Source organism: Lactuca saligna, chromosome 7, assembly GCF_052625555.1.
Source record: "Lactuca saligna cultivar CGN05327 chromosome 7, ASM5262555v1, whole genome shotgun sequence".
Classification (NCBI taxonomy): Eukaryota; Viridiplantae; Streptophyta; class Magnoliopsida; order Asterales; family Asteraceae; genus Lactuca; species Lactuca saligna.
This window is the reverse complement of record NC_136423.1, coordinates 66204358-66276446: the sequence shown is the minus strand read 5'-3', so window position 1 is coordinate 66276446 and position 72089 is coordinate 66204358. Positions and strand designations below refer to the sequence as shown.

The 72089-nt window shown below is 39.6% G+C and overlaps 1 protein-coding gene across 2 annotated transcripts; it reads left to right on the top strand.

Annotated features, from left to right (window-relative positions):
* The first annotated feature begins 38231 nt into the window (after positions 1-38231).
* LOC145004767 (uncharacterized) lies at positions 38232-53635 on the top strand. Of its 2 annotated transcripts, none has more exons than XM_078963754.1 (14): positions 38232-38733; positions 39634-39880; positions 40532-40683; positions 41417-41611; positions 42023-42341; positions 43005-43336; positions 43458-43596; positions 46529-46971; positions 47160-47406; positions 49072-49223; positions 50601-51324; positions 52029-52363; positions 52463-52640; positions 53092-53635. In XM_078963754.1, exons 1-14 carry the CDS (start codon positions 38401-38403, stop codon positions 53484-53486), a joined length of 4191 nt encoding a protein of 1396 aa, XP_078819880.1. In that variant the 5' UTR covers positions 38232-38400; the 3' UTR covers positions 53487-53635. The 2 variants fall into 2 exon arrangements, with proteins under 2 accessions (XP_078819880.1, XP_078819881.1); XM_078963755.1 differs by lacking the exon at positions 38232-38733 and adding an exon at positions 38976-39124.
* The last annotated feature ends 18454 nt before the right edge of the window (positions 53636-72089 follow it).

Below are 72089 nucleotides of genomic sequence, written 5' to 3'. Positions count from 1 at the left end.
TTGTATGAGCACATAGGATTGTTCTTATGCCTAAAACCCATTAGTGGTATCAGAGCCTTGGTTGGTTTCAGTTGTATGTGATGCTTAACTGTTTTGTTTGCTAAAAATCGAGTTTTTGGCCTCTGCCCGACTCAACTCGGCGAGTCAGTATCTGGACTCGGCGAGTTGGCCCCTACTCGGCGAGTTCGAGCGTCAGACAGAGGGTATTTCGGGATTTAATTGCTGTTTTGACTTGGATTTAATGCCTAATTCGTTTTTTGAAGTAAAATTCGATTTTTATCTTAAATTAATGATTATCCTTGCCAAAACAATAGATAATTTCAAATCTTTTGAATATTGGTTGTTTATATGATAAATATGGATTATTTTAAATTATTTGGTAATTATCTAGTGACTAAAATAAGATTAGGTCAAATATAGATAATGACTAAATTAATTATTATTTGTTATTTGATCCTTTGTGATGTGAAAAAGTTTCAATTGCACCCTTTAGATTTTATAGTTTAAATTTGAACTTAAAAGTTTTGTTTATGAAATTTAAATAATTTAAACCCTAATGTTTTGAAATGTTTCAAAAACTTGCCCTCAAGTTTTGGAATTTAAAAGTTGATTAAAAGTTTAATTTTGAAATGTTAAATTCTAAAACCCTAGTAATTTGAAAAAGTTCAAATCTCACCCTTATGGTTTTATTAATTAATTAAAGTGTATAATTAAAAGTGAATTGATAAACCCATAAAGTTTTGGTTTACATTTAATTAAATTAAAGGTATAATTGACTATGTTAAACCAACTAGTATTTTAAAAGTGTAAAATACACGCTATACTATATATAACATTAAAAGTCTAATATTATATATGTATGAGTAAACAGTCAGTCTTACCGTTAGTAGGCCTCATTCACGAAGCTGGTCTATAAGGGGTGTTTAAGGGAATTGCCTATAAAATGGCGATTAAATGGGTATCCACTCTTACCCACCGCACTCTTGACTAGTGGAGGGTCATTAGCCGAACAGGTAGGATAGGACAGAAACCTTCCATTATAGGTATAATGAAGTACAAAGTAACTAAATGCTTATACAAATTCCCAAATCATAGTTACTTTAGGCAAAATGTGAAATTGTATGCTAACCCATGGAATTACACTTCGTACCCTTTTCAAACGTTAGTGGAGCGTGTGTGGTTAACCGGCACACTAATTTGGGGATGACATTGGTGGCGAAGGGTGGCTCGATGCTTATCATAGATCAATGGAGCGTGTGTGGCTAACCGACACATTGATTAGGTGATAGTAGCATTGAGTGCACCACGTGATTCGTATGGTTATTCACACCTTGTTTCTGATCCTCGGCATCCCAGTCACAAATAGTAGGGCATAATCGAGATTAAACATGACATTGAAAAGTTCAATGAATCTCAAAAGATTAGGAGTTTCAATTCATTTAAAACTTAAACTTCCCTTTCGTTTTTCATGGTAGAAATTGGTAAATCGTCATTTACCTACCTTCAAATATTCTGCAACTAGATTACGGCATCCCTCTTCTAGGTTGTAGAGTATTGTGTTGGATCCTAGCTTGATGTTTCATTTGGGTGCTACATCAAGAATTCTAAATCAACATAACTTGAATTTTCTCCCGTTTTGTAGATTTCTGAATCTTACAATGGTCTTCCCAAATCCAATGGAACAAGCTTTCCAAATGAAGATGACGTTCCGAGATACGATCAAGGAAATGAGAGTTGTGCTTCACTTCCTCCACCTCCTCCAATTGTTCTCCCTGACCCACAAGCTCAAAGGCTTGAAAAGTTCAAGCTCACTCAAGCCCTTTTGGCAAGTAAACACGAAGATGGGAAACCTGTGTGTGCATACATCTTAGAGATGAAGTCACACATTGATAGGTTAAGCATGTTGGGTGTCGAGATTTCAAGTGAGTTGGCTACTGACTGGGTTCTTTAGTCACTTCCTGAATCATATAGTGAGTTCGTTAGAGAGTACTATATGATGGATCATGACGTGACCCTCATTAATCTCACCTATTTGCTTATAGCTGCTGAATCAGCAATGATTTGGCGTGCTGGTCAAGCAAATTTGTCTGGTGAATCAAACTCCCAAACTTCAATGGACATTGGCAACATTGGAAGTCCAGAAAGAACTAAGTCTGTGATTGTACGATGTGTTGTGCCAAAGGAGTCCATTTGCTTTTATTGCCAAAAGAATGGGCATTGGAGACGAAGCTGCCCTAACTACCTGAGAGATCTAAGAGATGGGAGAGTCAATACGTATGGCTCTACTTCAGGTAAAATCCATTATCTAACTCTTTTGAGTTCCTATTCTAGATTCTTAATACATGATGTGATAAGATTACATTTTGATGTTTTGTAGGATCGAAGAAAAGAGAGGAAGCTTGAGGGAAGAAGTGAGCTGAATCTAATCATGAAGAAATGGATTTCGATCGCATTACTTGAAGAATGGATTCTTGAGCAACTACTTGGAGTTAGAATAGATTGTTAAGAAATATGTAATAACATAGTTTTTCAATTGAATTGCATTGTAAGGACAAATTTTTTTCCACAATAAAATGAATTTTGGTTTTATCTTATTTGTTTATCCTTACAATAGCATATATGAAAAATTGATGTTTGTGTACTTCTATTAGCAAATAGATTTGATTCTTAATTACGTTATTTGTGGCAATGTCAGAAGTTTACCAAATAGGGAGAGTTTCTCATCGCCAAAAGTTTCAATTGGACAGGAACTTGGAATCATGCAATGTGTATTGTGTGATGAATGAAAAACTTTCACATTTGGGAAACTTAGACTAATTCTTTGACAATGTGTACACTATGGTGTGCGTTGATCAAGTCCACCACAAGAGTGACAAAGATATTCGTCATGATTTACTAAAGTTTAGTAAATATGATTATGCTTATAAGATTGAGTGTAATTCTGAGTTGATTGAAAGAGTTTCAATGAATAGTAGAACGAATAAAGAAGAATCAAGTAGGCAGAAAGATAAAAGGTTTCTCTATTCTAAGAAGAAGGGAGAGTACCTTTTATTGTGTTTTATGATAAGTCTTAATGATTAATAACCATGTCTCAATTGATCCTCTAAGTGAGTCTTAGTGCAATTGCATGTCTAAGAAGAGGAATCGAGAATTGTAGAAGTGGGTAAATCAAGAAGTCAATCATACTTCGTTCCAATATCAAGTCTTAAGTAGGTTTATAACACTCATAAAATGAGGAATTTGGAAAAAATTTCTTATTCTTGCACATTTCAAATTGGTAAGTTGTGCTGTCTTGGATAAGACAAAGACCAACTGGGACCAATTATGTGAAGTGTTTTGTCTTGATAAGAACTACACTAACTCTTGAATATTTGCTTTGTCAAGAAGTGTTTCTTGACAAGAGAATCTTATATATCAAGGAGTCAGTGGGAGTCTTAATGGTCTTGAAATGTTTCAAAAACAAATCAAGAATAAACCTTATAGATCATCACTAGCACACGACTTGAGGTTTACAACCTATTGTGCTGACATTATTTTGTTTCTGTGCCATTCCAATTGAGTTAATTGTGTATGTGAGTTCTATGAGTTCTTATTTGAATGCATACTAGAGCCTTAGTCGATGGAAAGTACATTGATATGTAAGGACAAGTTACTAAACTACTTGGAAGACATGGTGGGCACTCGTGTTACCATAAGGCAAGAAATCAAGATTAAGAAAGTTCAGTCCATATGAGTTTGGATTTGTCGCAAACTTTGGTTTTGGCAAATTCACATGGATAGGAACTCATACACCATAAAATCTAAGTGTCATAAGATTCCCTCCTTCATGAAAATGATGTGAGGAAATGCTTTCACTAAGAGAGATCTTAAGAAGATAGCAATTGTGAAAATTGTATTCTCAAATTCGATTATGGTTACGGCATCCCTTTCCATAGTTCGAATTGTGAGATTTGGCAATTAGTTTGAACATTTGGAACTTAGTAACATATGTTCTAAATTGTTTAAGCACACATATGAGCTATCTAAGGTAAAGGTGTATAAGTTTAAGAAGCTTAGATAAAGGCTTATCGAAGCATTTGGTATTAAAAATATGAATTTCAGAAATTCAATAGGCATTGTTTTTCTAGAAGTTCATTTGTTTTCTGAATACATGTCAAAGCTAGTGGGAGCATAAGTGTTATGCTTATATGATAATAATCATCATGATAGTGGGAGCATAAGTGTTATTATTGTATGATTATTATGGCGAGTATTGCAAGTTAGCAAAATTAATTATAGAAAAAAAAAGATTCAATTTGCAAAGTTGCATGGGTTGAAAAGTTGTTCTGATATAATTAAGGGAGAGAATATTATACTTCGTTTAAAAAATCTAAAGCTTAGATTGAGAAATTTTAATATCTTCAGTCAAAGGATACACTGTGTGTTCTCACGTTTTGATTATGATTACGACATCTCTCTTCATAGTTCGAATTATGTGAACATGACACATAAAATATTATGGCAAAAGATTGGTAAAGTATCATATCTTTATGTAAGACATTATGCATCGTGTCCCATACGCTTTGGGTATAGGATCGATTGCAAATGCTATAATATTTTACCATTCTAATATTTTCCAAATGTATAGCACATTAAGAGGGAAAAAGGACTAGAATTGGTTTTGACTAAACTAATTAAACAACTATCAAAGGACGATCCAAAGTTTCCTGAGAATTAGTCGCTTGTGAGTAGATGGAATTATGGTATTGGATGGACCATATCGACATTATTATGAATAGATAAGATTCTATTAAGAATGAGTTTTCATATGGTAAATGTGGAAATGTTTCCATATTGGGAGTTGGATATTGAGAGTCTATTCCTAGATTATAACTTTTATGCAGGAAGGATGTTCAAATGAATGTACTTTGAATGTGAGACTTCACGTCTATGGAATTGTCTTGTAACAATTTCCGATAGAGTACTTCATAATTTCATTAGCTAAGTCTTGGTGACTTTTGTGCTATGACTTTACGAAAGGATCGTTGCATAAGATGTTAGAATCTAGCATATTCTAATAGTAGCAAAGAACCTTGCGTTCTTACACGAATGATAAGGATTAAGGAATTGTGAAATGAGATTCGTTGGAAAAGTTTTCAATTGATCTATTTCACAAAGCATGGACCATAGGAAACAAAGTGTGCATGCTTAGAGCATGGGACAATTGTTGTTGTAATTCAAGTAATGAGTTGATTATCCGAAACATTAAATGATAAATAATGAGTAATCAATATGGTGGATAAATAGAAGTGTTTTATTTACTCTCACAAGTTTGGGGCCACATAGGATTAAGTATTATTGTTATGTTTCAGTTTGCATATTTTGACTTCCTGAATAACTAGTTTATTCAAACATCCACAGTCGGTCATATGCTAGAAGTAAGTATGAAGAAATACTGTCATGAATCTGTCTGTAGATTGTCTGAAGTGTTTAGACATGGCACAAGTTTGCTGCAGAGTTCATGAGTGCTTTGATAAGATTAGAGTATTGGATTAAAACCCATGCTCACTTGGATCACTCCATGGATTTATCACGAGTGATTAGTGAGACGATAATATTGTATATTCTTGAAACCGAGACATGTGAGTTGTTATTTGTTGGCCGGTTACACATTGATAATAAGTAAACGCACCAGTAACTTGGTGTTATAAAACTCATTGTTGTGTGTGATTCAATCAGTAAATGCAAGCGAGCATTTGAGTCGAAGTTTATCCATTCCTTTTATCCAAAGTGGGATAAAAGCGATATATGTGGGCCTCTCGATGATTTGGTGATGATACCTAAGCGCTTGGCCAAGCCGGGACTAAGTTGATGTGTTCAATTGTAGTCTGTTATCAGTCGTCATAAATCGGAAGTCGGGAAACATTATAGAGAGAATGATTGAAATTCATGTTTTTTTGTCTATACGATACCTTGAGAATGGAGGAATATATAATCCCTTATCTAGAGGACATGCTATCTGATAAGATCAGAGTTGATAATGGCTTTTGAAAGCTACGATTGCTGATCAGGTTCTGAACTCATACTGAAAATAGTTATTAGACTTATCCAAGTGGGAGACTGTTGGATTAGTGTCTAAGTCCATAACTGTTTTGGTATGTACTTGACCCGATTATGAGCATGGTCCTTTTGAGTTGCCTTCACCATAGCAATATGTAGGATGAATTAAGGAGAGAGAGATTTAAATATGATTTATTAATATATTATGAGAATAATATATTAAAAGAGAAATCATATTGTTTAATTAATATTAGTTAAGAATTAATTAAGACTTAATTTTATGGCTAAAAGAGATTAATTAAATATAGGGGACTGGACTGCAATTATTGGATAATTGATTTTTTGGGCCAAGGAATGCTAAAGGAATAAGGGGTGAACGAAATTGTGATGGGAGCCCATCATATTTTTGTACATAGCCTTATCCAGAAGGTTCCATGGGCTGCTTAGAGTTTAAGCTGTCCATTAGGGTTTTGACTGAAACCCTAACAACCCACACAAGTATATAAAGGACCCCTTAGGCCCCAAAAACGTGGACAACTGATTCTCTAGGGTTTCTAGTTGTTTTTGGGCAGCCTCCTTTCTTCTCCTCTTCATCCAAGTTGCATAAGGTGTTTGTGACTCCATTAGAGGTGCAACACTTGAGGCACTAAGCTTTTGAAGCCAATCCAAGCAAGGAATTGATTGTTATTGCTATATAACAATCAAAGGTAATTCTCTAAACCCTAATTCAGTTCATAATATGATAGATCTAAGTTTATTAGTCTTGGATTCAAAGCATGTTCAATAGAGAAACCTAGATCCAAGCATTAGGGTTTGTATGAGCACATAGGATTGTTCTTATGCCTAAAACCCATCACTAAGAACACCTCAAAAATCATCATTTTGGACACAAATTAGGAGTGTACGGTCGCACACTCCTGTGTACGGCCGTACACCCCCACTGTACGGCCGCACACTCAAGTGTGCAACCGCACACACACATTTGTTGTGCGTATTGACCATACACTCCCTTGTGTGGTCTTATACCACTCATATACAACCTTATATGATAGTAACACTTCATAATAAGTGTTTTTCTAGTCCCTAAAGAGGTACCAATACAATGAATAATTATTTCAAACACTAATTATACACACATATATATATTGTTATATGGTCAATAGGATCTGTTGGTGCTCAAGTCCGCAATTAACACCCAACCTCCTAAACTGATCCTACCATTGCATCACTCGCTACAGGTGAGTTCATACGCCTTAATTAACCTTTCAAATGTTTTTAAATGCTTTTAGGGGGGGGGGGATACAGGTTGAATCCAACAATTCATAGTATCAATCACATGTGATTTGCAGCTTATAATCATATGTATACTTTTAACCGTTTTGCCATTAAAACTGATTTCAATGTTTTCAAACTCATTTTCATGATAATTTGTTATAAAAGCTATTTTCAAACTCTTTTAAAACTTCTTATGTTTCTAAAATATATCCACACCAATATATTTATATAAGTAAGACTTGAAGGACTTAGGACTGATAGCTCGCCTTATTTCCTATTCTTGTTTGATTGGAGTCTTAGGGTATATTGTTATCTGTCCGACTGTCGTTGAATTCTTAGTTATATATTATATGTATTTGTGTTGGATATGAATGTCTTCACTCAGTTCAATACTTTTGAGTATCCAAGAATAACTGCAACATGCTAGTTAACTATAATAGGTATAGTTAAGGTTTACCGCTCCTCACTACCATTACTATGATACTTACCACAGTTAGTACTATTATGTGTCTCTACATGTTAAGTACTACACAAGAAGAATACTATATACTATACAAAAGAACACTAAATACATTATACCAAGATGTAACACCCGAAATCAGAATGGTCAAGAAAGGAAAGGAAAAACCCTAAGTGATAGAGGGTTGACTCGTCGAGTCCAGGGAGGAACTTGGCGAGTTGGAGCGGGATCCGGGTGTAAGGCAAGTAACTGACTCGGCGAGTCGGCAAGTGGACTCGGCGAGTCAGGTCTGGGTTGGGAAACCCTAATTTCGGGACTTGGTACCCTATTTAAGCGTCCTAATCTCTTTCCTAAGGGTCATTGGCGGCCCTATAGTCCAGAACCAGAAACCCTTAACCTCCATTGTTACTCAACCAAGTTTTCTTGCCAATTTTGGGTGATTTGAAGGAAGAAGGAAGAAGGTACTCATTGGGAATTCAAGATTTGGTAGTAAATCCAGAGTTTGTGGGGTCTTCCAGAGCATTTGAGGTAATGAATCGTTACCTTCCCTCTTTTGTTTAATAGATCAACCTTGGCTATGTGATTTGGGGATTTTTATGCCATGCTTAAGAACTATTTCGAGTTAGAAGCCTAGATCTGAAGTTGCTACTTCAGATCTGAGTGTATCTTGGCCTAGAAAGTCATAAAGCATCTGTTCTTGGGTTGATAGTGAAGCCTCTTTGTCTTAAACCCTAGCTTGGATTGTTTTAAGCCTAGATCTCTTGATCTACACGTAAAGTTGGCCACTTTACGTGGGGGATAGGCCTTAGAAGTATGGATCTATGAGTCGGAAGCCCTGTTTGGCTCGAAAAGCCACTGCATGGATTAAGGACTGAATAGACTCGACGAGTCCTTTGAGTGGAATCGGCGAGTAGTATGAAGACGGAGACGAACTCGACGAGTTGGATGAACAACTCGGCGAGTCTGTTGAAGATTGCCTTGGACTTGACGAGTCTGTTCATGGACTCGGCGAGTCAGGTCGCATGGTCACAAACCCTTCGAGTTAAGACTCGAATCAGTGAGTCGGGTGGGGACTCAGTGGGTTGGAAAGGTCAGGACTCGGGAATAGTTGACTCGGCGAGTCGAGTCGCGAATAGAAAGACCCTGAGCATATGAACTCGGCGAGTCATTAGGTGGACTCGGCGAGAAGGGTTGACTTGGAAGGTTGACTTTGACCAGAGTTGACTTAGTTGACCTTTGGAGATCAGTTGGACTAAGTGTCATACTGATATTGGTAGCTCGGGGAGCTGAAGGAGCAACGGCTCGGGGGATTGGTGATCAGCAGCCAGAGGACTATTAGCAGCAGCAGTTCAGCAGTATCAGGTGAGTTTCCTTCCAGTAGGAACGGGTCTAAGGCCACAATGCCGGCCCGCTCAGTTAGCCGTAGTTTCTGGACTTCGGTCCAATGCAGTAGTTAGTATGTTTGACGCCTCCGTGGCTCAGACAGGATTTATGTGTTTATGCTAATTGATATGTTATGCTATGTTGTGTTAAGTCAGTCAGCTTCAGACTTTGGTCCGATAGAGGGGACAAGGTCCCAGTTAGTCAGCTTCAGACTTTGGTCCAATGGAGGGGACAAGGTCCTAGTTAGTCAGCTTCGGACTTCGGTCCGATGGAGGGGACAAGGTCCCAGTTAGTCAGCTTCGGACTTTGGTTCGATGGAGGGGAAAAGGTCCCAGTTAGTTAGCTTCGGACTTCGGTCTGATGGAGGGGACAAGGTCCCAGCTAGTCAGCTTCGGACTTCGGTCCGATTGAGGGGACAAGGTCCCAGTCAGTCAGCTTTGGACTTCGGTCCGATGGAGGGGGGCAAGGCCCCAGTTAGCCCAGACCTCGGTCCGATGCAGTGGGCAAGGCCCAGTATGTGCTTTATATGTTATTGCATGGTATGTGTTAGATTGGGGGAGCTCACTAAGCTTCGTGCTTACGGTTTTTAGTTTTGGTTTCAGGTACTCAGTTTTCAAAAGAGGATCTCGGGAAGATTGCAGTGCACACACCATAGTCAGATAGCCTGGGAATGTTTGACTCTGATAATGATATCATGTTTTAATACTCGAGAATTTATGTTATGACTTATGATACAGTTTTTATAAATATGATTTTAGTAACGTTTTTAAAGAAATTTTTAGTCATGATTTTTGGGACGTTACAAGTTGGTATCAGAGCCTTGGTTTGAGGGATTTGGGCGTACTTCTGAGTGTGTCTGAACTCAAACTAAGGAAGTGATATAAAGTTTTCAAGAGAAAAACCATGGTTACAAAATAATTTTGAGAAAAGAAAACAATTTTAGAAAAAGTATAAAGAAAGGAGTCTTAGAAAAAGTAAAAATATTTTGAACAGAGAAAAGGGTGTGGTGCATGCAATCTGCCGAGATCAAGTTAGTACTCCCAATTTACCCATACAAGTTATGTTATGAATATCAGTATCAGTTTCAGTTTCAGTTTCAGTCTCAGCTTCAGTAGAACAACATGCTAGAATAGGACTAAGGATCTAGGATGATGCCTTATGTGCCTGTTTTATGTGTTTCAGCTTGATAAGAATTTCATGCTAGTATTGAGTAGATAGTAGTAGGATAGCCTGTGTAGGTTATGCCTGATAGTGTGAGCTTAGCATTGTATGCTAGTGCAGTTTTTCGTTATGAGAATAGATTTGCTTGAGTATGTTTACTTTATCCGAATGTTGCTTTCTTTGTGCTTTGTGGGACTCTAAGTGATGGGAGTTAGCCATTTGGTGAATACGTCACATCACATGTGATCAGGGTTGAATAATCTCAGAGTGTTGGATTTGGCCCTATTGCGCAGCTCTCGTTCGAGTCCAACCGTTATAGGGACGAGACTTTTACTCGAAGGATTATCCGAGCCTCATTGCATGTGATGGTATTCAGGTGGTGGCTAATTGGCATTACAAGGAGGCTTTCAGCAGCTGAGGACTGTTTGGGTAGAATCAGAGGTTTCCTAGGGCAAGCCTAGGATGAGAGTAGTAGAGATCAGTAAAAGAGTAAAGGGGACTTGGTAGAGTTGAGGTAACTCTTGAGGAAAGTACGGATAGATGTGGAAGGTAGTATGGGCCCGTACTACTGAAAGCAGAGGATCCGTACTCGATTCAAGAGGGGCCAAGGCAAAAACTAGGGAACTAGTAGAGTGTGTGAGAGATCCCTCAGCAGTAGTGTGTAAATTGATCAAGAATTGTTATATTTTCAGTATGGTGTCATTGCGCAAGTTACCAGTTAGCAGTTCAGGCGTCGAGGAGGGATCTGGCTCGGGCTTTGGAGCCGGGCCGCTTGATGATCATATGAGGGATTTCATTTCTACAGAGATTGTGCGCAACATCATTGATCAGACTCCTGTGATTTTCGGTTCGGTTAGAGAGGCCATTGTGGAGCTCATGGACAGTCACCTTGAGGCCTTTAAGGTCGAGATAGTTGCAGGACAGTTTGGGGCTCGTCTAGATTCTGATTCTTATGGAGTTCGGGGATCCATCAGGGAGGGGGATCCCATTTCTAGTTTTTGCTATCGGGGGACAGGAGTGAATGGGACATCCTGTCTCCAAGAGAGACCTCTGTATGATTGGATAGTTGAGGAAGTTTCGCGAGCCAATCGCGAGGATCTGCCCGACATGGTCGTGAGGATCACTGACAGATTGATAGCGAGGCTCCAGGTTCAGACAGCTGTTGTTTAGTCGGCGGGCGTTGCCGTTGGGGTAACACAGGAGCGAGAGTTGGGCAGGGAGTCGGAAAGGAAGAGGAAAATGGATGAGACTCAGGTAGCCACAGGTTCGGGTAAGAGGTCCAAGGGTCCGGATTTGAGGACGAGGAACTATCAGAGCCGCAGTCGATGCGGGAAGTGCGGAAGGACACACATGGGTGTGTGTAGGCGTAGAAGTGGTGGCGATGTTGGGTGTTTCAAGTGCAGCCAGATTGGTCATTTTAGCAGAGACTGTGTTATTACCATCGCCCAGGGACTTGATCCGTTATGTTTCCATTGCAACCAGAGGGGCCACAAGAAGGCCCACTGTCCGAATTTGTATTCAGCAGGGCAGGTGCCAGCTCCTGCCCTTGGGACTTCAAGTACCGCCAGCGGTTGTCGAGGCCAGGCAAGGGTGCCTACGGCTCGAAGCCGAGTTTCCAGTAGATTTCAGCAGGGATTCGAGCAACATTGAGTAATGGAGGTATGTAACCTTTGTTTTTCTGTCAGCTTATGTTATGATTATATTGTTATGGTTCTGCATCAATTGTGGTATAAGTGTTGTGTTATGGAGTGGCTTGCTTGTGATTATGTTATATGCCATTTGCATACCTCGGGTAATTGGTTGGTAGTTAGGGGATGTGCTCTTATGGAGAAGGTTTCGGAGGATGCAGTAACTGTAGCATGGTTTGGGAGAGATTTGGTACGTTTCGCTAGTTCGGAGTGGTTAGTGATTGGGATTGATTGGTTAAATTCCTACCGGGCGGGCTTGGGTTCCCCAGTAGATGTTTTGGAATGGTAGTAAGATCGGGATCTCTTTTGAGTGTGAAGCAACAAGGGGTAAGCAGGATCGGAGTGGGGGAGAACCCTCCGGGTATACATGGATAAGAGTCACGTACACCCAGAATGAGTGCGCGGCCTCTGAGAAGAAATGGTAGTGGCTCAGTGATGGGTAGATTGAGAAGTTCAGAATTGGGGAGTTCGAGAACTTTTCCCAGCAGTTAGTTCATGTAATCGAGATGGTTAGAAGCTGGTTGGGAATCCAGGATTGGAGGACCACCTGTCGGACTCAAGTGAGTCGGAATGAGGATCCTAAGATCGGTTAACAAGAGATGTTTTCGTATTAGTAGCCAGTGTCTGAGGCAGCATGCAGGTTGCGTAGATTCAGGAGTTGGGAGGTTGGAAACTTCCCAACAATAGCTTCTTGTATCTGGATTAGTAGACAGTTGGTTTGGGAACCAAGCCGAAGAATTCCTCGACAAAGCGCTAAGAATATCAAGGATATAAGATGTTGAGGTTGATGCGGTATTCGAAGATTGAGGGCAGGTTTTGAGTAATCAGGATGAGGAATCTCTAGTAGGTCTAGGGATAGTCAGGATGTCCTCGGGATAGTAGTAGAGTGTTGTAAGTCTGCGGGGGTAGCCGTAGCATTCACTAGCAGTCAGATAGTAGTAGAGTGTTGTAAGTCTGCGGGGGTAGCCGTAGCATTCACTAGCAGTCGGATAGTAGTAGAGTGTTGTAAGTCTGCGGGGGTAGCTGTAGCATTCACTAGCAGTCAGATAGTAGTAGAGTGTTGTAAGTCTGCGGGGGTAGCCGTAGCATTCACTAGTAGTCAGATAGTAGTAGAGTGTTGTAAGTCTGCGGGGGTAGCCGTAGCATTCTTTAGTAGCCAGATAGTATTGGAGAGTTGTGAGCCAGCGGGTGTAGCCGTGGCTTTTATCATATTGGTAGGCAGCATGAGCGCGTGGTTGGACGCGGGAAAGCAGTAATTCCCACCCGTTCGGGTGCAGCAGTGAGGTTATGGGAATCCACGGGTTAGAATTCGGATTCCCCAAATGGTTCAGTTATGGCTAAGTCAACAATTTGGCTATAAGATCATCACATCAGTCATGAGATCAGAGTAGCAGTAGACCGATGGGGTTCGGGTATGTTAAGGGCTACCGTCAGTCTAGGATCCATCATGTTATTAGTCGCGGAATTGATAATGTCAGGATGTGACGTATGGGTCCGATCGATTGGATCGGAAGGTTGTTAGAGCATCAGTGTCATGATAACTAGTGGAAACTAGCTCCAGAGAAAGATTTCGTTCAGTAGTCGTGGGAGTGATTAAGTAAGGAGTCCTTTGACTCCACAGTTGGGTTGGTACTCAGTGTTTCAGTCAGTTCAGTGTTTCAGGCATGTTCAGTATTGCAGGCAGTTCTTTGTTTGGAAAATAGCAGAGTTTTGGACAGTATTGGTATTGTGTTGGAATGCAAGTGTTGGCGGTATAGTTGGTTGATTTGAATATGGCGAGTCCTCTCAGTAGGATCAGTTTAGCCCTCCTGCCAAGTATAAGTGATCTGTAAGGATAGCTAGGCAGGTAGCTTTTCTTTCAGGATGGAAGGCTCGAGTTAGTAGTCATATGAGAGATAAGTAGGCTGGTTCCAGTAGCATCGATTCTGTATGGATGGCAGAATGGATAGAACAGTTATAGATAGTCACTGTATCTTCCAGAGTCGCTGGGAGCGACTAGGAGATTGCGATGGAGTGTAGTGATCGGTGGGAGTCCGGTAACTCGGATATCGGGAGATTGGTTAGACCAGGGTAGTCTCAGTGCATCCGGTAGGTGGATGAGGGGCAATAGAATTTTCAGTCGGAGGAAGTATCGATGAGGAAATTATGGAAAAGAGAAGGATTCAGTATGTACCAGCAGTAGTGTCCAGCATTGTGAGTGGCTAGAGTGATGGGCAAAAGGATGTTAGTTTTCCCAGACAGAGAGCTAGAGGCAGTTCGCAGGGCAGTTGGCCATAGCAAACTTTGAGGACGAAGTTTAGTTTAAGTTGGGGAGAGTTGTAACACCCGAAATCAGAAAGGTCAATAAAGGAAAGGAAAAACCCTAAGTGATAGAGGGTTGACTCGTCGAGTCTAGGGAGGAACTCGGCGAGTCGGAGCGGGATCCGGGTGTAAGGTAAGTAACTGACTCGGCGAGTCGGCAAGTGGACTCGGCGAGTTAGGTCTGGGTTGGGAAACCCTAATTTTGGGACTTGGTACCCTATTTAAGCGTCTTAATCTCTTTCATAGGGGTCATTGGAGGCCCTATAGTCCAGAACCAGAAACCCTTAACCTCCATTGTTACTCAACCAAGTTTTCTTGCTAATTTTGGGTGATTTGAAAGAAGAAGGAAGAAGGTACTCATTGGGGATTCAAGATTTGGCAGTAGATCCAGAGTTTGTGGGGTCTTCCAGAGCATTTGAGGTAATGAATCGTTACCTTCCCTCTTTTGTTTAATAGATCAACCTTGGCTATGTGATTTGGGGATTTTTATGCCATGCTTAAGAACTATTTCGAGTTAGAAGCCTAGATCTGAAGTTGCTACTTCAGATCTGAGTGTATCTTGGCCTAGAAAGTCATAAAGCATCTGTTCTTGGGTTGATAGTGAAGCCTCTTTGTCTTAAACCCTAGCTTGGATTGTTTTAAGCCTAGATCTCTTGATCTACACGTAAAGTTGGCCACTTTACGTGGGGGATAGGCCTTAGAAGTATGGATCTATGAGTCGGAAGCCCTGTTTGGCTCGAAACGCCATTGCATGGATTAAGGACTGAATAGACTCGGCGAGTCCTTTGAGTGGAATCGGCGAGTAGTATGAAGACGGAGACGAACTCGACGAGTTGGATGAACAACTCGGCGAGTCTGTTGAAGATTGCCTTGGACTCGACGAGTCTGTTCATGGACTCGGCGAGTCAGGTCGCATGGTCACAAACCCTTCGAGTTAAGACTCGAATCAGTGAGTCGGGTGGGGACTCAGTGGGTTGGAAAGGTCAGGACTCGGGAATAGTTGACTCGGCGAGTCGAGTCGCGAATAGAAAGACCCTGAGCATATGAACTCGGCGAGTCATTAGGTGGACTCAGCGAGAAGGGTTGACTTGGAAGGTTGACTTTGACCAGAGTTGACTTAGTTGACCTTTGGAGATCAGTTGGACTAAGTGTCATACTGATATTGATAGCTCGGGGAGCTGAAGGAGCAACGGCTCGGGGGATTGGCGATCAGCAGCCAGAGGACTATTAGCAGCAGCAGTTCAGCAGTATCAGGTGAGTTTCCTTCCAGTAGGAACGGGTCTAAGGCCACAATGCCATCCCGCTCAGTTAGCCGTAGTTTCTGGACTTCGATCCAATGCAGTAGTTAGTATGTTTGACGCCTCCGTGGCTCAGACAGGATTTATGTGTTTATGCTAATTGATATGTTATGCTATGCTGTGTTAAGTCAGTCAGCTTCGGACTTTGGTCCGATGGAGGGGACAAGGTCCCAGTTAGTCAGCTTCAGACTTTGGTCCAATGGAGGGGACAAGGTCCTAGTTAGTCAGCTTCGGACTTCGGTCCGATGGAGGGGACAAGGTCCCAGTTAATCAGCTTCGGACTTTGGTTCGATGGAGGGGAAAAGGTCCCAGTTAGTTAGCTTCGGACTTCGGTCCGATGGAGGGGACAAGGTCCCAGCTAGTCAGCTTCGGACTTCGGTCCGATTGAGGGGACAAGGTCCCAGTCAGTCAGCTTCGGACTTCGGTCCGATGGAGGGGGGCAAGGCCCCAGTTAGCCCGGACCTCGGTCTGATGCAGTGGGCAAGGCCCAGTATGTGCTTTATGTGTTATTGCATGGTATGTGTTAGATTGGGGGAGCTCACTAAGCTTCGTGCTTACGGTTTTTAGTTTTGGTTTCAGGTACTTAGTTTTCAAAAGAGGAGCTCGGGAAGATTGCAGTGCACACACCATAGTCAGATAGACTGGGAATGTTTGACTCTGATAATGATATCATGTTTTAATACTCGAGAATTTATGTTATGACTTATGATACAGTTTTTATAAATATGATTTTAATAACGTTTTTAAAGAAATTTTTAGTCATGATTTTTGGGACGTTACACAGGAAGCACACTAGATACTAATACAAGAGAACATACTAAAAAGAATGTGATACACTATTTCTCTATACGGCACTTTACTGCGCCTTCATCGTGTAACCTTAGTCTCCTGGAGGAAGAGCGGGCTCTACGTGTATAGATCTATACCGGGCGGACACTCTCACATCCCGACTGCTAGCTACAGTCCGAGCCGACTAGGCCCAGGGATGATAACATGCTACCACACTACATATGACCTGGAGGGTCATGATACATTCAATCGCCTATCCGCATGGTTACATACATATTCACATTCGGAACCCTAACCTAACAAATTTCGAATTAATGGTAAAGTAGACTCCCCGAGGTGTATTCAATACATATCACTACCTAGAGTCTGCGGTTATTTACCATTCAGTCGGCAATAACACTGCTGGAATAATACATTATTTTCCCATTTACTTTGTTCAAATGAAGCCCAAACTATATTTTTATAATTGAAAGTCTAATTGGGACAACTTTTACACACTCAAAGGATCAAACATACAAGTAACCAAGTCTTGGCAGAAGACTACTTTTATTAGAAAATATAGGATTTTCTAGAGATTCACACTATTTTCAAACTTGATAACAAGTTTCATGTTATACAATTGTAAACATTTTTATACAAGCAATGACACTAAATTCTTATGAGCTCACTAGCTTTTTGCTGATACTCGTTTTCAAAATTACTTGTATTCCCTGGTCAAAAATAGACAGGTACTGATCCAGCTTTTGAGAAGATGGAGCACATACAAGACTCCTCTTTAATTTTTTATTATACTTTTTTGTGTCTACAAACTGTACAGAACACACATGTATTACAATTACTATATTAATGAAGTGGATGTTGTTGCTTGTTTTTACTATTATGCATTGTTATGATACTGTACATGACGTCCTCCACCCCATAAGGTATTCCGCCGTTTTAGGTTTTGGGGTGTGACAGATAGTAGGTTCACCTCGCGATTTTGGCAGTCGCTACAAAAATCTCTTGGAACGAAACTAGACATGAGTACCGCTTACCACCCACAAACCGACGGTCAAAGAAACCTTGGAAGATATGCTAAGAGCTTGTGTAATCGATTTTGGTAAAGCATGGGATACCCATTTACCACTAGTTGAATTCTCATACAATAATAGCTATCACTCCAGCATCAAAATTGCTCCATTCGAAGCCCTATATGGCCGCAAGTGCAGATCACCACTATGCTGGGCTGAAGTGGGTAACACACAACTAGCCAAGGGACAAGTACCCGACAGTACTCTCACAGGCCCGGAAATAATAAGAGAAACAACTGAAAATATTGTACAAATTTGGGAATGACTAAAAGCTTCAAGAGACAGACAAAAGAGTTATGCGGACAAAAGATGGGAGCCCTTAGAATTTCAGGTTGGGGACCGAGTGCTATTGAAGGTCTCACCTTGGAAGGGGTTAATATGGTTCTGAAAATGTGGGAAACTAAACCCAAGGTATATCGGACCATTCGAGATCCTTGCAAGGATCGGTCTGGTAACATACAATCTTCGACTACCGCAGGAACTCAATAACGTACATCCTACCATTCACGTGTCAAACTTGAAGAAATGTTTGTTCGATGAGACCCTCTTCATCCCTCTAGACGAAATTGAAATCAACGAGAGTCTCCACTTTATAGAGGAACCAATTGAGGTCATCGATAGGGAAATTAAAAGAACAAAGCAAAGTCGCATACTTGCATACCCATTGTGAAGGTCCGCTGGAATGCAAAGCGAGGACCTGAATATAGTTGGGAACGCGAAGATCAGATGAAACAAAAAACCCGCATCTTTTTCCTAACCACAAATGTTAGCTTTATAATAAATTTCAGGACGAAATTCCCTCTATCGGAGGATGATGTGACAACTCGGCATTTCGAATCAATGTAATGACCTAAAAAGTCAAAATTTTGTAATCTCTTTTGATATAATGAAATTAGCATCGAAAATAAAATGTTCAAAAGTCTCTATTGGGTTGCCTAAAATGATAGTTATAATGTCAAGATTTTCAAAAATATAAAGAACACTAAAAACCGAGTTATAACGAATAAGTTATGACCAACCAAAGATTCACAACAAAAACCGTCAATACGGTTAAACATAAAACGATAAATTTCAATAAAATACTTATTAGCCTTAGGTATTTAAATAAAAGTCGTAGTTATCATTAAACCGTGAACATACATAAAAAGAACGCCCAAATCTAACCTTGTATGAGGAAGTTATAATTTTTCGAAGTTTGGGTATATAGCGGTAGACAGCTAAAAAAACTCGAAACAGAGATCGAGCGACTTTTGGCCGAAACAGCCTAAATGAGAATCGAAGGTCTCGACAATAGTATTTCAACGGTAAAAAGTCTGGCGAAAACAGATATCGGATGAAGAAGTTATGGACTTTTAATAGACTTTTCCTGCCCCGGCCTTTTAAAAATAAATAATAAAAATAATTTCAAAATTTGCCGACGGAGTCTAAACAAAAGTTGTAGAGTGTAGTCTCACCTACGCGTGGATATAAAGAACGTCCAAAACGGAGTTCATATGAGAAATATATGAATTTTAGAAGTTTATTAAATAATTAAAATATAAAATTTAATTTAAAACCCGGTATTATCCAAAGGAGGAGTCACCGGACTGATCCGAGTTACGCCCAACGTACCCTCGTACGCCCAGCGTACTCAGGTGCTAGGCCTCGGATCGTTCACGTCGCCCCTCTACGACCCGTCCCATCCGAAATCCAGCAGACGAGGATGCAGTCATGCATGACGTTCGGTACGCCCAGCGTAACCCGGAGGTACGCCCCGCGTACCGAGGGTTTCCGGGAATTAGTGCTCATTTTCTCTCCTTCTCTTGCGTTTTTACTCCGTTTTGCGTGCAAGAAATATCCCGAAGCCTCGGTCTTCACATCCAAGTTCCGAAGGAAGGTTTTACACTCCCGAGATTCCCGAGAATCCTGAGAAATCCGCTTTCTCCTGTCAAAGTTCTGCACAATTTTCGTCTCACTTTCTTCAACCTATCAAGCGAGTTCATACCCCTATATCTACGTTTTCAACTACTTTATAAATGTTTTTATATGCTTTCAAGGGGGGGGGGATACAAGTAGAACACACGGCTACTCTCGTGTGGAAAACAAAAAACTTTTACTACATTTATATAACAAATCACATGTGATTCTTAACTATCATATGAAAACGTTTGCATGCAACACCTATTCTATAACATATTGTCCTTTTAGAATATATACATGTTGTTATACGAATGTCAAACACTTCATTTATATTTTGAGTATAAATGTTCAATGACGTTATACTTTACATACAAAGTCTTCACTTTTGGAAAAAACTCTAATAGGTATAGTTTACTAGATATTCATGAGATTTTACGTACTATAAGTACTATATCAAAGAAATACCTTCATATATAAGAACAAACGAGCTTTTATATGTAAATCTATTTGATACAAAGTTTTGTGAGACGTTCAGCTTCACGTACTTTCGAGTATGTGGTTAAAGTCCTGTATTATATACCATAATCTCTTGTAGGGAGAGCGTGATACTTGTGTGTAGATCTATACGGGATTGACAATCCCGCACCTAAACTGTTAGCTACAGTTAGACCGGCAGGTCTGGGGTGACAAACGTCATAACATTCCAACGCCTGAAGAACATTGTTATAGGCAGTCTGGGTCAATAGCATGGTTCTAAAACTCACATGGAATATTAAAAACACGTTGATTTATGCAGATATCAAATGTCTTAGCAATTTTATACACACATAAAACTACTATTCTAGGCATAAAAAAACACTATTGCATTATAGTTTTGGAACTTTTAAACTATCATACACTTATGGAAAAATATTGGAATTTTAGAAACGACATACAAAACGGTTGGGTCTTAGTAGAAGACTACTTTTATACTAGTAGAAAATATGAGATTTTCTAGGAGTTTTCAAACACCTATAAACAAATTTATTCAAATTCATACAAACATTGACATCAAATACTTATGAACTCACCAGCTTAAATGTTGACCTACTCTTTCAAATCTACTTATATTTCTCAGGGATTCAGTAATACAGGTAAACCCCAGCTTTTGGAGAAGTGATGCTAATGCGTCAGTTTTAAACTCATTTTGTCATCATATTGTAATTTATTTATTTTTTGAAACGGGTATCTTATAACAATGTAACTCTTAAATTATATATATGATGGTTGTGTTTACTTTCTTTACTATGTATTCAATTGTTTCGATACTACATGAAGTCATCCGCCTCCAAACGATTCCGTCGTTCTGGTTTGGGGGTGTGACACCTAGCAAGCTCTTTGAGATGATTTTTGAACTTAGATGGTTCTAGGGAGTTAGATCATGAAATGATATGGGTTAAGAAGAGATTTTGATGAAATCTTAGAAGTTAAACCATAGATTCAAGTAAGAACATACCAAGAATGATGATCTTGATGAAAAATCTCTTGAAAATACCCACAGATCCTGAAAATTTAGAGGAGGAAGGAGGAGTTTTTTAGAGAGTGTTGAAGGTGTTTGAAAGGAAAAATGGAGGTGGTGTGGTGGGAGTTTCGGCCGAGGGTAATAAGAGGAGGTGGAGAGAAGATTGAAGTGATGTTTGCATGGAAAACCACCATGCAAACATGAGGTGTCACAAACACATAATTCCTCATTTTTACTCTTTTTTTGTCTAATAAACTCTTTGACCCGAGAATTTGGGCTAGGAGAAAGGAATTGAGATAATTTGGACCTTTTCTTGATTTGTTCGAGTTTATGAAGCCCAATAGTAAATTTTCGGCCCATTGGGCCCTTAGGGGTAAAAGATCCCTTTTAGGTCCACATGGCCCAAAATGTTAAATTTTTATGAGTGTAGATCAAATTAGATCCCAATGAGGGTTCCTAGGCCTAATATACTCAAGTTGAAGGTTTATTGGTCCATTAGGCCCAATAAGAGAATCCTAGTTCATATTAAACTTGAACTAGAATTTTCAGGGTTTTCAACACATAATTGACTATAAGAGATGTATTGTATAAGATTTTGAGCTTTACTGAAGAATGTTGATTAAGTTTGTTGTCATTGAATGAGAATAGGTTACACTATCAAATTAAGGTTACAAGTATCACAGTAGAGAATGTTTACATGAGACTAGAATTTCCTAGCCAAAAATGCTAGTTGTGACAAGTTACTCCCAAGAACCTCCCAAGAACATTCATATCTTCAAGAACAAACCTTCAAATCTTCATACTTTCACCAAGAACACCAAGAACATCTTCAAATATTCAAGCAACTGAGAACTCCCTGAACTAGGAACCCGTTTACGGCTGTAAACCCGTGTTCGGCCGTAAACCTGTGTTCGGCCGTAAACCCGTGTTCGACCGCAAAGCCCTTGGAACCGAAAACCCTCCCTTCTTTTCCAACACTCTTGGTAACTATTCCTAACACAAAAACAAGTGTTTGCTGACACTTTAACTAATGGTTTCACTAATTTAAATATCATTACGTGTTTAATTATTTTAGGATAACGTTATTCGCATGTACGCTAGCCCAAGGATTGTCACATTTGTTTCATTACCGCTACGCTATCCAAACATGAATACGCACTAGAGGTGAGTTCGTACCCCTAAATTTTCACTATTTTTAAATGTTCAGGGAGGGGGGATACAAGTAAAACACAGAGTAATTTTGTGATAACATACAAAAGATTTCAAACAATTTTAAAGTACATCAAGTCGTTTCAACTAATTTAAATTATTTTAAGAAGTGTTTTCAAACTACTTCAAACATTTTATACTTTTATTCCAAAGTACAGGGTTATATGCATATGTCTTATAAATATATAAATACAAACTTTATTTACACAACTCTTTCACCCTTTTGTAACATGTTGGACAAAAGGGTACCTTTCTTATCGTTTCATAGATTTATACAAACTGTTTAGCTACAAGAACTTTCAATACATACATAACAAACATTTAAACTATAATATGTATAGTTTATGGAATACTACTCTAGATCACTATTACAAGTACACACTACTAAAATAATTATTTAAGTATAATTATTTTATATTACTAAGTGCACTACTATGGGATAATCCAAACGATTACTAATACAAGAGAACATTATAACACTATATGTAAAACCAGTTAATACAAGGTTATGAGGCACTACATCGTGTACCCACCAGGGTACAGGTTCAAGTCCTATAAATTATAACCAGAGTCTCCCGGATGGAGAGTGTGAGATTTGTGTATAGATCTATACGGGACTGACAATCCCACATCCAAACTGCTAGTTATAGTTAGGCAAGCATGCTTGGGGGTGTGACAAATGTCATAAATACCGACGCCTGAAGAACGTCGTAGAGGCCACTAGGTCATATTAGTATGGTTATATGAAACTTACAATGGTATAAACAAGGTTTACAGGATTAAAACTACTTCAAAGATTTTATATTAATATTAAATCTCTCTACACTACTAGTACAATACATTTACGTATTGGGAAAAGGATTTCATACAAACTTTTTGATAATTAATCAAACTACAGTACACTATTTTACACTACATCTGGTGGGTTCCGAGCACTATTGTAGACATTGTGGATACTACAGACACTACTACAGTATAAACGCTACTATTGGCACTACTAAAATTCACTATTTTCTAGTACCATGTACACCGATATAATTTACAATCTAAGTACAAGTACAACTAGGATCACTAAATACAAGTTTAATTTACTACTTTTTAGTACAAAACATACTTTTCCATCAGTACGTTTAACCAGGGCATACATTCAAAAAGTTTAGCATACAAACATAACTGTAGTTCAACTCTTTTACATGTGTGAGTCAACAAAACTTTCATTTCTTTACATCAGAAGATATAGGATTTTTTGGAGGAAGAAACCAGGGTTTTCAAAGAACATACTTTCCAAATACAAATGCTTACGAACTCACCAACTTTAATGTTGACACTTTTCAAAACCACTTGTATTCTCAGGTCACTAGTAGACTGGTACACATATAGGATTTCCAGAAGGCGGATCATAGTAGCTTCAAGTCTTTATTTTGCTATTTACTTTTGCAGTCAATCATGTGTGATTCAAATTCAATGTAAACACTATATTATTAATACAATGGTTGTTGTTGCTTTGATTACTATTATACAATTGTTGTGATACTTGAACATGTCGTCCTCCATCCCTAAACGTTTCCACCGTTCCGATTTGGGGGTGTGACAACTCACAGAGTCATAAACCTTGGTCGACTCACCGAGTTTCCAGGTAACTCGTCGAGTTTAATCATGTCTAAAAGTCGGGAAAACCCCATCTGACTCGTCAAGTCGTCTCACTGACTCACCGAGTCCATGCAGAAACTATCCATAGGCAATCTTCTTCCGACTGGTCGACTTGACCATGCAACTCGTCGAGTCCCTTCAGTCCATTACTCATTTATATAATTTTAAGCCACCTCGAAGCTCCAAAATGTAGATCTAGCTTCCTAAGGCATAGATTCCACGTAAAGTTGCAAACTTTACGTGCATGCAAGGTGTTAAAGGCTTAAAATCCCAAATCCAAGCTTAAAATGAGGTTTAACTCAAAGTGGATGGCTTATACTTGCTAAAGCTGGAAAGTTTATAGCTATAGAGACCAAGATAAGTTTAGATCTGAAGTTGCAACTTCAAATCCTAGCCCATACCCAAAAATGATTCACATAAATGCTAGAAAATCCCTAATCTTAAACATGAAGAGATCTAGAAGGAGGAAAGTCAAGGTAACGACTTGTTACCTTCAAAATGATGCCAATAAGCAGAATAGTCAGATCCACCAACTCCTTTATGCTCCAATCCTCTTATACTTCAAGCCTTCTTCTTCCAAATCACCTTCCAAGCATGAAAATCACACAAAATGGAAAGCACACGCGGATTAGGGTTTCAGAGCTCAAAGGAACGATGAGGGGAGGCCAAGGGAGGCTAATGATCCTTCAAATAAGGTGCTAGACCCTAAAAATTAGGGTTTCATTCCAACTCGTTAAGTTGGTCACTTAAATGGCGCGACCGAAAACGTTCCTACTCGACGAGTCATGGCATCAACTCGTCGAGTAGGCCCTTCACAATGCAAATAAAGCTTTAAGGTTGGTACCTAAAAAATCGGGGCGTTACAGTAACATCACCAAGTTTTGGTTTGTCAAAATATGACTTTTGCTGTAGGTATCACCCTGGAAGGGTGTAATACGCTTTAGGAAGAGGGGCAAGTTGGGGCCCCAGTATATTGGGCCATTTCGAGTGATATACAAGGTTGACAAGGTAGCTTACAAATTGGATTTTCCTGAGGAACTTAGTCAGATTCAGAACACCTTCCATGTGTCTCATATTCGGAAGTGTGTGGCTGATGATTGAACGGTTGTTCCTATGGATGATATTTAGGTTGACGATTGCTTGAACCGTGTTGAGAGACCAATGGCGATTTTGGATCAGAAGACAAAGGACTTGCGCAACAAGTTGGTGTCTTTGGTCAAGGTTCAATAGCAACATCAAAAGGGTTTCGAATGGACGTGGGAACCCGAGTCAGAGATACGAGAGCATTACCCTGAGTTGTTCATAGAAGCAGACTTCGAAGATGAAGTCTAGTTCAAGTGGGAGAGAACTGTAACATCTTGATATTGACGTATTTTCATTTTAAACCCTAAGTACGAGAATTTATTTCATTTTAGACCTTGGATGTGAATTAACTGCAAAACTAGACCAAAATAGCATTTTCGTAATTTTGAGAGTTAGGTACGTATGTTGCACGTTCCCCTAGGAACGCTGGGCGTAATTGATGGGTTTTAGGTAAAACAAATAAACTAGAAAATAATTCCTAAGTTCACATGCAACCTACTTTGGATCTATGTTTCAACTATTGAACATATAACTTTGAATTGCAAAACAAGAACCCTAGAGGGGGAGGCTAATATCGAAATTAAAAAAACTAGGGTTATGAGTTACATACCTTTCAATTGTTATAGTAAACAATTGACAATTCCCTTGTTCTTGATCTTGATCTTCTTGGAAGCTTAGCACCACAAGTGTAATGCCTCTAATGGAATCACACCCAAACTAGCAAGAAGGAAAGTAGAAGAGAGAGGGGAGAGGGAGTATGCAAAATCTCGGCCTTAGGGTTTCTTCAAAAGAAAGAGTGACCAAAATGTGAACCAAGAGGCTCCTTATATAGTTGAGGGATCTAGGGTTTAGGGAAAACCCTAGTTATCCTTTGCATAGAGCCTAAGCAAACCCAAGGGCCTTATCCAAGCCCCTATGGATGAAATTATTAGGGTTTCCCCTTAAGATTTCATCCACCCTCTTCTAAGGGGGTTCTAGAGCCTTCCACTCAACTATTAGATAACTGCAAACTAGTCCCTGCATCTTATAATTAATTCTTTTAACCCCAAAATTAATTCTAATTAATTTCTGGTTAAATATTAATTAAACATAATGATTTATAATTAACATACTAATCTTTTAATATATTAATAAATTCATTTATATTAGTTTATTAATCTTAAAATAAATTAATATCTCTCCTTTCATAATTTCCTTGTCCGGTTGCTAGGTTTGAGGGCAACCCAAAAGGACTGTGCTGCTATCAATTCAAGTACAAACCGATTATAGTTATGGGATTAGACACCTAATCCAACAGTAATTGGCTAGATTGAAAACCCTAATTTTAGGGTTTAAACCCTATTTAAGCATCCTTAAGTCCCAAACCAGTCTTCTTTCATCATCCTCCAACCCACCTTCGTCCCCAAGCAAACCCTAATCCATTTTTAGAGCATTCTTGAGCATTTGGTGTGTGTGTGTGTGTTTTGGTAACCTTGAAGGAAAGAGGGTTCACTTTTGATGATGATACTAAGCACTCCTTTTTAGAACTACATCATACATTTCTTTTAGTCGGACCTTGATTGAAACCCACAATGTTTGAACTTGAGAATACATTTAAATGTATAAATATATAAATACTCAATTATCTATTACATTAGATTTCGAAAACCCCTTCTTGATTTTGGTTGACGTTTAGAAAAATGTTGTAACATCCATAAATTTTACGCCAAATTTAAACTTTTTCAATCATATATAAAACCAAACAACGTTTGTTTACAAAAATGTTTTCAAATCAATATCCATCAGAGTGTCCCCAAATCATAACATAAGGATGAGGAGCGGTACGGTCATGCCTTCGCCTTGCCATGATCTCCTGAAGTACCTGAAACAATAAACTGAAAATTGTAAGCCTGATGGCTTAGTGAGCTACCCCCAAAATACCAATACCACACTGACAATATCATATCAGTAATAATCAATCAATCAACAGGCATACTGGGCCATTGGCTTGACTGGACTGCCCTACCGGGCCTACAGTCTGTCTGGATCTATCCCGAGCCTTCGACAAGACTGGTCCGCCACGTGGGCCTACAGTCTCCCCGGACCGCTCATAGGGTATGTTGGCCTTCAAGACAAAGCAGGACCGCCTCAACCCAGCCAACAAGCAAATAACCATGTACACATAACTATCATATACTGGCATATACAAACATCAAACATATCTATCCCACTGATCATCAATCATAGAATTCTCCTGTAACTAGAGTACCGACCTAGCAGGTCACTAACATACCAATTCCTACGGATCATAAGAGCATAACATACTGTCTACCCTGATTATGATCTAACAGATCATAACCACATGTAGCATACCATAACAATAACAACTAAAGGGCCGACCTTAGTGCCGTACACCCTATTAATATAGTGAGGATAACTCACCTCGCAGATGTCAACTCAGAAGGTAAACTCCAACTCTCGGATCACTTGACACAGGCTCCACCACCTATTACCATAGTACAATATACTCGTAAGTGTTTGATAAGGTGTCTAAGTCCATAACTTATTTGGTATATACTTGACCCGACCCGGCATGGTCCATTTGGGTTGCACTTCACCCGAACTATTTATGGATAATTTTATGAGAGTTATACACATATATTTATTAATATATTATAAGTTATAATATATTAATATGAAGTTATGTTATTTAATTAGTCTTAGTCTTAAATTAATTATGAATTAATTTAGAGACTAAAAGGAAGACTAATTAGATTGTGGGCTATTGGTTTTATATGGTGTGGGCTAACACTCATTTGTTAATGGGATAGGCTTATATGGAAGTCCATGGATGATCCATGGAGCTTTTAACCCATGGATCCTTGGAAAAGGAAAGGTCATGGGTTATTAGGGTTTCACCTTAACCATGCACACTATATAAGCATGCTTATGTTGCATGAAATAGCCACCAGTGTATGTGTGTTTGTGTATGGCCGAAATTGTTAGTGTGTATACACTCTCTCAAAGTTTTCCAAGTGTTTGTGGTGATTTGTGATTTCCATTTGAGGTATTCACACTATTGGTGCTTGGCTCTCAAACTCCAAGGAATCAAACTCATCAAAAGGTATGTAATCTCATCTAATTCTTTTATGTTTAAAAGTACCCCATGCCATGTTAGATAGGTTATGAACCTTGGAAAATTATTATTTTGCATGTATTTAGACAAACATAGATCCAAGGTTTATTAGGGTTGCATGCACACTTAGGAAGTGTTAGATTGCTCAAAACCCAACAGTGGTATCAGAGCTTAGGCTTGCTTGTTTGATACTTGATGCAAAATAATGAAAAAGGTTGAAATTGTTGTTGTCTGGCTGATGGACTCGCCGAGTCCATGGGGGGACTCGCCTAGTTCAAGGCAAAATTCATCCTACTCGCCGAGTAGGTTCGTGCACTCGGCGAGTAGAAGGATCAGAATGCAGAATTTCGACTTTTGCTGCTGGAAATGGAGTAGAAACATTACCCTAAACTGTTTTGGTGTTTTAAAACTTGTTTTAGTTGGTGTAATGGTTGTTTTAATCCATTTACAATGGCATATATCAATATTTCATGCTTTGTATGTGTTCATATAATTCTTGAAACTTTGATAATCATGTTCATGTTCTTATGAATTTAGAAGATGATAGGAATTATTTGCTGAATTGTTTAGAATTAATTCTTGATCATTTATGTGTTTTAATGGATTTCATAATTTGTCCTCAAGTTATGGATATCCAAAGGTCACTTTTCTTTAACACACATTTAAAATACATAAGTTACATGAAAATGAAGAGTCTTCATTTTTATGAACCTTTAATTCATAAGTTATGAAATGAAAAGTTTTGGATAGTTACAAAACTTGCCCTCAAGTTTTGGAATTTGTAAAGTTTCACACACTTTAATAAACTTTAATTCCAACCCTTAGAGTTTTAATAGTTAAAATTCAACACTTATACTATTTATAACATTAATGGTTAATTATTATATATATGTATAAGAATAAGTCGTTCTACCATTAGTAGGCCTCATTCACAAAGCCGGTCTATAAGGGGGGTATAAGGTTGTTGCCTATAAAATGGCAGCTTAATGGGTGTCCACTCTCACCCACCGCTTCCTTGATCGGTGGAGGGTCGTTAGCCGAACAAGTAGGACAATGACTTTAAATCCTCATTAAAAGTATAATGATTATTATAAAGTAACTAAAATCTTTTTAATTCCCAATATTATTTACTTTAGGAAAATGTGAACATGGTGCTAGTCCATGGAATTCACACTTTGTACCTTACCAAGTCGTTGGTGGAGCGTGTGTGGTTAACCGACACACTAACTTGGACTAGTAAGGATCACGAAGGGTGACTTAATGTTTGTCATAGATCAATGGAGCGTGTGTGGTTAACCGACACATTGATTAGGTGATAGTATTAAGGGTACCAAGTGAATTAGCATGGTTATTCACACCTTGTTTTGTGATCCTCGGCATCCCAGTCACAAAACTTGAAGGACACAATCGAGATTGAAACATACCATTGAAAAGTTCAGTGAATCTCAAAATAATCTAGGAATTTCAAATCCAATTAAAACCTAATAATTCATTTTGTTTTTCATGGTGGAAATTGGTGAATCGTCATTCACCTACCTTTCAAATATATTATTACTTAGATTACGGCATCCCTCTTCTAAGTATAATATATTGTGATTGGATCCTAGCCTTAATATTACATTTGGGTGTCTTATTAAGGATTCTATATATCTAATCTAAACTTGCTTTCTTCTTTCAGATGTCTTCCAACACTAATGCTTCGGGCTCTAACCCAACTGGTTCTTTCTCTCTCATGAATCTTTGTGGGAGAGTCATCTTTGATGGTTCCAACTTCATGGACTGGATCAGGAACATCAGGATGGTTACTCGTTATGAGGACAAGGAATATGTCCTCGATAAGGAGTTAAAAGAGCTTGATGAGTCTACTGCTACTCCTGAGGAAATCGCTGAATTCAGGACACATGAGAGAGATGCTACTAAGGTGGCATGCATCATGTTGGCCACGATGACAGCCGAGCTCCAAAAGTCCTATGAAGACTTCTACCCTTTTGAGATGCACCAAGACCTGATGGAAAGGTACCATCAGAGTGCTCGTCAGGAGCGGTATGAAATAATCTCCTCCATAATAACAACCCGCATGAAGGACGGTGAATCCGTCACGGCCCACATGCAAAAGATGCAAAGGTATGTGGACCGTTTGCTGAAGCTAAATGCGAACTTCCCTGAGGAGTTGGCAATTGACATCATTTTGCACTCCTTACCTTCTTGTTATGACCATTTTCGTATGACATATCATATGAACAAGGAGGAAGTTACCCTTAGCAAACTTCAAGGACTCTTGAAGACCGCTGAAACCGGTCTTAAGGGCAAGGCGGTTGTTGCCTCTACTAGTCCTACTCCAACATCTACCCCTGTTTTGGCTATCGGGCAAGGCAAAGGGAAAAAGAGGAAGCACCCTTCGAAGGGTACCAAGGGAAAGTCTCTTGAAGGCTCCACATCAAAGACCAAGAGCGGTTCTGTCACTCCTTCTGCCATTCCCAAGGATGCTGATTGCTACTATTGCCTGGACAAGGGGCACTGGAAGCGAAACTGCCCTAAGTACTTGTAGGATCTAAAGGATGGGAAAGTGAAACCCACCCATGCAGGTATTTACACAATATTGTCTAATTACTCACCATATTCTAACTCTTGGGTGCTTGATACAGGATGTGGTATTCACATATGTTCTGATTTGCAGGGCCTAAGAAGAAGTGAGGATGTGGAGCACGGGAAGATAAACTTGATCATGGGGAATAGGAAGGCTTCACCTGCTTCCAAGATTGGAGTTTATACTTTGTTGCTGAATAATGGGTTAAAATTAGATTTGAATAAATGTGTGTACTCGTCTGAAATGGCGAGGAATATTATTTCCTTTCATGCTTTGTACAAACAAGGTTTTACCTTTTTGTTTGATAATGAATGTGGTGGTATTAATGCTTTCTTTAATAATGTGTTTTATTTTAAAGCATTACCTTGTGATGGTGTGTATGAAACTGTGTCGATTGTAGACAACTTAGGAAATAATGTGTTGTATATTGATTCTTCTACTAGCCTAGATAAAGCATCATTGTGGCATTATCGTCTTAGATATGTAAACAAGAAACGCATAGGCCAACTCCAAAAGAGTGGAGTCTTGGAGTCATTCGACCTTAAATCGGATGATAGTTGTGAATCTTGTCTACTTGGAAAGATGACAAAATCACCCTTCACTGGAACTTGTGAAAGGGGTGAGGGTTTGTTGGACCTAATACACACTGATGTATGTGGGCCATTCAAAACAGCCACAAGGGATGCTAATCGGTATTATGTGACTTTTATTGATGATTTTAGTAGATATGGGTATGTCTACTTAATCAAACATAAGTCAGAAACCTTTGAAAGGTTTAAGGAATTCAAACAGGAAGTAGAAAATCAATTGGGCAGGAACATTAAGATGCTTCGATCCGATCGAGGTGGTGAGTATCTTAGTACCGAGTTCCTTGACTATCTTAAGGAGTGTGGGATTGTCTCACAATTGACTCCTCCCAGGACACCACAGCTAAATGGTGTAGCTGAGAGGCGTAATCGAACCTTGTTAGACATGGTTCGCTCTATGATGAGTCGAGCTTCGCTACCAATCTCTTTTTGGGGGGTATGCCTTAGAGACTGCCGCCCATATCCTTAATCTAGTCTCTACAAAGAAGGTTGCCAAAACACCTCATGAGATGTGGACTTGGAAGGTTCCCAATTTAGGCCACATCAAGATTTGGGGTTGCGAAGCTTTCGTGAGGCGTGAGACTCATGATAAGCTTGAACCCCTAAGTGAAAGGTGTATTTTCATTAGCTACCTAGAGAAATCCTTCGGTTACCTCTTCTACAGACCCAGTGAGAATGTGGTCTTTGTAGCAAGAAGAGGGGTCTTTCGTGAGAGAGAATTTATAAGCCAAGGAGACAGTGGGAGGCAAATTGATCTTGAAGAAATTCAAGAATCAATTGGTGAAGGAACCTCAGACACTAGCAATCAACCTGAGGAGGAAACTCCTATTGAGCCAGCTGACGAGTCTGTACCTCCGAGGCATTCCACACGGGTTAGGAACACACCTGCGTTTTATTATGGCTTTCATATTACTACGGAAGGTGATACGTTTATCAGCGATAGTACACTGGTAAATTTGGATGAACCTAGCAGTGTTAAGGAAGCCATGGCAGGCCCGGAGTCTACTAAATGGAAGGAGGCTATGGACAGCGAGATACAGTCCATGTATGACAATCAAGTTTGGAACTTGGTTGACAATTTACCACGCCGTAAAACAGTCGGGTGCAAATGGATCTTCAAGAAAAAGACCGACATGGAAGGAAAAGTGCATACTTATAAGGCTCGACTGGTTGCGAAGGGTTTTACTCAGACTCAAGGTATTGATTATGATGAAACCTTCTCACCGGTAGCAAAGATTAAGTCTATTAGGGTTATGCTACCCATTGCTGCATTTTATGATTATGAAATATGGCAAATGGATGTCAAAACCGCTTTTCTTAATGGAAAGTTGGCTGAGGATGTGTACATGAATCAGCCAGAGGGTTTTGTCAGTGCAGAGTACCCTAATAGAGCATGCAAGCTTGAGAAATCCATTTATGGATTAAAACAAGCATCTCGTAGCTGGAATCTTTGTTTCGATGAGAAGGTCAAAGAGTTTGGCTTCTCGAGAAGTGAAGATGAGTCTTGCGTGTATGTCAGAGCTAGTGGGAGTATAGTTAGCTTCTTGGTACTGTATGTAGATGACATACTACTTATAGGGGAAGTTGCCTATATCCTAGGGATAAGGATATTAAGAGAAAGGAGTAAAAGACTAATTGGACTTAGTCAGAGTACCTACTTGGATAAGGTGTTGAAAAGGTTCAACATGCATAATTCCAAGAAAGGAGATTTACCGATCCAAAGCAATGCCAAACTGAGTAAGACTCAGAGTCCGAGTACAGAGGCAAAGATAGCAGAGATTAGCCAATTACCGTATGCTTTCGCTGTTGGCTCGATCATGTATGCTATGACTTGTACCCGCCCTGATGTGGCCTTTGCTTTGAGCATGGTCAGCAGGTATCAGGGGAACCCTGACAAGGCTCATTGGACCGCGGTAAAGAACATTCTCAAGTACCTGCGGAGGACTAAGGATTGGATCCTTACCCTTGGTGGGAGTGATGACTTGAGAGTATCAGGGTATAGTGATGCTAGTTTTCAGACTGATAGGGATAACTTTCGCTCTCAGTCGGGCTGGGTCTTTACCTTAAATGGAGGGGCAATCTCTTGGAAGAGTTCCAAGCAGGAGACGGTGGCTGATTCGACTTGTGAATCAGAGTATATAGCAGCGAGTGAAGCAGCGAAGGAGGCAATATGGCTGAAGAACTTAATCGGAGATCTTGGAGTTGTGCTAGCTATTAATGAGCCTATGGAGATTTCCTGTGACAGCAATAGTGCGGTTGCCTTAGCCAAGGAACCAAGAGATCATGGCAGATCCCGACACATTGACAGAAAATATCACTTCATAAGACACAAGATTGAAGAAGGACTCCTCGTGGCAAAGAGGGTATCGTCAGATGAGAATCCTGCAGATCCCCTTACGAAGGGACTGATGAGGGTTAAGCATTTGCAGCATGCGAGACGCATCAGGTTGAGGGATGATATTAGTTTTACAGATTAGATAGCCTTTTCTGAAACTTGTAAAATGTAATCGACGTTTGATGATGAATAAAATTTTGTGATTTATTTATGAGTAAAGTGTTACTATCATTGTCAATTATTTACTATTGTTTCAGTTTTGCATGTTTTGACTTCCAGGATAATTAATTTATTCAAACCTCCACAATTGGTCATACGTCGGAAGTAGGTATGAATCAAGATTGTCATGAATTGGGTTTGTAGATGGCTAAAGGTGTTTAGATATGGCAATGGTTGCTACAACGTTCATGAGTACTTATAAGTTATGAGTATTGGAATAAACCCACGCTCACTTGTATCACTTCATGGAATTTATCTTGAGTGATCGTGAGACGATAATATCATATAAGTCTTCAAACTTAGAGATATGAGTTGTTACCTATGAGTTGGTTGTGCATTGATTGCACGTAAACGCATCAGTAACTTGATGTTATAAAACGTGCCTTTGTGTACAATTCAACGAGTAGTAGAACAAGCATATGAGTCGAAGTTTATCTGTTCCTTCTAGAAATAGAAGCGATATCTGGGCCTCTCGATGATTTTGTGTTGACCCATGTACCGGGCCCGTTCAGAACTAAATTGATGTGTTCAGTTAAGTTCTTTGTCAAACAAATCGGAAATCGAGAAACAATTGCCAGACAATAAGCAAGACATAGTTCCATGTGTTTGTCCGGCTGATATCATGAGAACAGAGGATTATATGATCAGTTGCCTTAAAATGGCGCTTCATAGTTCAACAAAGTTTTCGAGAGCTACGATTGCTGGTTGGTTCCTGAAGTAATATAGGCAAATACAGTTATTAGACTTATCCAAGTGGGAGTTTGTTGGATAAGGTGTCTAAGTCCATAACTTATTTGGTATATACTTGACTCGACCCGGCATGGTCCATTTGGGTTGCACTTCACCCGAACTATTTATGGATAATTTTATGAGAGTTATACACATATGTTTATTAATATATTACAAGTTATAATATATTAATATGAAGTTATGTTATTTAATTAGTCTTAGTCTTAAATTAATTATGAATTAATTTAGAGACTAAAAGGAAGACTAATTAGATTGTGGGCTATTGGTTTTATATGGTGTGGGCTAACACTCATTTGTTAATGGGCTAGGCTTATATGGAAGTCCATGGATGATCCATGGAGCTTTTAACCCATGGATCCTTGGAAAAGGAAAGGTCATGGGTTATTAGGGTTTCACCTTAACCATGCACACTATATAAGCATGCTTATGTTGCATGAAATAGCCACTAGTGTATGTGTGTTTGTGTGTGGCCGAAATTGTTAGTGTGTATACACTCTCTCAAAGTTTTCCAAGTGTTTGTGGTGATTTGTTATTTCCATTTGAGGCATTCACACTATTGGTGCTTGGCTCTCAAACTCCAAGGAATCAAACTCATCAAAAGGTATGTAATCTCATCTAATTCTTTTATGTTTAAAAGTACCACATGCCATGTTAGATAGGTTATGAACCTTGGAAAATTATTATTTTGCATGTATTTAGACAAACATAGATCCAAGGTTTATTAGGGTTGCATGCACACTTAGGAAGTGTTAGATTGCTCAAAACCCAACAGTAAGTCCTTAACCTTATAAGGTACTCCATAACCCACTAGTCAACCCCTGATCAAAGTCAAAGTCCTCAGTCAAGGTCGACATTCCATGTTGACCTCTACTCGCCGAGTACCCTCGGCTACTCGCCGAGTTCCTTGAAGCACATTCTAACTCGCCGAGTCATCGGGGTGACTCGTCGAGTTCCTTCGATTCTCGATTAAACTTTAAGGCCTCCCTTCGAGTTTCTTCCTTGCAACTCGACGGATACACACACACATACATATCCTGGAGAAAACTCATTCGACTCGCCGAGTTGTTCTTCAACTCGTCGAGTCTATGGAAATCATCATCGGACTCACCGAGTTGTTCCTCCAACTCGTCGAGTTCACGACCATCTTCATGTGACTCGCCGAGTCAACCTTGCGACTCGTCGAGTCCATTCAGTCCTTTTTCCATACGGACCTATTTTGAGCCATGCAGCGGCTCCAAATCACAAATCCAAGCTTCTAGGGCATGCTTTTCACATAAAGTTGCAAACTTTACGTGCATGCATAGCTATAAAGGTTCTAAATGCCAAATCTAAGCTATTAATGGGGTCTCATGCCCAAGGAGGGCCTTATTCATGCCCAATACAACAACTTTATGATTCTAAAACTTAAGGAGGGTCCGGATCTGAAGTTACAACTTCTAATCTAGCCCATAGCCCACCTTATCAACCTCAAAATCCATAAACCCCCCCCCCCCCCCAAAAAAAAAAATAAATAAAAAATAACTCAACAAAAAGGAAAAAAGGAAGTAAGGATGGCAACTTGATACCTCCAAGGGATGCTAGCTGAGGTAAATTCTGCTCCCCATACCTTCCTTGCTTCAATTCCTTTGCACTTCTAGCTTTTCTCTTCTAGCTAACATTCTTTCCAAGCTTAAGACACACCAAAATGGAATACCACATGAATTAGGGTTTTAAGAAGCTCTCAAAGACTGCAAAGAGGCCAAAGGAGGCTGAGGCTCCTTTAAATAGGGGTGCAAACCCCGAGATTTAGGGTTTTATCTGCCAGCTCCTACTCGCTGAGTCCCAATATGGACTCGTCGAGTAGGTCACTTAACACGCGATCCCACCCCGTTGCTACTCGACGAGTAAGGCAACCAACTCGTTGAGTAGAGCTTAACCCAATAAATCTTATTTAAACAATACCTGAGAATCGGGGTGTTACAAATGCATTGAAATTATGTCGTTGTTTGCTGATATGAAAATTACTTATAATGATAAATTTATTAAACTTAGGCTAAAATAGTGGATAACCGAGTATCTCTTAAGCACTCTAGAAGGAGGTTTTAAGTTCAAACATTGCGTATTTCAATCAATGTATGACTAACAGAAATATATGATGTAGTTCTAAAAGAGAGTGCTTAGTATCATCACCAAAGCGAACCCTTTCCCCGGAACCTTGCAATACCGGGGAGTCGTAATGGGCGATGGATAACTATTTTTTATGTAATAATATGTATTTTTTGAAATGATATTTTTTTGAATAAATTATATAAAAATGATAGTAAATATGTATAAAAAAATTTAATGATAAAATATGTACAAATACATAATAAACAGTAAAATCCATGTTAGCAGCGACAAGGCTAGTGACCTATATTACGGATAACATGATATTTTTTAAACAAAAAGGGAAGTTTAACGGTGATACACAATAAATATAAAAAAAGTACAAACGTTAAAAGGTGGTTGACACACTAAGACTATAGGGAGTGTTAGCACTCAGGGAGGAGGAAGTCGTTCCCATTGAACCCACCGAACTCACTGCCACATCAGCTTTTCTCTTTGATTTTTGTTCATCTTTCCGAACCCACAACACACGAAAATCTTATCTTTCTCAACCCACTCAACCCACTTAATTAAAAAAATATACAAAATAATCAAGGTAAAATCTTAATTAGCAATAGAGTGACCGCCGGTACTACTCCCTCTTTGGCGGGTTGTTTAATTGGTTTTCACGAACCCACTTCATCCTCTTTCTCTACTTTCTCTCTCTCATTTTCTCTTGTACCATATGTTTTAAGATTTGTACCTTAGTTGTTTAGTATTTTTTTAATTGAGTGGGTTGAGTGAGTTTAAAAAGATAGGATTTCCGTGTGTTGTGGGTTCAGAAAGATGAAGAAAAATCAAAGAGAAAAGCTGATGTGGCGGTGGGTTCGGTGGGTTCAATGGGAACGACTCCCTCCTCTCTCATAGCATTTTGCCACATCATTTTTTTGATTGCCATGTCATTTTTTTGTTTGCCACACCATTAACATTTTTTTCTTAGCATTTCATAGGGAGTGGTAGCAACCCTAACATTTTTTTTTTCAAACATAAATAAAATTTATTTTTTAATACAAAAACATTTTATATTAAACAATTTTCATTTAAAAAAAACATAAAGACTCTAAAAGAAAGAAAAAAAAAGTAAAAAAGAAAAGAAAAATAACATTGGAAACGATTTGTGGAATTCGGATTGAAAGTTAACCGGTCCATTCTCAATTCCCACGCCCTTTTTTTTTTTTTTTTTTTTTTTTTTTTAGTTTTAAGATTTATTATCCTTATTAATTCATAGAGGCCCATTTGCGTAAAATTCCATTTTTCAACAAATTAAATCCCCTTTTCAACAAGTAGGGTTTCAGCAAACACAATTTTGCTTTTGGCCGAACAGGTCATACTTTTTGTATCCGGATGTTAATGACAGCAGCAAAGATGTTGACGGAGAAGAAAGAAGATAAGGTGAACTAAGTCAAAACTCAATAGTCAATCAAATTATTGCAGCTCTTTATCTCTTTTCTCGTTAAGTTGGTAGTGAAAATCCCCTAACAAGCCTCCTAGCGAGGGCCAGGGGGTGGTGTACAACTGTAGCGAGCCATAGTAAGGCGACGGGTGGTGTACAACAACTGTAGCGAGCCATAGTAAGGGTCGCCTGGCGCATGACTCCGTTCAGCTAAGTGTAAAATTGTATTTTTTTTATTAATTTTATTTTATTTTATTTTTTATTTTTTTTGTAATACTTTCTTTACACTAATTTTCAACCCTAACCCACCCAAAACAACGGAACAGCTGCGGAAACCGAGCTTCCCGCCACTGCAGCTGTAGAAAACGAGCAGACGGTCGAAACGACGCTGAAGAAGGAGTCGGAGCAAGTAGCTGATCATCGAACAGGTACGGAGTTTGCTCCGGCTGCGGAAACGACGATACCTGAGAAGGTACGTTCCCCAATGGCTTCTAACGTACATTCAGGGAACGGAACCGCTGCCGGAACCCCTGAAACGAAGATTCCCGCCACCGCTGTGGAAGTGTCCCCGGAAAAGGAAGTGAAGCTCTTAGCTGATCGCCCAACCGTTACCGAGCTAACTCCGGCTGCGGAAACGACAGTTCCTCAGAAGAAAAATCGTGGATGGGCGGGAGACTGCCTGTTTCGGGTTATTGTGCCCGTGCTTAAAGTTGAAAGTGTTATTGGACGGAATGGAGAAGTCATCAACAAGCTGTGCGAAGAGACTAAAGCTCACATTAGTGTATTGGGAGGCCCTGTTTGGCATACTGATCGCATTGTAAGTTGTTCCTTTTGAGATTTCTACTTCTTTTTGTTTTGGATAAGCAAGGTATTTTTCGATTTGGGTCAGATTTTTCATACTTTTTCGTTCCTTGTTCATTTGGTAATTTAGTAAACATGTTTATTGACCATGGATTAAGCGCCTTCATAAATCATAAATATGAACGACAAACATGTAAATAACCCAATCTTAGATTTCCATTGCTTCACATAAAATGGTGTTTCCATGGTCATAATCAGTTGAATTCTGCCAAAATCCACTAACTGTGCGCCCATACATGTCAACCCATGAGGACAATCACAAGCTACTACAAAATGGGACATTGAGGGTTTTCATTTCATATAAACAGGTTACTAGATAATTTCAGTACTTGGAAAAATAAAAAAAGGTATGTTGTTATTTTATGACCTCGTCCTTTTTAATTTTTTTTTTTTTTAAATTTTTTTTTTTTTTTTTAAGAAAAGATACCATATAGCTTTGTTCGTATTGATGATGTATCAGCACTTCTGTAAAAAAATTAGCGCTTGTGAGCATCTTATCATGGGTATGGTCATGCAACTGTTTATGCCTTTTGGTGTTAGATTGTTGATGACATCGAATGTTGCCTAAATTCTATTGTGGTTCCGTGAAGTTTGGCCTCTATCTTTTTTCTTTTGTATGGTTTTTGTTAACTGCTGTAGGCTTTTACTTGTTTTGAAGTATAGTTTAATTGTGGCTTCTTTTCGATGCTGCCAGTTAGTTGCTCCTTTCATCCATGCTTTTACAATATTATTTCTTTTTATCTTTATCTTTTCTCTTGGTTAATTGTAAAAAAATGCAAGATACGTTTATCGTTTTACCAATTCATGCAACATACTTCTTAACAATTAAATGTGACTTTTTATGTAATGTATCTAGGTCCTAATATCTGGCAAGGAAGAAATAGAGCCACCATTGTCACCTGCAATGGATGCTGTGATAAGAGTATTCAAAGTTGTTAATGGATTTCCTGAAAATGAGAGTGATGGTGTGACATCCATTCCATTTTGCTCCATTCGACTACTGGTACCCTCAATGCAAGCCACAAGTCTGATTGGGAAGCAAGGATCCTCAATCAATATAGTACAGGAGAACATCGGTTGTTCTGTTCGTATCCTACTTAGTGGTATAAATTCTGTTCTATATCTAATGATTATTCATATATTCAGGAAATAGCAACATACTTTCTGTTATTTGTGTATTATAGCTGACAAGTTTAGAGGCTTTTGGGAAAAATATATGTCTTGTCTTTGAGAAGAGTCCTCATTATTTATATTTAACATACAGGCTTAGCAGCCTATATTTATAAATATTTAGCCTATAAAACAACTCACATATCCTAATATGAATAACTAAATATTTGAGAATATTGACAATAATAGCATCACATATTTTTCTGATTTGATTTTCTATGCATTGTCCGGTGGAGATTGATTTGCAACAGTAAATTTGATAAGCTAATATCTTTGACAATAGAATCCTATTTTCATTTCTTTCTGTTACAGCATTATGCCCTCAAAACTTTTCTTATTAAGGCATTGTACTTTGACAAATCTACCCAGTTATAGCATTTTTGTTCCAAGTTCCAACTTTTTTATTTCTTATGCAATTAACACTAAACTTCATTCGAAAACAAACTCGTATACGAGCCCTTTCAACACATTTGATATATATGCTTCAACTTCTTAGGAAACATTTCCTTTTCAATATCGATGATTTTTTTTTCTTTTTGTATTGCTCTCAAATGCTTCTCATCTCTGCACTATTTTTCTGCCAGATGAAGTGTCAACATTGTTCGCCAACTCAGATGATAGAGTTGTCGATTTAAATGGAGAAGGTCTCAAGGTTCTGCAAGCTTTAGAAGCTGTTCTCAAACACCTGCGCATGTTTTTGGTTGATCATACCATTCTTCCTCTCTCTGAAAAGACTGTAAGTTATTCTCCTTTTAGCAGTTTTTTAGAGGGCTGGATGCAAGAAATAGCAACCTACTTTCATTTATCTGTGTATAATAGCATCCTGCTTTCATTTATTTCTATTACAAGCCTACAACATTGTATTTCAAAAAAAAAATTATGAAGGCATTGTACTATGAAAATCTATCCATTTATAGCATTTACTTTCAATCATCTTCTTAGTGGGACATTATTCGCAGGAAAATCTACCTGGTTATAACTTTCTGAAAGGTAGGAAGATAGTTTTGTAGATTTCACTTTCTTGGAAGGTTTGAATGAATAGGGCTAAATGCAATATTATACCTTTCTACTGTCATTTCTTTATAATTACAACACCGTGCTTCCAAAACTTTTCTTATCAACACGTACTTTGAAAGCTCTACCCAGTTTTAACAGCCTAGTTTTTGTTCTATCTTTTTCTTTTTAGAAGATCATACTTTGAAAGTTTTACCCACTTTGCTTTATATATGGACGACATTGTTTTAGTTGGGTAGATTTCTTCAAAGTACAATGCTGTAATAGGAAGAAATGAAAGTAGCATGCTGTATCAAAAGAATCATTTATAGTATGTTGCTGTTTATTGTATTTAACCCAAATGAATACTGGTCAGAGAATGGCAAAGTTGAGGAAATAATAATTACTCAAGCATTTGCACTACAAATCATCAAAATTTTTATTCGAAGTTTGTGATTTTGCTTGTGTTCAACCAGGTTACTCAAAAGATGCTAATACCAGTAGTTGATGGGTTAAATTTCATTGGTGTTGAAAGGAGTAATATTGCAAATATTGGTTCCAGGAGTGGTGCAATGCTTACAGTTGAAGAGAGCAGAGGTTTGCCCAATGAAATTACAGTTGAAATAAAAGGGACATTGTCACAAGTTCAGACTGCTAAACAACTTATTCAGGCAAGAGACTCTTTCTTTCCCTTCCTTTTTTTTTTTTACAAGATGGGGTTGTCAATGGACTTAGTGGCTGTTTCCTTTTTATTTAATGGATATAAAGCTTTAAACAGATACATAAAGTTGTTTCCTTTTGAAATAATCCGTGACTCTTCTTCCTTTTTTTAAAATATTGTATTTGTTGTAATGTTTATAAGTATTACTATCGAGTGAGTGGGTGAACTATGGTGACTACAATTTTTGTAATTTACCTAGCTGAACCCAAATACTTTTCATTTACAATATAGTTATTTAAGTATCTGTTAGTAAATTTATATTGATAAGTTTGAAAATTGTATTTTTTTTGTGAACTTGTGTAATTTATATGTTCACAAGATATGGATGTTGAAAAAAATGAGGGGGATTTTTTTTGACCAGTACATGACCGGAAATGATCGGGATCTTTTCGGACGAAGCAAAGACCAAAATGGAGCTCGCTTTTTTCCAAAAGGACAGCCCTTTATGTTTGGATCATCATCATCACCAATTCCAACGAATACTGCTAATAAGACTCTTTCGTTCCCTGCATTTGGTGTAACATCTTCTTCATCTATTACTACAACTGCTACTGGATCTGTTACTCAATTTACAAACCCTATTACTACTACTACTGGAACATCAAGTTCCTTTTTGGGGTCTAAAACTGTAGCTGCTACTACCCCACAATCTACAGCTGCTTCATCTTTGTGTGGTACTGGTGAGTTTTTAAGTATAAATAAATCTTTTTGGTTTGTCTTTGTGATTTGAAGTTGACAGTTTCCATTCCGTTACATTGGTACCTTTATATAATTAGTAAAGTCTTGAATTGTTGGGATGTATAGATGCTTTATTCTAGAGGAGCAAGGTTATATGGTTTTGTGTTGGGATTATCTTTAGGCAGTGTTTGAATTTTGAATGGGCGTTGACAAAGTGAGATCATTTTGTTTTGAATATTTATAAGTAGCTACTGAGATCATTAGGTGCTTACTGAAGGATGATTAGGTATTTAATACTTGTAGGTATTTGGTGTCTTATGTGCTTCTCTAAATCTTATTATTTTGATTTGAAATAATCAGAAAATTAGATTAGACACCTTTTTTTTTTGTTAGAATGGCGTCCATACACACTCTAAAATTACTCCTAAATTCCATCTATGTCCCATATGGGACTCGAACCTTGAACCTCATGGAGGGAGGGCATCTCACCATACCTTTTAGGCAAAAGGCCTGTTAGATTAGACACTTAAAACTGGTTATTGCTACTTTCTAGACATCCCCATCCCCTTAGGTTGTGTTGCAGTCATAGTAGCAATGGCATGCCATGATCTTGTATTCAGTCTGATTTGTTTATGTTCATGTTCCTCTGTTCCTATCCTGTGTAGGTATGGAAAGTAGCGAGGAACCAAAACGAAATAGGGTTAGTTGGGAAAACATAAACATAATTAAAACGTTTCTTGATGCATGTATTCACGAGATCACCATCAATGGCCGAGAAGGTGGTAGTTTAAAAGCAGTTTCATGGAAGAAAGTCGGGGAGAAGCTTAAAACTAGGCATAACTTTTTTGTTGATCATAAACAAATGAAAAACTATTTTGATGGCCTCAAGAACAAGTACAGAGCTTGGCTAGTACTAAAATACAAAACCAACAACAAATACGATCCTTCCACCAACACGTTTCATTTGACAGACAAGGAATGGGAGATTGAAATCATGGTAAATTTCATATCCATTTGCTGAAGTGTGTATGTATGTATGTATGTATGTGTGTGTGTGTATATATATATATATATATATTATTGTGTTAGTTGCTAATTTGTTAAAGTATTTCACGCAGAAAAATAGGCGAATAGGAACATTGAGGAATGCACCCCTACCCTTTCCGGATCTCTGTGCACTACTTTTTCACGGTGTTTTGACTGGACCGTCCCACCGCCGTAAGAAGCACCGCCACAATGTCGGTGGAAGCCCATCAGGTAACATCCTACTTTCATTTCTTTTTATAACAACATTTTACTTTCCATTTTTTCTCATTAAGACATTGTACATTGAAAATCTATTCAGATATATCATTATAATTTTGATATTTCTATCTTGTTGTAGCAATGAAACTTGCTTTCTATCTAGATGAAGTTGCTAGAATTGGGTAGAATTTTCAAAGTACGATGTTGTAATAGGAAGAAATGAAATAAGATGCTGCAATAAACAGCACAACTGAAGTACATTGCTATTTCTTGCATTTAACCCAACGAAAAGTAGCAGGCATCATAATCTACAAGTGCATACAACTAATCCGTTATGAGACCACTAACTACATCGTAGGAAATATGTAATAAAAAATCTGTCAAAGATATTAGCTATGATTTTATGAACAAATCAGTTGTATATTTTTAGTATATATAATGAGATAACAGTCAGGAAACAAAAAGGTTTGATAGTGACCTACACATTACATATTTAAAATGAACTTAAATTACTCTGTATCGATTTGTTTATAATTTCTGGCATGGTCTATGCTAAATCACCAAGAAAATTTACAAGATAACATTAGCATATAAAATTATAAATCGCATGGATATTTTTTAATCAGGTACAATCATACATAAGATGATAAGAAATGTTATATTTTGTGTGACCATGAGAACTCTTTAGCCAATCCAGAGACAAAGTTCCACATCAGAATCTTTGATAGACCCTGATACATTCTTGATTCACAGCCAACAATCACTCAGTAATAACAGAAATTTAGGATGATATTTAAGATAGTATTCCCATTCATTCGAGAGGAAAGGGGCTCTCCAAGAAGAACAAAAGACTATTAATACTACTCCTAAAGGATAGGACAAAAGAGAAAGCAGCACAACAAAATCAAGGTGCTGTCCCTACTAACTTTATCCCATCACTAATATTAGACATAAGTGCTTAGACCATATCATAATATTCTTTCGAAACAGAACAATAAAATAACTCTAATAAAACAATTCAACTAAAAGCAGTCCAGGTTGAGTTGGGGCTTATCACAGAAGCATGTAATAATATTTTGAGAGAGTAGAAGAACGTTTCATTAAGAATAACTAAAATTTAAACTCTATGCAAGAAATAGCAATGTACTTCCGTTTATTTGTTTATTATAGCACATTTTCCTTTCATTTCTTTTTATGACAGCATTGTACTTAAAGCATCTGGCATCGTACTTTTATAGTTGAAAAAGTAAGTTTACCAAATTATAGCAGTGGAAGTTGTATTTGGATGACATTGCTACCTAGGGATGAAAGTGGGTCCAAACTCGGACCGGATGGACCCGGACCCGGAAAACCCAGAACCGGTTAACGATATTTTGTAGAACCGGAAACCGGACCGGTATATAGGAACCGGTTCCGGTTCGGTTCCGGGTATGGTACCGGGTAAAGTGGGTCTAGAACCAGAAAACCCGGAAACATCAAAGTGGGTAGGTTGGAACTGGATAAAGTGGGTTTAGAACCGGAAAACCCGGAAAAACTGTAATTTTTTGGTAATTACTTACTACTTAGTGGGTTGTATTTTGAAAATTTTCATATTGATATCCCGACTTATTGTAACTCATTGAATAAGAAACCAAAATTAACATAATTATAGTCTAAAATCATATACAAACTCTAAAATACACTCTAGAAAAAACCTCATGTCAATCCGACTTTAAACAAATGAGATATGCATGTGTTAACATTTTCACAGAATACAAATTACAAAAACAAATAGTTGAAAAGTTGAAAATTTTCAGTTTTGATATCCCGACTTCGGAGGACTGTAAATCATTGAATATTAAACCAAAAATGACAAAATTATAGTCTAAACTCATGTACAAATTGTAAACTACAAGTTGAAAAAAACCACATGTCAATCCGTCTTCAAACGAATTAGATATGTATGTTTTAAAACTTTCACCGAATACAAAAAAACTAAAAAACAAAAAACTTCCAGCTTTGATATCTCAACTTTGGGGGACTGTAAGTCAATGAATATAAAACTAAAAATGACAAATTTATAGTCTAAAATCATATACAAACTCTAAACTACATGTTGCAAAAAACCACATGTCAATTTGACTTCAAACGAATTAGATATACGTGTTTTAAAACTTTCACCGAATACAAAAAAACTAAAAAACTAAAAACTTCCAGCTTTGATATCTCGACTTTGGGGGAGTGTAAGTCAATGAATATAAAACTAAAATTGGCAAATTTATAGTATAAAATCATGTACAAACTCTAAACTACATATTGGAAAAAAGTTTATGTCAATCCGAGTTGAAACGAATGAGATATGCATCTTTTAAATGTTTCACAAAAACCGGTTCTGGCCCTAAAAGTGGTTCCGGTTCCAAAAACTAGTTCCGGTTTTTAGACCCGGTTACCCGGACCCGATGGACCCAAACCCGATTTACCCGGAACCCGGATAAAACCAATTTTTAAACCCGGAACCGGAACCGGTTCTATATATTTAGGGGCGGACGCAGGATTTCATAGTAGGGGTTGCACGGGAAGATTAGGGGTTGCACGATAGTAGAAAAAATAAAAAATTTTAAAATTTTCGAAATTTTTTCCACTACGGTCGGAAAATTTAGGGGTTGCCGGTGCCACCCCGAAACCCCCCTAAATCCGCCACTGTATATATTCCGGTTCTAACGGTTCCGGTTCCGATCCGAGTCCGGTTCCGGTCTGGTTTTCCGGTTCTAAATCTCATCCCTATTGCTACCTATAATTAAGTAGATTTTTCAAAGAGAGTACATGCATGCTGTAATTAATAAGAAGAAATGAAAGTAGGATGCTATAATAAACAAGTTGATGAAAGTACCTTGCGTTTAACCCTTTTAATTTGTAGAAGAAGAAAATTATATTATTTTTCATGCATGTGTGATCAATCCTTCAGGTCTTGTACCACAAGCAGCCGCGCCTCTTGTTCCGCCATTACCGGCTACTGAAACACCAAAGAAAGAAGAGATGGTTGAAGTACCACCAGAATTGCCTCAAGTACAACCTGTAACTTCTTCCTCTCCACCCTCGTTTTCGTTTCCCACCAGTTCAGCCTTGGTGAAATTGAGCACTGCTGGTTCGAGCTTCTCTTTTGCAAATGTAGGAACCTTCACTGCCCTTCAATCATCTTCGGGGTTGGCTTCAAGTTTAAAAACCGCTGCTACAACAGTAACGACTGAAACACCACAGAAAGAACGGATGGTGTTTCGGGTGGTAGTGCCGGTGCTTAAAGCTGAAAGTATTACTGGACGGAATGGAGATCTCATCGAGAAGATGTGCCAAGAGACGAAAGCTCACATTCATGTACTGGAAGGCCCTGTTTGTGATACTGACCGCATTGTAAGTTGTACCTTTCAAGATTTCTGTTTAGTTATATTTTGATTTGATTTGGGTCACTCACTCACTCACTCACACTTTTTTACATATCTAGGTCATTTGGTATACATCTTACATGAATTAAATATGATTATATGAATGAAAAACATGTAAATAACCCATTCTTAGATGATGTCATGTGACACTTTTAGGTCCTAGTATCTGGCAAGGAAGAAATAGAGGCATCGTTGTCACCTGCAATGGATGCTGCGATAAGAGTGTTTAAACTTGTTAATGGATTCCCAGAGGATGAGAGTAATGGTGTGGCATCCATTCCATTTTGCTCCATTCGACTATTGTTAACATCAATGCAAGCCACTAGTCTGATTGGGAATCAAGGATCCTTAATCAATAAAATACAGGAGAACACCGGTTGTTCTGTTCGTATTTTATCTAGTGGTATGGATTCTTTTCTAAATCTAATGATCATTTATATATGTGCATATAGGACACTTTTATTACAATATTCTACTTTCATTTGTATCTTATTCATGCATTGTATTTTGAATAATCTACCCATAATATATAGAATGGTAATTCCAGTTTTATTTCTTACGAGGACATTATACTTTGAAAAACCTACCCAATTATAGTAGTGAAAATGGCTTTTATTTAGATGACATTGCTATAATTGTTGGAGAAACAACCCAGAAAACAATAAAGATGCAGAGCACGTTCTTACATATGAAGAAGAAGAAGAAGATGGGTTCTTGAACACAAAAGTAATATTTTATTATAAAACTCAAGAACAACATTTACATATTACATTCACACATATATATACACATCAGTAATCGGTTGAGACACTAAACCAACACAACCCTTCGGAACTGTTGTGACTTTCTGAACCATCACAACTCTTTGTTGATTGATCACCATCACAACCCTTTATTTGACAGTTACATAACTATAACTAACACTTCCAGTATTAACTACCTATTAAAATCACCAAACTAACCCTAAGTCTAGATTACATTTCAACAATAATTGGGTAGATTTTCAAAGTACAATTTTGTAATAAGGAGAAATGAATTTAGGATGCTATATTAAACAAATTACGGAAAGTATTTTGATCTTTCTTGCATTTAAACTAAAAGTTTATTGGAAATGGATATGGGCCTTTTGACATGTTTGATTATATGCTTTAACTTTTTAGAAACTTAAGTAGTAATAGCAAATAGCAATAGTTCATGTTTAAATGCTTTCAATTTCTCTTTGAGAGATTAGTGCTCACTGGTATCTAGGGCTAAATGCGAGAAATAGCCAGTTATATGTGTATTATAGCATCCTACTTTCCTTTCTTTATATTACAACATTGTACTTTCAAAATTTTCCTACTAAGGTTATTGTACTTGGAAAAATCTACCCAATTATATCATTGTACTTTCAATCCGTTTTTTTATGAGGACATTATACTTTGAAAAATCTACCCAATTATAGCAGTGAAAATTGCTTTGTACTTTGATTCCTTGCTATAATTGGGTAGATTTTCTTAGTACAACGTTGTAATAAGAAGAAATGAAAATAGGATGCTATAATAAAGCATGAAATGGCATAATACTCTAATTAATGGTATTACTATATCCAAATACAAAGAAATGTCCAATGCTATAGTTAGGTAGATTTTGCAGAGTACAATGTCTTAGTAAGAAAAAAGATGACTGTACCATGCTTTATTTTGGTAGACTGTTCAGATGTATTTATAAGAAAAAAAAAACTGAAAGCACAATGTTGTAATAGAAGGAAATGAAAGTAGGATGTTATCATAAACAAATGGAACTATGTTACTATATCTTGCATTTAGCCTTATAATAAACAAATTAACGAAATTGCATTGTTGTTTATTGCATTTAACCCTAAACTTTATTCGAAACCAAACTTGTATACGAACCTTTTTGACATGTTTGATATATAGCTGCAGAAATTTGTCCTTTTCGATATTTCTGATTTCTTTTTGATCCCTTCTCAGCTTCACTCTCCTTTTTGTCTGCAAGACTTTCTTCTTTTTACATTTTGTATTGGTTTCAAATACTTATTATTTCCATATTACCTTTTTTCTGCCAGATAAAGTGTCAACATCATCTGCCAACTCCGATGATAGAGTTGTCGATTTACATGGAGAGGCTCTCAAAGTTCTGCAAGCTTTAGAAGCTGTTCTTGGACACCTGCGCAGGTTTTTGGTTGATCATAGCCTTCTTCCCCTCTTTGAGAAAACCGTAAGTTTTTAGTCAGTCATGTTATTGGAAAAAATAGCACCCTACTTTTCATTTATTTCTGTTGCAGCTTTGTACTTTCAGCTTTTTATATTAATCCATAGTACTATGAAAAATCTACAGATTATAGTATCGTACTTTTAATCTCTTATTAGGACAACCATTTATAGTGGATGATATTTCCAGCATGGGTAATTTTTTCAAACTGCAACATTCTAACAAGAAGAAATGAAAGTAGGATGCTATAATAGACCCTTTTTTTTGAAAACTTTACCCAATTATAGCATGTACTTTGATGAAGAACAGAAATTAGGGTTTGATGAAATAGGATCAAACAGAGAAAGATCGAAAAGAAGAAGATGATGAAATTGACTAATTGATTACACGATTAACACAATCTAAAAGATTGCCCAGGGAATCTCCTTCTCTCTAAGCCGAAAGCTTAAGAGCCAATACAAAGTATTACACTATCAAATTTCTAGGCATCCCCCTCTCCTGTGACCTTTCTCTCTATTTATTATAATCCTAGCCCACCTAGGTGAATTTCCTGTTTTGCCCTATACTGGGCCTTCTAGACAAAACCTATAAAATTCTTGCTTAAATGGTATTTGGGTCCAGCAATACTCATTTCCTATCATACTTCAATTTTTTTTTCTTATTAAAACAAAAGTTTTACCCACTTTGCTTTGTATTTGGATGATATTGCCATAAATGGGCAGATTTTTTAAAGTACAATGCTGTTATAGGAAGTCACTTTTGTAATTCTCTCTGGAATACTTCTAACTTGTAAGTTCTAAAGCTTCCACCATTATGACGACTAAGAATGTTAATAATTTACCTTTTATTTTACAAAATAGTTATTTAAGTATTCTTTTGTAAATTGACGTTAATAAATCAAAAAGATGTTTTTTTTTTTTTTTTTTAATTCTAATGTTCACAAGTTAAGAATCTTAAAAAAAAAACTGATCTTTTTCTTATGAGGTCAAGACCGGAAATGATAGGAATTTTTTCGGACGAAGACCAGGATTTTTTCGGACGATGACACTGCTATAACAAGAAGAAATGATAGTAGGATGCTATAATAAACTGTAGTATATTCAATTAATATTAATCTACAGTAATGTACAGCTGGTATATTAATGTAGGATATAAATTACGATAATTGAATTAGAGTGATTTGATTTGATTTAGTTTTCCTTGTTTAGGTTGATCTAGGTTCCTTGTTTAGGCTTATCATTGTATATATATTGAGGTGATTACCTCACCAGTGAAATATAAGAAAATATTCTCTGCATAACCAATTAAACAAATTAATGAAAGTACATTGCTCTTTTCTCTGTTTAACCTTTTTTTGGAGCACTAACGGATAGTTTGCTACAGCACAATGCCACGACCACTCAAGAAAAACATCAAGCGGTTACATGGGCTGAAAAATCTGTAGTTCATACTGATACTGATATACACCCTCGGAGAGAGTCTTTGTTTCTTGACTGTGGACCCCAGAAAGAGTCACAGTTTTCATCATCTGGGCTATCGTTTTTTGGACGGGATCCGTTGTTATCGACAAAATGTCCTCCTGGACCTGGATTTGGTCGGACTGCTGGTGGGGTTTCTTCTGACCGGACCACGCCATCATCTCCTTTGCTTGGACTTGCATTTTCATCTTCTTCCTCTTCTTCTACGCCATTTTCAACTTCATCATCCACTTTTAGTGGATCTGGTTTGTTTGGGTCCACCTCCTCCTCTAGTTCTAGTGATTCCACTTCTACTTTTGGAACTAGTACCATTTTTGGGGTTTCCATTTTGAGTACAAGCACAACTACTGCGGTTAGTTTGCCTTTTTCTTCAGGTTTATTTGGATCATCTTCATCACCAACTCCAAATTTTATGACAGCAACTACAACGAATACTGCTAGTAAGACTCTATCATTCCCTGCATTTGGTGCAACACCTTCATCTATTACTACAAATGCTACTGGATCTGTTCCTCAATTCGCAAGCCCTACTACTACTGGAACATCAAGTTCCTTTTTCGGGTTCCAAACCTCCTCTAAAACTGTAGCTGCTACTACTCAACAATTTACAGCTGCTTCATCTTTGTGTGGTGAGTTTGTTGATATAATTTTTTTTTAGATTGTGCAGTTTCCACTCCATTACATTATCCTTGAAAACGTTGCATGTAATTTCATATAACAATGATTTGTAGGCCCTAATAATTAGTAAAGTCTTGAATTGTTGGGAGTTTTACATTCTTTATTTTAGAGGAGCAAGGTTATATGGTTTTTTTTTTTTTTTTTTTTTTTGGTTATCTTTAGGCTGTGTTTGCATGGGTGTTAACAAAGTGATCATTGTGAGTGGAATATGTAGAAGTAGATATTGAGATCATCAGGTGCTTACTTAAGGATAATTAGGTATTTAAAGCTTGCATCTTATGTTGTGAGTTGTGACGCCCTGTTTTTGCGGGTATTGTCAACTATCCTTAGCAGGCTTATTCTTTTATAAACAACTAGGAGATTCCATATCTTAAATACCTTTATATTTCATCATGGTTTAATCCAAAAAAACTAAATAAGCGGAAATGCGCAAAATAATACATCTGGAAATTCTGTTTAAAAAGTAACTACTTCATGGTGATGTTACATATGTGCTTCCCCAAATCTGATTATTTTGATTCTAAATAATCAGAAAAGCTAGATTAGACACACGTACAACTGGTTATTGCTACTTTCTGTCATAGTAGCAGTGGCATGCCATGATCATGTATACGGTCTCATTTGTTTATGTTCATGTTCATCTGTTCTTGTGTAGGTACAGAAAGTAACAAGGAATCAAAACAAAATAAGGTGTATTGGAATGTAAACATAGTTAAAACATTTCTTGATGCATGCATTCACGAAATCACCATCAATGGCTGGGATGGTTGTAATTTAACTTTAAAACCAATGTCATGGAAGAAAGTTGGGGAGATGCTTAAAGGTAGACATAACTTTTCTGTTGATAGTAAACAAATGAATAACTATTTTGATGGCCTCAAGAGGAAGTACATAGCATGGGTATCACTAAGAAACAAGGCTGGCAACAAATATGATCAGTCCACCAACATATTTAATTTGACCGACAAGGAATGGAAGACTGAATTGATGGTAAATTTCATAATTCATATTTGTTTGCTAAAGTAAGCGTATGTATATATTTCATATATATTTGTGTTAGTTACTAATTTGTTAAAGTATTTCACACAGAAAAATAAGTGCATAGGAACATTGAGGGATGCACCCCTACCTTTTCCAGATCTTTGTGCACAACTTTTTTACGGTGCTTTATCTGCGGGTTATTTTCAAACCGGTGTTGACCATGTTTTGACTGGACCGGCCTGTCACCCTAAGAAGCGCCACTGTAAGGTTGCTGGAGGCCCATCAGGTAACATCTTGCTTTCATTTTTTCTATAACAACATTTTACTTTTAATTTTTTCTCATTAAGGCATTGTACTTTGATAATCTATTTAGATATAGCATTATGCCTACTTATTTTAATTTGCTTTCTATGTGGATGACATTGCTAGAATTGGGTAGAATTTTCAAAGTATGATGTAAGTAATAGGAAGTAAGATGCAATAATAAACAACACAATTGAACTACATTGCTATTTATTGCCTTTAACCCAACTTTAAATAACAAGCATCATAATCTACAAGTAAGTTGTGTTCATACAATTACAATCCCTTATGAGAGCACTACATACATCCTAGGAAAACAGTAACTAAAAATCTGGTCAAATATATTACCACCAGAGTTGACTAAACTACCTTGCTATTCCTTGCATTTAAGCCTTTTGATTTGTAGAAGAAAATTATATTCATGGATCCTTCAGGTGAAGCATCCCCTGAAGTACCCACTACAGAAACACCACAGAAAGAAGCGATGGTTGAAGTACAACCAGAATTGCCTCAAGTACAACCTGCAACTGCATCTGTGACAATAGAGACTAAAAGGACAATGTCAGTTTTTGAAGAAGAAATATTGGGTGTATTGAAGATGATAGCTGAAAAGATGAACAAACCTGAACCACCTTCAAAACCGACATTTGAAGATTGTGAAAAGAAGTTGAATGAACTTGGGTGGGCGAAAGATGATCCACTACATGAAGTTGCATATGCAATTTTTTGCGAGGAAAACGATAAGTATAGGGAATTATGGATGAAGTTAGACCCAAAAAGGTGTGCTAATTGGGTTAGAATGATTGGACGTAGTAAAAACTTTCTTTAGTAGTTAAGTTGGCGGATTATTCTACGGTATAGTTTTTTGTTGGGATTGTATAAATGTGAATACGAATTGTTATATAGCCATTATGTTAAAAGTTCAAAAGAATACCACTTTATTAAATGGATCTACCATTTTGGTTGGTATTTTAGTGATTTGGATGATGTGATTTGTTACAATAGTCAATAGCTAAATAAAAACGTTACTAAATATATTAATAAATAAAACAAAAACTAGAGGTGGTGGAAGTACGTGAGGCTCTAACGAAATATATATCGAGTTGAGTAGGAATCAAGATGAAGAAAGATCAATATAGGGAAGACGATGAAACACGAAAAGAATGATGATAGTTTGTCTTTGAATTTTTATTCCTTCAAGTATTTTGATTTGTGAAAACAAGCTTCTAAGACCGGTGAGAGTGGTGCTATATTGATGCTTGATGCCGTCGGCAAGGGCCGGTGTTACACTCGAGCACCACTTTGAGCGGCCTAAGCATTGTATATTTTAAATGTAGATTAACAGTTGTAGGGTCCATTGTCTGCCCGCCCGACCCTTGAAAAATCTTGGCCCCATTTTAATTTCAACAATCGATTTAGATACAAATATAATATAATAGAGTAAATTACATAAATGGTGCTTATGGTTTGGGATAATCTGTACATATGGTCTTGTAGAGTGCCAAGCGTATAGTGAGAAGTCGAAACCAATTTTAGTCTGTTTAGATGCGAAGTGATGTACTTCGAAGTGCATGTATTTTATAAGGCATTTATTGATGCTGAAGTCCAATGTCTAGTCCTTGCATATTTTTTGTGCGTCTGTATCACTCTATATTTTTTGTTCGTTTATATCACTCTATAAATAGAGTATGGTGTAGAGAGTAGCTTTTTGCACGTTTCATTATTGTATTCTCTTGTAGAACTCTTGTACTCTTACAGACAATTAACGAGCCAATAAGATATTATTTACATCTCGTGTTCTTATTGCATCCAATGACTGATTTCATATTCTAAACTTGATTTAAACACTCTTCAATTAGTATCAGAGCACGATACATTCAGTCAACTCAAGTTCTCTCGTACTTTTTCAATATTTTTGAATCATTCTTTCCGATTCAAAGTTTTCCGCATTATTGATTAAGAAAACTTGTGTCAGTTGATTGATTTATTTCGATTCTGCAATCAGTTTGTTAGAGCGGATGTTTCCTGATCATTTTCTGATTGATTCTTCTGTTAGATCTCTTTTCTGAAATCAAAAATCACTTTTGTCCGTCCAAAAATGGCGAACTTCAAAATGAACACAATGTCAAGCTTTTCTCATTTACTTGGATCATCAATGAAGATTCCAATGCTCATACCTGAATATTATGACCAGTGGGCCGATCTAATGGAGGATTATCTTAACGACACAAGTGGAAACTATCGTCGTGGAAGGTTTGAATAGGTCGGAACTACTAGTTCTTCTGCTGATGTTGCTATACAAATTGAAAAATAGAAAGCAAATGATAAGAAATGCATCCGAGAACTATGTGGTGCTCTTCCACCAGTTGTTTACAACTATTGTTTAAAGCTGCAAAACCGCGAAAGAAATTTGGGATATGTTGAAAGAGAAATATCAGGGCAGTGAGAAGACCAAGAAAAGTTCAGTGAAGTAGTGCTTGTTGGAATTGGGTGAGTTTAAGCAGAAAGACAACGCAACCATCAAGTTATACTATGATTGCTTGAACGAGTTAATCTTCAAGTGTACTCGTTATAGTGTCACTTGTTGGTGATTTTAGTGTCACCATGTCATTTTATGTAACTGGAATTAGCATGTGAGCTAAGAGGCTTCATAATTTGTATTTTAATATGTATACGGGTTGGTGCGGAGTGCACACATGTATAAGATCAAATTAGAATTCGGTTCAACGACTAGTCGGGGGTCTGGGGGCAGCGCCCTGGGTCCGAGGTTTCCAAAGGGGCAGCGTCCCTACCGGGGTCCAAGGGGCAGAGCCTCGCTGCCAGGTTGGTGGGCGGGGTTGAGGGGCAGCGCCCCAAAACCTCTCCGAATTTTACATAAGGGTGCGTAGAAGGAAATTCAGATTCTTGAGGGTGATTATGGTAAAACTAACGAAACTCGTTAGGTTTGGTAACCCTAAATCCTCATTAAAATCTGGATTACCTTGACTTGCTACTAAAGGAACTCATAGCGGCCCAACCCTAATGAAATCCTAATATCGTTTATTATATAAACGACTCTTCTTTTCAGAAGAAAGACATGATTTTTAGCTCTCATTTTCATCAAACTCTCACAAAATCTCTCTAGCATATTGGCTTACAATTTATGTGCCTAGAATCGTAAGTGTCCACTTGGATTATCCTAGGCTGAATTTCTTGTAACTTAGGCATATGGTAGAAATATCAGTTCGGAAAGTGATATCACGATCCAAGTTGGTATCCAGATCTCCACCACAAACCCTATATTTTCTTACATCACTCGTTCGACTTTAGAGTACAATTTGACTTTCTTAATGGGACTGCGAAAAGAATGGAGGAACATAAACCTGATGATCAAAACTCAATAGAGTTTCGACGGTTATTCTTTGGTTGATTTATACAACATTCTGAAAGCCCGTGAAAGTGAGATTAATGAGATAGCTGAAGAAGGGAAGTTGAGCTTAGGAGGACCTTTGGCTCTAATGTCGAAAGTGTCTGCCAAGGACTTCGAAATCGAATATGGAGAACAAGAGGATGTTGAAGATGAAGGATTTTTGGTAACTTCTGAGGATGAAGCGGTGGCTTATTACTCGAATAATAAAGTGAAAAAGTTTTGCAAAAGGCCGTTTAATCCAAAGTACAAGAATAGTAGTGAATTCAAAGCGAATAGCTCAACATGTAAAGGTGTAAGAGTAGAGTCGAAGGAGGAGAAGAAGGAAGGAACGAATGTGATTGAGAAGAAGCCACTGAAGCTAAAAAGGGATTCAGGCTATGATTACAACTATTGCAATGGTTCGAATCACTTGGCCAAAGATTGCATGATGTGAAAGAAGGGAGAGAGGAAGGAGAAGGTGAAGGTGAAGGATGAAGTGTACTACACTGAGAAAATTGAGGTGTTGAGGGCACGAAAAAAGGGATTCTCTTTGATAATGAAAGGAGGAGATGAGAGAGACATTAATGGAGCTGAAACAAAATTATTTACATTTGGTGTTCTTAAATTTTTGTTTGATTCATGATTGATCGTTCTTATTCTGCAATGTCATTTACAATGGGATCCTACATGTGGTATCATCATCAGACCTGGATGGCCAGATCTGATATGTCCATATATTTCATAGAGGTACAATGAGTTTCTTTAGTTAATATTTTTCACCAACACTTTCTTCGAGATGACACACATCACTGCATATCCTCGACATCTCTGGTAGAAAGCAACCAAAATGTAGATATTGCAACAATTCGTGTTTATGATCCTGATTCATTCGTCCGTGATGATGGTGAAACCCAAAAATCCCAACTACTAAGGCATTGTCGGTGAACATATTGTTCATGATTATAACGAAACATTTGTTTTAGTGCCATTATCGATATTCAAAATCATATTCCTTTCGTCATACGTGATCTTGACAAAATGCTCTATTACCAAGACATTTTGCCCAACAAGATCCGGATCTTATGTTTTTTTGGAATGTGATTTCAGTGTGAATATCTTTCTGAATTCTTGTTACTTCAAAACTTATCCAACCTTACTTGTTCTTTACTACATTGGTCATGGAAGTAATTTTGTTTAATCAACTCACACTTATGTTAAGTCGTGCTATTGAGCAAAATTGTGCCTACCTTCGAAATTGATAGAAAAGAGGCACTTCGATGCTCATTGATGAGTATTCGATTGTACTTCACGAGTAACCACGCAAGCAGTTCGTCATCTCTCTTGATGTCGAATGAAGAGATTTTTGATCGAGATCCAACTGCTTTCGTATAAAATGATATTTGATATCACTAATCACACATTTTTATTAATTTGATTCCCACTTATTCTTTGGCAACATTTGCACTGGAATCCTTGAGGTTTTGGGTACTACCAATTAGAAACCTGGATTCGCAAAGTCTGGCATATTATTTCGCTTTCAAATCCCAAAAACGAATGAGCCTTACATCAAAGTGAAGTCCTGGTGTTCTCTTGATGTCGAAACCATATGATGTACTTGTTCCACAGTTCGAAACATGTAACGGTTCTTATCCAGTTAGGAACAACGAAGAGTTCGGAGGACGTGACGGTTCAGTATTTCACAGGATTTGAGGAGATCGTGATGATCACTTTTTCTGACGTGGCAATTTTTTCGGCGACCGGTCCTATAACCAATGCAACATATGGATGTATCTTATTGGTTACCGTTGCAAATTCAAATTATTCGTCGACTATTAAAGGAAATTGGTGATGTTATTTGAAGACTTTCTGCTCTCTTATCAAATTTTCCCTAAAGTTCTCTAAAGTTTATCGTCTTTAAACAACCTTTGCAACCCGACATCGGGCCCTGCCCGACATCGGACCAAAGTCCGACATAACTTGGGCCTATCCCACTACATCGGGCCCCACCCGACATTAGACCAAAGTCCAATATACATAGCATATCAACAAGCATGACATAAAACATAACATAAAAGCTACACATTCCTTGGGCTGGCCCCGACATCGGACCGAAGTCCGGAACACATAACAGATAACAAACACATGCAAGAATCACGAAGACATCAAGCATACTAACATTCCTCAGGCTTGCCCTGACATAGAACCGAAGTCTGGAAACATACAATCTACATCGGGCTAACCCCGACATACACATAAACGGGACGACCTTGGTGCCTTAGACCTGTTCCTATAGGAGAAGACTCACCTCACACTGTTGAAGTCCCACGAATAAATCTTGGGCTGCTGGCTGACAGATCCCAAGCTGTCAACATCAAAACAAAACCCAATTAATAATTAGTTCCCAACCCATATCCATAAGTCCATGCTAGGGGTAAAAGACTACTTTACCCCTAACTTAGCTTGATTCAAGCCCAAGGCCCAAAAGTCTAATAATGAACCAAAGCCCAACATATGGCCTAATTTTCCAAATTGGGCCCAAACCTCTACATGGTCTTCCCTTAAGGCCCAACCATTTAGTCCAGTCCAACATTTGGCATTTCTAATGACCCAATATCCCATAATCATAAAGGCCCAATTATGGCCCACCTATGGCCCAATTTTCCAAATTGGGCCCAAACCCCTAACATGGGCCTTACCCTAAGCCCATTAAATTATTCTAGTCCATTTGCTTGTTCTTGGATGGCCTATTATTATCCCAATCACCAAAGCCTAATAGGAAGGCCCAACTCAAAGCCCAAGTGAAATTAGGGTTTCACATAAAATAACAATTAGGGTTAAGTATTTCTCACTTAACCCATTAAGGACTTAATCTATTAAGTGCATCACTCTACTAGATAAATCATATGGTGTGATTGGGTGTAATTCACAATTCCATTACAATGGCCCATATGTGGGTCTCAATAAGTCCAAGGCCTAAAAATCCAATATTAGGGTTTTCTAAACCCTAAATAGGGTTTCCCACCGAATCATAGCCCAATAGGCCTAAAACTATATCTTTAAGCCCATTAGAGTTTCATTAGGTCAATTAGGGTTTCCCTAGGCCCATTAGGATTTTGCTAGTCGGGCACCACCCACTACCACCTCGGGTAGTGGTGGTCAACGGCGGCTCATGGTGGTGGTTAGGGTTCTAGTCCAATCAAGTCCGAGCATCCCAAACGATATCCAAACACAAACAAGCACACTGCCACCCAACACGGCAGCTGGTGGTGGCATGAGGTGGCAACCACCACCTCACGGTGGTGGTTTAAAGTTTCTTTTTATTATTCTAGCCCCGGTTACAATATTATAATGAAAAATACCAAGTTGACACATACACACACACTAAAATACACACATACACGGTGGTACATGGTAGCAGCCACCACCTCACGGTGGTGGTGGTGGCTGTTCTTGCAATTGCCAGCCAAACTAGGCACACATAGCACACGCATCGCTCGAGATCCAAAAGCAGTCACCCACCTGGTGGCGTTCATTGAACGACAGTGACATCAACACAACATCCGACGACAACAACAATGGCATTCATGGCGGTGGTCAAGGTTGGAATGTATCGCCGACATAAGGAGGAGAAAGGTGGAACCGAGAGTGAAGGAAACAGTAGCAGAAGACTCGCGCTCGATCTTCATTGTTGGCAGAAAGGAGAAGCCAACGTTGCTGGCAGTCCCGACGTCCGACGGTGGTTTCCGTCTCACTGAAGTAGTACAACGGCCAAATCAACTTGGTGTATCGTTAGCAAGAAATGGAGGAGGATTCATGAGCCGGAAAAGTGACTCGTTCACGGCCCACACAACGATGACGCTCACAGCTTCCCTCATCGGACTTCGGTGGCTCCTACGGGTTCACTAACGCCTCCGGCAGTTGGGCTGTTGTGGTGGCATCCGACGAATGGAACGGTAGTAGATGGCAGCGATAGAACGGTTTTGTCTTCATCCTCCAATAAAAGATAGCAGCAACAGTCCTCGACATGGCGGTGGCTACGGTGGTCAGAGGAGCAAGAGGGTGGCGACCGGAAGTCTAGAGGATGGTCGTGAGATAGTGGCGGCTGAACAACATAACTAAGGTTAGGGTTATGGACAGATTATATACCCGATGCCTCTCCAAACTTATTTCCATAATATCATAATCGGTCCCTCCATCCCTCTTTTCTTTCAAACTCAATCCATAATTTACCCTTTTAACCCCTCCTTCTGAAAACCCTTAGAAATTAAGTCTGAAATTTACTCTTTAGCCCCTTGCTTCCATAAATCCTTTCATATTAGATACAAATGATACCAAACACCCCCTGTCTTCTAAAAATCTTTACAAAATAAATCTCGGAACTTACACTTTTAACCCTCAACTTATAAAATTGACAATTAACTCCCCGAGACCAACACCTTGCTATATAATTATGGATTTTAGGGCTACTATTTATTTATTTATTTATTTATTTATTTAGTAAACGAGGTGTTACAATTATCATCATTGTTTGGTGTTTCAATGACCTGGTTATCTTTTGCTGGTTCCACGACGGTTTTCAATACAACCAAGGTTGTTGCTTTCCAACTGACGACCAACAAGTTGAGAAAGCTCACCAAGAAACAATTTGTTCAGATTATGAAGCTACCATACTCACATCCTTTTTATGACGTTATAATTGAATAGGTTCCTCATATGTTTAATGAGATAGGTCATCAACTTGTTCTTATTGGGATAAGTCTATTTTGCAAGTCAAGTCTTAGAATTTTCTCTTTGGTATTATACTACGATGCTTGACTGGTCGTAGTTTAGGGTTAGGTAAGGCGAAATTGGAGGTTTATGTGATGATTGTTGGTCTTTATTATGATCTGAATGTTGATTATGTTACTCAACTTTGGGAGGAGTTTGGCACGGAAGTCACTCACACTAATGTGTCGAATGGTGTTTCATGTGCACACTATTGGAGTTTAATCCTAAAGGAAGTGTATGAATAGGAAGGGATTTTGGCTCCCTCAGAAGCTGCATAAGTTGAATTCTTTACTTTGCAGGCTCCAAAATTGGTTTTTGATGATCCAATACTTTTTCCCAATGTTGCTCGCATTCTTGATGTGATGTTACGACGAATTGATCATGCAAACCCCATTCTTGTTTAGTATTTGGCATCCATTAATACAGTTGTTTCAGTTGTATTTATATTGCTAGAAGGGGCTGAAGGTTCGTCGAAGGTTGTTAATGCTCAAAAGAAAAAGAAGTAGACTGAGCAATCAAAACCTATTCAAGAACATGCAGAGGAGGAAGTCTCTAAGGAAGTTATTCCTTTATAAACGGGCATTCTCAAACGCACTAAAAAGCCAACTAAGAGACCTCATCATTCTCCTATTAGACCATTAGTTCTAGAGCTTGAAGATTATACTACTAAAAGGCCAACTAAGAGACCTCATCATACTCATTCTTCATCCAAGGGAATCAAGAAGATTCGTAAACTACAGCTTAACAGAAGAGTTACATGCGTCAAAGAAACGTCAAGCTCGAGAGATGGTTCAAAAGATTAAGAAGAAGAAGAGACAACTTGAAGACCCACTTGACAAAGTCACTATAGAAACAAATCATGGAAGTGACAACAAAGTTCTTATATTTGCATTGAAGATTGTGGCTTTGGGTCACCTCGAAGGGATTCTCCAGTTAAGTCGATTTTCGAGGAAACTGAAAATCCTGGTGCAAATGTAAATGTATCTCATACGGATACAATCACCAATTCGATTGATTCTCTATCTACGTCCATACCTAAGAACGCCATGGTCATACCACCCGATGTTTCGCCAACTGAGTCCAATACGGAGGAGGTTCGAACCTCAAACATCAATGTGAACATATATGATACGGACACACATGTCAACATGGGTGGAGGGGGTGTTGAACAGCTAAGCCTTTGGTACTTCCCATCTTGAAACATCTTCTATTCCTACATCACTCATACTTTCATCCACCATTGAATCCACAATTCTTGACATATCCATTTTGTTACCACCATTATCTCCTCTTGTCCCATCTTCACTTCCTATTTCTACCATATCTCCAACATATTCCACCATAATGCAAGAACCAATTACTACTCTCTTCTCTTTGCAATCTACAAAAGCAGAGAGAATAGTTCAAGACGATGAACCAAATGATGATGACATCATGGTTCCTTTTGCTGACCTGTAATTTGATCTAGAGGATGATAATGTTCTAGATAACATGATAAAGTCAGGTAAACATTTCAAGATCCTTAACAACAAACTCGATTCTAATTTATAGATCCAGGCAGATACTGCGGGTTGAAATTTTGTTTCTGGGGTCGAAATGGAGTACATGTTAAAATATTAGGGGAAACATCTTAGAAGTTTAGTGGAAAACATTGCGAAGCATCAAGTTGAAAAGCTGAAAGTGTAATGCTCAATCCATGTATTATTTATTTTTGGTCCCTTGTATATTAGGTTATTGCCTTTTGGCATGGTTTTGTAAGTTTGAGGGGGAGGAGGGACCATTTCTGCCACGTTTGGCTTTTCGAGGCGGGAGCTCAAACGCGAGGCGTTCCCTTGGGGAACGTAGGGTGTGTACGCGTGGAGCTCAAACCTTAATTTTGAGGCTTTGAGACATATTTAATCACCTTAAGTCCTAGGTGTTGGCCTCATTTCTAGTCTCTATAGCTCCCAAACCCTAATCTTGAAACCCTAGAGCCTCCAAGAGTGTTGTGAGCTCATTGTGTGTGTTTTGGTATGTGTTTGAAGCTCATTCAAGGAAGAGAAGTTGGTGCAAGGTGGTGGTTCAAGTAGGAGCTTGTAGATCTTGGTTCTCTGCTCCATTTCCAGCTCATTTGAGGTATAAAGCTCTAACCTTGCGCCATTTGAGGTATAAAGCTCTAAGCTTGATCATTAGAAGCTTAGATCTAAGTCTTAATGGATTTAAGTCCGTTTTTGGTCCCATAGTTGAGGTCTAGTAGTTTGTGATCACTCCAGAAGCTTTGAGTTGCTCCTCTTGGTGTTTCTGAGGTTCTAGAATCATAAAGTTTGCATCCTTAGAGTTGTATAACCCCCATGCATGAGTTTTAACCCTTTTTATGGAAGTTGAATGCTATATCTTGAAGTTGGGATCATTTGGGGATAGCAAAGTCACCAAGTCAATGACTTTATTGTAACACCCAGAATCCAAAAGGCCAATAAAGGAAAGAAAAACCCCAAGTCAAGAGATCTACTTGTTGAGTCCAAGGAGAGTGACTCGACGAGTAGGAGCGAGTTTTAGGGTGCGGATTAAGTGACCTACTCGACGAGTTGGAGGACCAACCCGACGAGTTGGTCTAGGTTTGGGAAACCCTAGATTCGGGCTTTTGTCCCCTATTTAAGTATCTTATTCTCCTCCTATTAGCCTCATTTCCAGCCTACACTACCCACACCCTAATCCATGAAAACCTAGTGCCTTCCATGAGCTTGTGAGCCATTTATGAGTATTATTGAGTGCTTTGAAACTTGAAGAAGAAGGAGAATCCTTGGGGATACAATAAGAGACTAGTAGTGTAGCACCTGGTTCCTGGTATGTAAATCTTAATTGAGTATTTTTCCTTTTTAAGCGTTGGACTCGGCGAGTCATAGGTCCAACTCGCCGAGTAGGGACGAGACCCCGGGATGCGTTTAAGTTGGCAACTCGGCGAGTCCATATCCTGGACTCGGCGAGTCACTGCTGTTGGATGAAACCCTAAGTTTCTGGGGTTTGCACCCTATTTAATCCCCCTTACTGCCCCAGGCCAGCCCCCATTCACCCCCTAGAGCTCCCAACCCTCGTTTAAGCTTGTTCTTTGAAGAGTTGAACCAATTGTTGTGTGTTCTTGAAGGTTTTGAAGAAAAAGGGAAGTAGATCCAGCAGAAGGGAAGCCATCCAAGCACCATTGTGTTCTCTCAGTAGTTCCTTTGAGGTAGATCCCATTTTCCCCATGTTTCTATTGTTAAGGCTTCATTTAAGACATTCTTGGCTCATTTCCAAGATTGTATGTGCATGATAATTCGAAATAAGTTGATTGGTCTCTAGATCCAAGCATAGTTGAGCTCCAGGAGCTCAGATCCACTACCTTTATGAGCCCATATTGCATATAAACCTTAGATCTACTCTTTTGGTGCATTTTGAACCCTAAAAATCCCATACATGGATATTTACACGTAAAGTTGGAAACTTTACGTGTTATTCATGCTCTAGGAGCCCAGATCTACGAATGGCATGGATTGGATTCGAGCAAAATCGCATTTTTAGCTCTTGCATGGAGCGGACTCGACGAGTCGCTCATCTAACTCGGCGAGTCCAATCGCGAGTCTCCGGGTCTGTCCCCTTTTTGTTATGTCGAGTCGCGTGGTGAGTCCACGAGGGACTCGGTGAGTTGGAAGCTAAAACTCACCCATAGTGGAACTCGGCGAGTTCAAGGCAATCTCCTTAGATCAAGATCAGACTCGACGAGTTGTTCATACAACTCGGCGAGTCACAGTATAACTTGTTCATCGGATGAAGATGAACTCGGCGAGTTGTTCATACAACTCGGCGAGTAGGATGAAGGACTTGAACATCAGTTTGGAAGGAGAACTCGTCGAGTCGACGCCTAACTCGACGAGTTGAAACATAATTCAGGACAATCGTTTGGACATGGACTCGGCGAGTTGGCGAGCCAACTCGGCGAGTCGGGTCAACTGGAAGTCGACTCTGACTTTGACTTAGGGCATGATCAGGGGTAAAATGGTCATTTTACCCAAAGGTCAGTTAGCAGTTTTTGACTAAGGGTTTGGTGGGAATACAGCCGGAGGATTTCCGGAGCAGCAACAGCAGCAACAGTCAAACTATTCCCACGAATATCAGCAGCTACCCCGAGGTGAGTTACCTTCCAGTAGAGGTGAGTCTAAGGCCACAATGCTGGCCCACCAGTAGGAGATGTATGATAGATGATTGTCTTTGTGATATCATCTAGGTTTGCTACTACCTGATATGTTATATGCTAGCATGATATGTTGTATGTAGTAGAGTTCGGTTGTTAAGGTTGAAGGGTAGTCAGACACCCCAGATACGTCTGACAGTATGTGATGATATGTTTGCATGCTGGCTTGTTATGTTATATGCGATAAAGGTAGTAGGAGGGGACTAGTCCCTGAGTTCGGTTGTTAGGACCGAAGGGTAGTCAGCACCCCAGAATGGCTTGACACAGGTAGGTCAACACCCCATAATGGCTTGACATGGGTAGGACGGCACCCCAGAATGGCCGCACGGGTAGTCGGCACCCCAGAATGGCCGTACCGGGTAGTAAGGCACCCCAGAATAGCCTGGCAGTATGTATGTTATGTGTTGTATGGTATGTGGTATGATGGGGGAACGCACTAAGCTTTGTGCTTATAGTTTACAGTTTTGGTTTCAGGTACCTCTTCATCGAAGGGGAAGGAGCTGGCTCGGTAGCGGCACATCACGCACACACATTGGTTTCCGCATTTACTAGATGTCCTTGGGATTTATACTCTGATGTTTCAATTTGTTGTATGACTTGTCTTTTAACATGGTTTATGTTGCGATGTAGTTTGGTCAAACAATGTTTTATCTTTTAACATTTTCGAAAAGTAATGTTTTTAAAAATGAAATTTTTGGACGTGAAAATTGGGTCGTTACAAGTTGGTATCAGAGCTCTGGTTTGAGGGATTCGGAGACACCTTCGGGGGTGCTCGAACTCAAATCGAGGGATTAAAAGATTTTGGAAAGAGAAAATGTTTTCAAAAAGGGGTTTTAAGAAAGAATAATGTGTGTGATGTGCGCAACCGGCCAAGCTCAAGTAAGTATTCCCCAATGTACCCATACAAGTTATTTATTTTTATCAGTTTCCGTAGAACAGCATGCTAGAATAGGACTAAGGATCTAGGAGTGATGCCTTATGTGCCTGCTTTATGTACTTCTGTATATGAAAGAGCTGAGTAGACAGCAGTAGGGTAGCCTGTTTAGGTTATTCCTGATAGTACGAGTTTGGCATTGTATGCTAGTTCAGTTCTCTCTCCGAGGATAGAGTTGCTTGAGGTCGTTTTCTTACGTCCAAATGCTGCTTGCTTTGTGCTATGTGGGCCTTGAAGTGATGGGAGTTAACTGTTAGGTGAATATGTTTAAGTCACATGTGATCAGGGTTGAATAATCTCAGAGTGTTGGATTTGACTCTATTGCGTAGCTCTTGTTTGAGTCTTAATCGTTGTAGAGATGAGTCCCCTACTCGAAGGATTATTCGAGCCTCAACGCATGTGATTGTATTCAGGTAATAGTTAATTGGCATCACCAAGAGGCCTTCAGCAGCTGAGGGCTGGGATGGGTGGAGTTAGAGGTTTCCTAGGGTAAGCCTAGGATAATGAGTAGCAGTGATCAGCAGTAGGGGAAGGGACCTGGTCGAGTCAAGGCAGTCCTTGGGGAAGGTACGGATAGATGTGGAAGGTAGTATGGGCCCGTACTACTGAAAGCAGAGGATCCGTACCCGAACCGAGGAAGGCTAAGATAAGACTAGGGAACTAGTAGTGGGTGGGATCCCTCCAGGGGTATCAGTATCGCTAACAGTTGTTATTTCTTTGTATCTTAGAATGGTGGTACTACGCCCGAGACTAGCAGTTGGCAGTTCAGGAGAGGGATCGGGTTCGGGATCAGGTTCCGAGCCAGTAGATGAGAGGCTACGCGAGTTCATCGCGTCAGAGATCACCAGAGGTATCCTTGAGTCGACCCCCATTATCTTCGGGTCGATCAAGGAAGGGATCATCGAGATGATGGAGGATCGCCTCAGGGTGTTCAGGAGCGACATGACATCTGGCCAGTCGGGATCTCGCACGCTGTCCTTTAAGGACTTCAGGGGCAGCGGTGCGCCGGATTTCCACGGGGTAAAGGACCCCATTGTTGCCAGGCGGTGGATTGCAGACATCGAGTCTGCGCAGTTGACTAGCTTCTGCCTGAGGGGTCGAAGGTGAGGTATGCAGCAGGGTGTTTACGAGACCAAGCTCGAGATTGGTGGGAGGTAGTGGGTGATTCTTTGGGAGCCTCAGCTATTGAGGCTATGACCTGGTCAGACTTTGTGACCAGGTTCAGGGCAGAGTTTGCACCGGCTGTCGAGCTTCAACAGCTGGCCAGGGAGTTTTTGGATATGAGGCAGACGACAGAGACTGTGGCGGAGATCACCGCCAAGTTCCGGGACAGGGCATTGTTGGCGCCCCAGTACGCAGGAGATGAGGATATGAGGAGGACCCACTACCATGACATGCTACGGGCTGATATCCGGGAGCACGTCAGTTTTTCAGCTTGCCCCACCCGGGACTCCATGATTGCTAGGGCGAGGGAGAGGGAGATAGATTTGGAGCACATCCGGAAACGGAAGTCATAGGAGGGTCAGACAGGAGGGGCTTCGGGGAAGAAGCCCAAGGGATCAGATGGGAGGCCGAAAGGCCAGTCAGGACCGAGCCGCTGCAGGAAATGCGGCAGGCAGCACGAGGGGGCTTACAGGTTCGGATCGTCGGGCTGCTACAAGTGCGGCAAGTCTGGGCATTTTAGTAGGGATTGCACTGCTCCGACCACAGTTATTCAGACATCGGAGTTGCTGTGTTTCCACTGTAACCATAGGGGCCACAAGAAGGCCAATTCCCCGAGTTGGCAGTTTCAGCGCCGGTGAAGGCGCCAGCTCCAACAACCCTGCGGATCACGGATGGTCGGCAGGGCAAGGCGGAGGCTCCGGTGGTGAGGAGCCGAGCATTTCAGCTGACTACCGTGGAGGCACGCGCCGCACCCGATGTGGTGACGGGTATGATTCTTTCCCTCTATTTTATTTTTATGATGTTATGATATTGATATGTGCCTGGTATACGTATATGTGTTAGGATCGTTCCATGTGAACAGTATCCCAGTTCAGGTGTTGTTTGACTCAGGTGCATCCCGATCGTTTGTGTCCCTTGCGCTTAGCAAGAAGTTTCCCGAGTCTTCGGGCATACTGGATTGCCCTTTGGAAGTAGAGATTGCTGATGATCGATCGGTGCGAGCATCGATGGTATTTCGGGACTGCGTGTTGCGTTTGTTCGAGGAGCGCTACCTGGTGGATTTGGTTCCCATTCCGTTGCTTGGGAACAAGGTGATTATAGGCATGGACTGGTTGAGCCCTAATGGGGCGGTGATAGATTGCGCGTAGCAACTAGTGTGAGTCAGGAGCCCAGGTGGGGGAGAGTTAGTGATCCACGGCGACAGGCCACAACGCGGACCCACTGTATGTTCAGCAGCGAGGGCTAGACGTTACCTTCAGCAGGGATGCGCAGGATATGTCGCGTACGTGATGGATACCCGGGAGGCGGGTAATGCGACCGTGAGTGAGGTTCCAGTGGTGCGAGATTTCGCAGATGTTTTCCCAGAGGAGCTTCCTGGGATACGTCCGGAGCGACAGGTGGAGTTCAGGATTGACCTCGTTCCTGGTGCGGCACCGATAGCCAAGGCACCATATTGGCTGGCTCCTCCTGAGATGCAGGAGTTGTCTACGCAGCTGCAGGAGCTGCTAGACAAGGGATTCATTAGACCGAGCAGTTCACCCTGGGGAGCCCCGATTCTGTTTGTGAAGAAGAAGGATGGGTCGCACCGGATGTGTATAGATTATCGGGAGTTGAATAAGGTAACAGTGAAGAACCGTTACCCGCTCCCGAGGATTGATGATCTCTTTGATCAGCTCCAGGGAGCATCTTGGTTCTCCAAGATTGATTTGAGTTCGGGTTATCATCAGATGAGGGTCATGGAAGAGGATACGCAGAAGACCGTGTTTCGGACGCGCTATGGCCACTATGAGTTCGTGGTGATGCCGTTTGGGCTCACCAATGCTCCTGCTGCATTCATGGACCTCATGAATCGCGTATACAGACCGATGTTGGATCGGTCTGTGATAGTCTTTATCGATGACATCTTAGTTTATTCTAAGACGCAGGAGGAGCATGAGGAGCATCTGAGAGAGGTTTTGGAGACCCTGAGGAGGGAGAGCTTGTATGCCAAGTTCTCCAAGTGTGAGTTTTGGTTGCGCGAGGTGCAATTTCTCGGACACCTTGTCAACCAGAACGGGATTCTGGTCGATCCGGCCAAGGTCGAGGCCGTGATGAGATGGGAGGTTCCGAAGTCTCCATCTGAGATTCGGAGTTTCCTAGGATTGGCAGGCTATTATCGGAGGTTCATTCAGGATTTCTCCAAGATAGTTGTACCCCTGACACGGTTGACGAAGAAAGCCGTGGTCTTTCGGTGGGGACCCGAGCAGCAGGCAACATTTGAGACACTGAGACAGAGATTGTGCGAGGCGCTGATCTTAGCCCTGCCAGAGGGCGTAGAGGATTTTGTGGTTTATTGCGACGCGTCTATTTCAGGGTTGGGCGTGGTATTGATGCAAAGAGGGCATGTCATTGCCTACGCTTCGAGGCAGCTCAAGCCTCACGAGGCGAACTACCCGGCGCATGATTTGGAGTTGGGGGCGGTGGTTTTCTCCCTCAAGATTTGGCGGCATTACCTCTACGGGGTTCAGTGTACCATTTACACGGACCACAAGAGTTTGAGGCACCTCATGGATTAGCCCAATCTGAACATGAGGCAGCGTCGATGGTTGGACGTGGTGAAGGATTATGATTGTGAGATCCTTTACCACCCAGGAAAGGACAATGTGGTGGCCGATGCGCTTAGCCGCAAGGCGGCGCCGATCAGGGATATTTGCATGAGGATGACCGTGGTGACTCCCCTGTTGGAGCAGATTCGGGAGGCTCAACAGGAGGCTATCAAGGAGGAACATCGGAAGAGCGAGCCTGTGGTGGGTCAGGTTTCCTCCTTCGATTATGATAGTCAAGGACTATTGACACTACACCGCAGAGTGTGGGTGCCGTATCACGGAGGCGTGCGTCAGATCTTGATGGAGGAGGTGCACAAGTCCCGATTCTCTATTCATCCCGGGGCGACGAAGATGTATAGGGATCTTCGTCTAGATTATTGGTGGCCCTGCATGAAACGAGATGTGGCATGGTACGTCGAGCGGTGCTTGACCTGCAGGAAGGTCAAGGCTGAACATCAGAGACCGCATGGGAAGATGCAGCCGTTGGACATCCCGTTGTGGAAATGGGAAGACATCACGATGGATTTTATCACAAAGCTTCCCAGGACTACGCGCGGAGTAGATTCTATTTGGGTCGTCGTGGATCGATTGACCAAGAGCGCCCATTTTATTCCGATCCAGGAGAGCATCTCGGCCGAGAAGTTGACCGATATCTACATCAGGGAGATAGTAGCGCGGCACGGGGTGCCGGTGTCAGTGATATCAGACCGGGATGTGCGATTCACTTCTAGATTTTGGAAGAAGTTTCATGACGAGTTGGGCACTCGTTTGCATTTTAGCACCGCCTTTCACCCGCAGACGAATGGTCAGAGCGAGCGGACCATCAAGACTTTGGAGGATATGTTACGGGCATGTGTGTTAGATTTTGGTGGTAGCTGGGATACCTATCTTCCCTTGGCTAAGTTCTCATACAACAACAGCTACCACGCGAGTATTGACCGTCCCCCATTCGAGATGTTGTACGGGCGAAGGTGCAGAACCCCGATATGCTGGGGTGAAGTTGGCCAGAGGGTCATGGGGAGCACCGAGGTGGTGCTCGAGACGACCGAGAGGATCCAGCAGGTTCGGAGCAGGCTTCAGACCGCTCAGAGTCGGCAGAAAAGTTACGCCGACAAGCATCGATCCGACTTGGAGTTCCAAGTCGGGGATATGGTTCTCCTGAAGGTGTCACCTTGGAAAGGCGTCATTCGATTCAAGAAGCGGGGCAAATTGGGTCCGAGATTTATTGGACCGTTCAGGGTTGTAGCCCGGGTGGGCAAGGTGGTGTATAGGTTGGATCTGTCGGACGAGCTCAGCCAGATCCACAACACTTTCCATGTCTCTCAGCTGTGGAAGTGCTTAGTGGATGATTCAGTAGTAGTGCCGTTGGAGGATATTCAGGTTGACGATAGCTTGAATTACATTAAGCACCCAGTTGCAATTCTCGACAGGAAGTCGAAGGATTTGAGAAACAAAAGGGTGGAGTTAGTGAAGGTGCAATGGCAGCACCGCAAGGGTTCGGAGTGGACTTGGGAGCCGGTGGATGAGATGATGGAGCATTGCCCCGAGCTGTTCCAGGATTAAGCAGCAGACTTCGAGGACGAAGTCTAAAATAAGTGGGGGAGATTTGTAGCACCTGGTTCCTGGTATGTAAATCTTAATTGAGTATCTTCCTTTTAAGCCTTGGACTCGGTGAGTCATAGGTCCGACTCGCCGAGTAGGGACGAGACCCCGGGACGCGTTTAAGTTGGCGACTCGGCGAGTCACCACTGTTGGATGAAACCCTAAGTTTCTGGGGTTTGCACCCTATTTAATCCCCCTTACCGCCCCAGGCCAGCCCCCATTCACCCCTAGAGCTCCCAACCCTCGTTTAAGCTTGTTCTTTGAAGAGTTGAAGCAATTGTTGTGTGTTCTTGAAGGTTTTGAAGAAAAAGGGAAGTAGATCCAGAAGAAGGGAAGCCATCCAAGCACCATTGTGTTCTCTCAACAGTTCCTTTGAGGTATATCCCATTTTCCCCATGTTTCTATGCTTAAGGCTTCATTTAAGACATTCTTGGCTCATTTCCAAGATTGTATGTGCATGATAATTCGAAATAAGTTGATAGGTCTCTAGATCCAAGCATAGTTGAGCTCCAGGAGCTCAGATCCACTACCTTTATGAGCCCATATTGCATATAAACCTTAGATCTACTCTTTTGGTGCATTTTGAACCCTAAAAATCCCATACATGGATATTTACACGTAAAGTTGGAAACTTTACGTGTTATTCATGCTCTAGGAGCCCAGATCTACGAATGGCATGGATTGGATTCGAGCAAAATCGCATTTTTAGCTCTAGCATGGAGCGGACTCGGCGAGTCGCTCATCTGACTCTGCGAGTCCAGTCGCGAGTCTCCGGGTCTGTCCCCTTT

Bases quoted from the DNA above. Each gene is read 5' to 3' on its own strand.
- LOC145004767 (XM_078963754.1), top strand. From the start codon at position 38,401: ATGGCTTCTAACGTACATTCAGGGAACGGAACCGCTGCCGGAACCCCT. The intron at 52,364-52,462 runs GTAAATTTCATA...TATTTCACACAG, and splicing joins AATGGAAGACTGAATTGATG to AAAAATAAGTGCATAGGAAC. The intron at 52,641-53,091 runs GTAACATCTTGC...TGGATCCTTCAG, and splicing joins GGTTGCTGGAGGCCCATCAG to GTGAAGCATCCCCTGAAGTA.